Source organism: Podarcis erhardii (assembly GCF_964252035.2).
Source record: "Podarcis erhardii genome assembly, chromosome: 15".
In the NCBI taxonomy this organism is placed as follows: Eukaryota; Metazoa; Chordata; class Lepidosauria; order Squamata; family Lacertidae; genus Podarcis; species Podarcis erhardii.
Genome location: NC_138505.1, coordinates 44,864,035 through 44,924,982, shown reverse-complemented (window position 1 = coordinate 44,924,982; position 60,948 = coordinate 44,864,035). Strand labels below are relative to the sequence as shown.

Genomic DNA, 60,948 nt, shown 5'->3' with positions numbered 1-60,948 from the left:
GATGTGAAGGAAATAAGTAGCTACCCTATCTTTAAAAGACATCTGAAGGCAGCCCTGTTTAGGGAAGTTTTTAACATTTAACGCTGTATTGTTTTTAATACTTGATTGGCAGCCGCCCAGAGTGGCTGGGGAAACTCAGCCAGATGGGCGGAGTATAAATAATAAATTATTATTATTATGATACAAGGTCAGGGTCTCTCTTGGTTTCCTTGATGTCTGGGTGGAAGTCCCCCCCCCCATCCCACCCCTCCTTGTTCAGAGGCGTGTAACATGGAGCAGGGACTTCCGGGTGGCTGCCCCTGTTCTGCATTGTTGGGGGTTGGACTGGGTGACCCCGCAGGTCCCCTCAGACGCTACAGTTCTATGATCCCTGTTCAGATATGGCATGCACCCGCTCATTGCAACAGGCGAGAAGCCACCTGAGAAAGAACTTGCCGTCTTTTCTCATGTATAAGACGAGGTTTTTTACCCCCCAAATCAAGTGTCAAATTGGGGCTCCTCTTCTACAGGGGGAGTGCTGAGGGGGGACGGGCGCTTGATTGTAGCCGCCAGGAAGAGATTCCCAGCTATGATTTCTTTGCTGTGGAAAGGGCTGTTGTCAACTGGCAGACGATAGGTGACTTGGTGGTTGATGCCTGCCTGCAATTGTGCAATTTGATTAATGGCTCCCTCCCCCCCAAAAAAGCTCAACCACTCTGGGCAACCCCTCCCCAAAAAAGCTTAGCAAGTCTTGGCAATCTGCCCCCGTTTTCTAAATTTTGAGTGCCCAGAAATAGGGGGCGTCTTATACATGGGGGCGTGTTATACATGGAAAAACACGGTACCTTTCCCTCTCATCCGCCTCATTTACTCACCTCTCTCTCTCTCTCTCTCTCTTTCTTTCTGAAGAACTCTCTGATGAAAACTTAGAGTACTTGTTGGTGGGTAAGAAAATGCTGGGAGGAAGAACCGTCAGAGAAGCTTTGGAGATGATGGATGAAAAGGAGATTTTGGAGACCATCCTCCAACACCTCCAGCCACCTCCCCAGGTGTGTGTGATGCAGGGTGGATTTGATTGAAATCAAATCGATTTAAAGCATCTTTTTACATTCTTGCTTGTATAATCTTAATATTTACAACCAGATGAAGGTTTCATTTTGGGAATAATAAATTTCCAGAGTAGTTTTTACTACTGATTTGGTTATACTGTTAGGAATGCATAGACACATAATTATGAAATTATTGTGGGGTATAATAAGTTAACTGCATACAGACGCTTCAGGTTACATACGCTTCAGGTTACAGACTCCGCTAACCCAGAAATAGTACCTCGGGTTAAGAACTGCCATCGGCTCAGGGGCGAGAGGGGAAAAGCCGGGTGGATTTCAGAGAGCCCCCAAAGATCGTGGGAAGCAGCACTTCCTCAGCGGAGGAAGGAGAGGAGATGCAGGGGTTGGAGGAGGCAAGGCGGTGCCAGGACACCTTGCCTGAGCAAAGCGGGGAGGAGGGGGGTCCCCCATTACCCAAGCCTTCCTTGCGCAGTAGGTTTCCGCGCAGAGAGGGGAGGCGCAGACTGGGCGCCAAGAAATTACTCTGCTGGGGAAGGTTGAAGGGCCGCCCACTCTCAGATTCTGCCCGTGAATGAGCAAGACATGGAATAGAGGTGCTCTGCATTCTGAAGGTTTTGATCACTAAGAAGAAAGCTGGAAAACCGACTCTTGAGCCATATTTCCTGATTGCTGTCAAGCAACCAACCGGTACCTCTAACAGTGGTGCTTCATGTTAAGAACAGTTTCAGGTTAAGAACGGACCTCCGGAAAGAATTACGTTCTTAACCTGAGCTACCACTGTATATTTGGACAACTTTTCTGCTGTACCTTATTGGAAGAAAAATAACCATTTTCTTAATTAGAATTTAAACAATTTATTTAACTAAAACAATAACATTATAGCATATATATCCATGTTTGTTAACTGATGTGGTTAACTTTTTTTAAAAAAATTCTTAGAATGAATTTTAGCATATATGAAAAACTTAAAATAAATCCTTACTTCCCAGTGAATAGCCGTTGGACTATAATGCAACTTAAAAAGAAAATATATTTTGGAAGATTTTTCCTCCAAAAGCATTTTATTTTAGAAATCCAAATTAATTTTTTAAAAAATGTGATTTAAATCAAAGAAATCCATTTTTAAAAAAGGGGGTCATTGATTTTTAGCCACCCTGGTCTGATGTTGCGCAGCGTGAACCAGGATTCCCCAACCTGGTGCCCTCTAAATGTTCTGGACCATATGCTGCCTGGGGCTGGTGGGAGCATGTAGAAGGGGAACTGCCATGAACTATCACAGGCAAAGGCAAACCCAGCCCTCCAGCTGTTTTGGGACTACAGCTCCCATCATCCCTAGCAAACAGGACCAGCGGGTCAGGGGTGATGGGCATTGGAGTCCCCAAACAGCTGGAGGGCCGTGTTTGCCTCCGCCTGAACTATTGGGAGCCCAGCTTGGAGGAAGGTCCTATTTGCAGATGCAAGAGACGACTTTCTCCTGGTGGGGCTTGAAAAGAGGACCAGGCAAATTTGGGGAAGCAGAGAAGGCGATCAGTGCAGCATCTGTAGACCGGAAGAAGAACCAATCCATGAACTTGATTTGGTGGGATGACTTGGACCCCAGGAAATGTTGCATGTTTTTTTCTTTAACTTTTGCAACTGATCGTTCCCGATATCTTGGAACGTTTGAGAATCCGATATTGTGCAGTAAAAGTTTTTGTGACTGTATTGTGCCTGATATGGCCAATATTTCCTCTTCGCTCTCAAGAGCAGTTAATTTGCCAGGCCTGGGCATTTGGCAGAGCAGGCAAGCAAATACTTTCTGCAACAGAAAATTTAATAAATAATCATACTGGGAGTGGTATTGTCTGTTTGTTATTATGGTATGTATTTTTGAGTTTTTATATTGTAAACCGGCCAGTGATCTTCGGATGAAGGGCAGTACAGAAATTTAATAAATAATAGTAATAGCCACAATGCCTAGATTCTGTTTGTTCATGGCAAGAAACAAAGTGCTTTAAATGAATGGTGTGTCTCCCAGTCCAGAGGATTTATTGAATCTTCTTTGGAGTGTTACTTTAAAAAAGAAGAAGAATTGATTGCAATAGATTTTACTCCAAATGATTTTTGCAAGAAGTCTATTTCTAGGCATGTGGGGTTTTTTTAGAGAAGACAAGTGGCAGATAGATGGCAACTGTTCTCTAGACAAGAAACATGACACTTTTCTTCATTTTATTCCCAGCAGAAGACATCCAAGCCTGGACACAACAAGGTAAGTCCTTGCCGCGAATTCCTCGCGGCACTTTTAGCGGAATGCTCAGAGTCCCAGGTTCTTTAGTGCAGTATTTATTATTGTGAGCTCAATATATATACAAATATCTACAGAAGCAGTTCATCTAATCAGACAGAGTACCTGCACCTTGAGGCAAAAGAAGACTCCACACTCATCTACACCACTCCACCACTATTGGACAGGCTTCCCTTTTAAACCGGTGACAGCCAATCACATTACTGCTGCGTCATTCTGACCCAGCACTTCCACAGAGAGTATTGGATCTGTAGCCTTATTGGAGTTCACTGATTGGGTCTGCGTTGCTCCGGGACAGGAGGAAGGAAGCCAAATGACACCAAGGTTGATTCAAAGAAGAAAGAGTTTATTCTGCTCTCCGGATAGCAGAAGGTACTTGCGTGATCAAGTCCACAGCAAGTCCAAAGGAATTTTAGGTGGTTCACCGGGGAGTCCCCCGGTGTCTTCCGACACCGGTACGTTCTCCTGGTCAGTGTTATCAGCAAGCCAGATGTCTCTCGCACATGGACAGCTTGAGCGCATCCCACGCCTCACTTGCTGTCACCTTATCAGCTACGTAGACTAGCTGGCTGTCGTCCATTCCAAGGATGATCATAGCCAAGGCTTTCTCATCCTTTTCATCCTCCTCAGGGGGCTGCGGTGGATCTTCCACCACTTTCCACAGGCCCTCACGCTTGAGGAAGTGTTGCATGCGGACTGACCAGATGCTGTAGTTCATGGCCGTCAGCTTCTCCAGCAGCACGCCAGCTCTGGACTGCTCCATTGCTGCAGCTCCCCTCCAGCACCCACGGCTAGATAACAGCCACCTGTACTCATGCGCAGCAGAAGTGTGCTGGGCCCATAACCCTGTCACGAATTCCTCGCAGCGCTTTTAGCAGAAAGCTCAGAGTCCTAGGTTCTTTAGTGCAGTATTTATTATTGTGAGCTAAATATATATACAAATATCTACAAAAGCAGTTCATCTAATCAGACAGAGTACCTGCGCCTTGAGGCAAAAGAAGACTCCACACTCATCTACACCACTCCACCACTATTGGACAGGCTTCCCTTTTAAACCGGTGACAGCCAACCACATTACTGTGGAGGGAGGCTGGGGACACCTGTAAGAGGCTGCAGGTGCAGGTATTAGTCCTCTAAAAAAGTGGGAAGAGCCTAGGGTCAGCGTATCTAGGACAAAAGTGTGTCATGAGAATGAAAGATGAGGCTGCTGGGTTAGACCAGCATCCTTATCTCACAGTGGCCAACCAGATGCCCATGGGAAACTGGAAAGCAGAATTCGAACACAGAGCACTCTCCCCTTCCTGTGGTTTCCAGCAACTGGTATTCAGAAGCATTCCTGCCTCCAACAGTGGAGGCAGAGCAATTAGGACATGCTGAACTTGTCAACTTTCAAATTCCCCAAATGAGGAGTACTAAAGAGTTGTAATAGGGACGCGGGTGGTGCTGTGGGTTAAACCACTGTGCCGTTTGGGCTTGCCGATTGGAAGGTCGGCGGTTCGAATCCCTGCGATGGGGTGAGCTCCCGTTGTTCGGCCCACCTAGCAGTTCAAAAGCACATAGTGCAAGTAAATAAAATAATAATAATAATAATAATAATAATAATAATAATAATAATAATAATAATTTATTTATATCCCACCCTCCCCAGCTGAAGCCAGTACTGCTCCGGCTGGAAGGTAAACGGCATTTCCGTGTGCTGCTCTGGTTTCGCCAGAAGCGGCTTAGTCATGCTGGCCACATGACCTGGAAAAACTGTCTGTGGAAGCGGACAAATGCCGGCTGCCTCGGCCTTAAAGCGAGATGAGCTTTAAGCCCAGAGTCGTTTGCGACTGGACTTAATTGTCAGGGGTCCCTTTACCTTTACCTTTAAAGAGTTGTAACGTGACTTGGGAATTCAGAAGATGTGTAAAATTGCATACAAATCATTAAAACAATTGCCTAGTACTTGCAATCTATTATTATTATTTAGTATTACCCGACATTTTCAGACGGTAAAATTGAATTTTTTTGGTTTTCCAAAAGCAGTTGATGTAGCTGGTGGGGTCTCCTCCCTGTGACTCACCCAAACCTTCCCCAACCCTTAGAACGCCCTCTATAGATACTATGGACTCAAGCTGCGGGATTCCAGGAGCGCAGAGACAGTCCACCAGTACCTGCACTTACTCCTGAGGTTGCCTCTCGAAGAGGAAGCAGACAGAGAGGTGAGTGAATGTGTGGGATGTCAGGGGGGAGGAGAGCCAGCGGGACTGGGACTGCGCTCACACGGAGACTGTCCTGGAAGAGCCTCCTCCTTCTGAACCCTCTTGATTCAAGCGCCTCCCCAGGCTGCTCCCCAGTGTCCCACCACCACAATCCAGGGTCCCCCACTCTTACTCATCCAGCCAGTCCCTGACATTACCCCACCAGCCCTCTGTCCTGATTTCCGGATTGGTCTCTGCTCATGACCTTCCTCCCTCCAAAGATTTTGTACCCACCCACTCACCCCCTCAAAGCCTCTTACAGGAGCAACTGCTTTTCAGCATTCAACATATCTGGGCAGATTTGTTTAGTTTTGGGTTAGATCAGAGCAGCCAGCAAGTGGCCCTCAATGCCTTTCTTGGCAGCCCTCAGCAAGCTTGGAGGCACCCCTACACACCTGTAGGCCTTGCACTGCCTTCCCAAAGCTGGGTAAGGAGGTGCTGGGCTTGGGGAAGGAGGCAGGTGTGATCTGTCAGGGTCCTAGGGTCCTCAGTTAGCTCTTTCCCACCTTTGGCAAGAAGGTGGGAAGGCTCTAGGTCCCGCCAGAGCCTCGTGCCTCCTTCCCAAAACCCAGCGCCTCACCTGCCTACCTTTGGGAAGGCAGCATGCGGGCCGGGGCGTGTGTGTCAAATTTTGGCCTTGCTCCCCTCTCCCACACGACAAGTCAGTGTGCGGCCCACAGGTTCTGTGCTGAACTACTCTTGTGGCCCACTTGGTATGAGAAACTGGAGCACCCTGGTTTAGATGGTGCATATTCCTGCTCTGGCGCCTTTGGGTGAGCGGTGGATTACAAATACTTCCAGGGAATAAATGATGCATTTTAATGTAGTTGAGTATTTAATGAAGCCAAGAACTGTATCACAAGATTTGAAAATGTCAGAATGCAAGGCATCCTTGCGTTGCAAGCTGCACGAGTCTGGGAGGTGTGGTCTGGTCAGTTCACATCAGAATCCACAGAAATATCGTTCTTCAAACCACCCCTATTATTATCCGGGATGAAAGGATCTCTTCAAATTGGTTCTCTAAGTGTCTCATTTCTCCATTCTTAAATTTGGTTCCCCACATTTCACAGGAATCTGCTTACAGAATCACATTTATCCTCCATCCCTCATGATCAGCTTAGCTTAATGGTTGCCATCAATTTCATTTTAATTGATTTTATTTAATTTTTATAATGAAATGTTTTTAGAATGTTGTACTATTTAATTGTTGTTAGCCGCCCTGAGCCCAGCTTTGGCTGGGGAGGGCGGGATATAAATAAAATTTATTATTATTATTATCACTAATTGCAATCAAGAAAATGACATGTTTGACGTGCCTCATTCTCCCTAGGGAATTTCTGAGGCTATCGGTGTGGCTTCAAGCACCCATATTTCACAGGTGCTGATGGCAGTGCGGGACTTCGGCCACGCAGCCATTGCAAGGAATACTGAGACATCTGAGGTAAGGGTGTGAAGTGAGGAAGGAGCGTAGCAAGAGTGTAGGTCAGCCATCCCCAGCCTGGTGCCCCTTCCCCATCCGTGTGTTTTGAATTGGAACTCCCATCAGCCCCTGACAGCATGGCCAATGGTTAGACGAAGATCCTGGCGGATTGGATCCTTAGCGGCTCTTTACATCCACACCAAAGCATGTTGGAAAAGAACGAATCCTGCCCCATTTCCAAACATGCTCTTTTTCAAGGGATGGGATCCTTACCATTCCAAAAAGGCAATTGGATCTGCTCTCAGTATGGAAGCCAGACAGCTTCCTCTGTGGGTATGTCTCAGTCATCCTTCTGAAGTGGGCTCCAGCAGTCCTGTCTCTGTGGCTCCAGATCCTAGATCTGATCTGATCCCTTGGCTCAGTCAGTCAGTCAAACAAACAGATTCGTTAGAAACCATTGGTCACCCCCCAAAGTACACTGACCCCTGTTTTTAGGTTGGTTGTCAGATGGTTGGTTGGCATTTCTTCAATAGTGGAAGCTAATGGGGACCCCCAAGGGTCATCTAGTCCAACCCCCTCCAATGCAGGAATCTTAAGCATCCCTGGGAGATGGCCATCCAACCTCCAACGAAGGAGAGTCCACAACCTCCCAAGGGAGAGTGTTCTGCTGTCAGAAAGCTTTGAATGAAGAACCTCTTAGAGTTTGGAAGAGGGGACACCTCTCCAACTGAGGGGAGGGAGCAGAACCCAAGAGAGAAGGCAGGCGGCAGGCTGGGAGAGGCAGAGAGAAAGAGGGGAGAGGTTTCAGCTGCACCCCCTGCCCAATTTGCTCTCGTGCAAGGGTTCTTCTGCCTTACGGGAGTGCCTGCTGGCCCCATTCAACTATGTTCTAGAGTAGACCCACTGAATTTAATGAAGATGACGAGGCCCATTCATTTCGACAGGTCTACTTGAAGCAAAGCATAGTTGAGTGTCGCTCTCTGTGTTCACCTCCATATATTTGTCAATTAAGCGAATTATTACAAAGGCATGTGAGGAGAATCAGAACTTACAGGGTTAAACAGTTCTGTGTGACGTCTCACATTCTGAGGCGTGGTTATGTTCACATACGGGAATCTTTCTTTGTGTGTGAGTTTCCTTTCATTTTTGGCTGAGAGGCGAAAGGATGTCTGCTCTTTCGCCGGGCTGATTTATGATGTTTTTCTACTCATTAAAAGACTGTTGGAGTTTAGCAAGAAGCCTGCATTCAGTCTGATTTATTATCCACACACAAGGCAACAGTTTCTGCCGCTGCAAAACTCTGCTAAGGACTATGCTAAGAGAGCTAAGGGAGCTCAAGTTTTCTATCGGCACAGACGTCCATCGGCGCAGCAGAAGTGTACTGGGCGCCATCTTATCTCACAAGGCATAGTAACTGCGTGCGGATCTAACAGTTCCATAACCTGAGGGGGCCTTGGGGTCATGTGCCCCCGACTCTCCAATTCTCCAACCCAGCTGGAAGGAGATCAGATCCTTTTCCTTCCACTTTCAGTTAACTTCCCTCAAGCTTCCCTCAAGGGAGCAGGAGCCGATGAGTCCAAGGCTCATTCACACAATAATAAACCATAGTTTATCACAGAGGTAACCAAAATGGTGCCCTTCAGATGCTACAGACTGCAACTCCCATCCCTCCTGACCTCTGGCCATGCTGGCTGAGGCTGATGGGAGCTAGAGGCCAACCTATGTTGATGCCCTCTGGTTTATTGTTACATCTGAACGCAGCCCTGAACTCTCTTGTGCTCTGCCATCCAAGAGAAATGAAACCCAGGAGTGTGGTACCTCTGGATTTTTGCTGTGAGTTGGTAAATGACCAAGGAAATTTCCCAACCCTCACTATGGAGAAGATGAGCAGATCCACCTGGTTCATTTTAATTTTTAAAAAGCAGCTCCCATGGAAAAGAGCACCAGTGGTCAGTCTACCCTACACTGTCCTGCACTTTCTCCCTGGTTGACTGACCGAACCCAAAGAGAACACCTTCATGGTTCCTCATCATCCTGGGGGAAAAGTGACCAGTGGGGTGTCACAGGGTTCTGTCCTGGCCCGTTGTTGTTCCACTTTTTTAAAAATAAAAGACTTGGATGAAGGAATTGAGGGGATGCTCATCAAATTTGCAGATGACACCAAACTGGGAAGGGTAGCCAATGCCACAGAAGACAGAATCGGGATTCAAGATAACCTTAACAGATTGGAGAACTGGGCCCAAACTAACAAAATGAAATTCAATAGGGTCAAATGTCAGGCTCTATATTTAGGCAGGAAGAACCCGATGCACATATATAGGGTGGGGGAGCCCTGGCTTGCCAGCAGTTTGAGTTTCCTGGAGGAAAAAAAATACAAAATTTGTAAGTCTGCACAACAAGTTGTTGTTGCTTAGTCGTTTAGTCGTGTCCGACTCTTCGTGACCCCCTGGACCAGAGCACGCCAGGCACTCCTGTCTTCCACTGCCTCCCGCAGCTTGGTCAAACTCATGCTGGTAGCTTCAAGAACGCTGTCCAGCCATCTCGTCCTCTGTTGTCCCCTTCTCCTTGTGCCCTCCACCTTTCGCACAACAACTTACTGACTACTAATATTTTCCCAGCTGCTAAAAGGTCCCAACTAAATGGTGATTTGTCTCCAATTGCACTTAAGGTTCCCAAACTCACTTTCCCCATCCTTTCCCTCCAGAATACTAGCGAGACGAATGCCAGTATCACCGTCATCCTTTGCTGTGGTCAAATGGCATCCGGGGCACGGCAGGATGACCTCCCCCTTTTTATAGACCTCATCACAGAGGAGCTCCTCTTCCAATTCCAGAACAGCAGGAAGGTATGGCTCTGATTATCACACGGACTCCTGTTGTTTGTTCTCTCAGCTATACCATACTTTTCCGTGTATAAGACGAGGGTTTTTATTATTATTATTAAAAAATGATGTTTAAAAATGAGGGTCATCTTATACACAGAGAGTGCATTGGGGGGACGTGGGTTTGGTTGCCGCTGCAAGCCGGAGATAGTCAACAGCTATTGTGTGCGTTATTGGTGGCTGCAGCAAGGGGTGGTGTTGATTGGCTGTCGCTGCGGAAATTGGGAAGGCGATTGGCGGTTTCTGCCGGCGAGGGACAGACAATAGGTGGGTTTTGCGACATGTGTGAGTGGCAGCATAGGTTCAGCGGGTGAGCAATTTTTGGAATCCCCTCCCCCAAATAGCTGAACAACTGTGGGTAATCCTACCCCCGAAAAGCTCAGCAACTCTGGGCAATCCTTCCCCCATTTTCTTAATTTGGAGTCCCCCAAAATAGGGGGTGTCTTATACTCGAAAAAATATGGTATATTCTGCCTTTCTCCTGTCATACGTCTCCAGGAGGTGTGCAACCATTTCCCCCGTGGTCACCATCCAGGCACTGAGCAGACCTCCTGAGCTCCATCAAGGTCCTTGCACCACATGCCTTCAGACTGTGCCCTAGGGCAGGGTTTTTGGCTTCATCCACCGAAGGGTTGTAGACTGGGGTGTATACTGGCTCCACACTTAGGACCAGATGGGGCATTACAGCGGTACCTTGGTTCTCAAACTTAATCCATTCTGAAACCAAAGCGTTCCAAACCAAGGCATGCTTTCCCATAGAAAGTAATGCAAAATGGATTAATCTGTTCCAGACTTTTTTTAAAGAAACCCTAAAACAGCAATTTAACATGAATTTAACTATCTAACAAGACCACTTCTGGGTTAGGGTTAATTTTTGGATTGGTATCTGAAGAAGTGTGCATGCACACGAAAGCTCATACCTAGAACTAACTTAGTTGGTCTTTAAGGTGCTACTGGAAGGAATTTTTTGTTTTTGGATTGGGTTAGTGTTAGGGTAAGGATTAGAATTAGGATTAGGGTCAGTGTGGCTTTATGTTTCCTTGTGATTTTGATTCAAACTCAATTTTATAAAATCCCTTCTCCTTTCAGAATGAGGCTTTGAAGAAGAGCTTTATGAAGGCAGCAACTCTAACAACCAAGGCGCTTGTGCAATCGAATGTGGGATATGTCACCTTCCCCCACAAAGACGAGCTCACCTTCTGCATCACAGTGAGTAAAAAGAAAAAGAAAAAAAGAGGGGGAATCTCCTGGGGTTTCTTTTCAGAGCGTTTTTTCTTAAAAATAGCTGTGTAGGTCTAGCTCTGGGTTGCATGTTCTGATCATCTGGCCCCAAACCATTTCTGGGTGGTCACGTTCTGCTCCAACTCAAGTTTCCAAACCCACTTGAAAGGCAGCCCTACATTGTGGCAACCTCAGTAGGATGTCACCAGTGCCTAAGTAAAAGAGGCTAGGTTCTCCCAGGAGGAGAGGGCTGTCAATGGCTCCCAGCCATGATTGCTATGTTCTACCTCCACAGAGGAAGGAAGCAATGTTTCTGAATATAGTTGCTGGAAGCCACAGGCGGGGAGAGGGCTCTTGGGCTCATGGTCTGCTCCCTGGTTTCTCACAGACGTCTGGTTGGCCACTGTGAGAATGCTGTGAGGATGCTGGACTAGATGGGCCCTTGGCCTGGTCCAGAAGGCTGATCTTATGCTGTTCTTATGCGGTAGAGCTCTGCCCAGGAGAAAAAGGGATCTTATTCCCAGATCCAGGAAGCCCACTCTCCTCCCCTAGGAGGACCCACTTGCCAATTGCAAAGAAGTTGTCAAGTGGGCTGGATAGAGAGCACAACTCAGGGCTTGGTGTGGTGGTGGCAGGGATGGCGCCTCCAGTTCCCTGACATGCTGTGTGCTTCCCCACCACAGGAGGTCATCAAAGAGGAGCCAATGGCATCACTCACCATCTTACAGCCCGCAATGGAAACGATCATTCGCATGACGTAAGTACGGCCAGACACAGTACATATTTCTTCACCAGGTTTATGGACTGCTGGGTGCTGATCCTTTCCTCTCCCCTTCTTTCTCTTTTCAGTGCCTTGAGACCACGCATGGACCCCCTGCTCCGGTCTCAGCTGCTACAAAAAACCACCAGGAAGGTCTTCCAATTGCCATCATTGCAGGTTACGAAGGTCAAAGCCGGGAGCTCCGTGCCGGCAACACAGAGCCAGGTGACTGGACCTTCTGCTTCTGGAGGAAAATGGGGTTGCCAGGTTAAAGGATTTGAGGGCAAAGAGTCTGAGCCGTGTAAGCTGCAAAGAATGCTGCCCGAGACACTTGACCCATCACAATGATGTAACAGCCAGAGACTTGGGGTGTATATTTTTGATTTTAATCCTGTTTCCATATTTATTGCATTTCACCTTTGGCTAGAATGCATCCACGAATGATTCCTGCATGCCTGCATTTTGTGACTCTCATGCCTCCCTCCTACGCTGCATTTATTTTTATTTGTTTGCTTGTTTGTTTATATGCTGCCCATCTGACTGGGTTACTCTAGCCACTCTGGGCGGCTTCCAACAAATTAAAACACAGCCAGACATCAAATATTTAAAACTTCCCTATGCAGGGCTGCCTTCAGATGTCTTCAGATGGAAGTATAATGATGTATCTCTCTGACATCTGATAGGAGGGTGTTCCACGGGGTGGGCCCCACCACCAAGAAGGCCCTCTGCCTTGGAACACCCCAAGGAAGTTGAGCCCAGTGTGGAGTCCTGTATCTTTATATCGCATGACCTGTAACCTTATATACATCAAGAAACGTTTGATGTTTATGACTCTTTGTGTGCCTTGCTTGAACCCCTGCATAAGCTTTGTTACGAATTTGGACTAGAAGGCTCCAGAGCATATGGGATTTCCATGGGGGTCTTCAGCTTCTAACTGCTTTTGCTTCTCTCCTTCCAGGACTGTTATCACGAAACTATCGACATCTGGCTCAACATGCTCACCAGCTTGCTGTCGGAGGCCCCCTCTCTGGAGACGCTGCAGAAGATATTAGTGGTAAGGGAGTCCCCAAGGTGTCAGAGCAGGGGTAGCAGCAGCTCCCATGCCGGAGGACAGACCCTCTTGAAATGATTGCACGGGGGGCATCTGTGGCCAACTCGCTGGTTGTGGGTGCTGATGGTCAAGTGGGCCTCTGTTCTGCTAGCAATGCTTGTGCAAGGCACACAAGATATGTCCTCTGCTGATGGCCTGTGGGGAAGGGCCGTGGCTCGGGGCAGAGCATCTGTCTTGCATGCCCAAGGTCCCCGGTTCAGTCCTCAGCACTCCAGGTGGGGCTGTGAAAAGGCTCTCTGTCTGAAAGGCCAAAGGGCCAACTGCCAGTCCTCATTACCTGTGGATCAATGGCTGGGCTTGGTCTAAGGATGCTTCCTGCATTCCATTGCTATGGCTGTGGTGAGGTGTATGTTGTATTGTTGTAATTATCACACACACAAACACACCAATGACAGATTGCAGGGCAGTTCACAACATAAAAATACAAAATCAGAACAGAAAATGCATGATAAAGCAAAAGCAACCCAAGAGCCAATTAATATCTAATTCTACTAAGCTGCCTCGAGTCCCTGTCTGGGAAAAAGGTGGGCTATTATTATTATTATTAATAATAATAATAAACAAATTGCAGCAAACTTTCTCCTTTACAAAACAACCCCCTTTTGCAATTTGTCCCCTCTATGAAGCTTTGTGAATTTGCAAACCTGGATTAAGGGTTGTCCTTCCATGTGATGACGATGATTTCTCTCCCGCAGCACACAAATGGCTGGATTGACTCCACAAAAATCAGTGAGAGGCAAAGAGCAGTCAAGACCACCAACGTACTCCTGAAATATGTCTCCGAGCATTTGGACTTTGATGTGAGTGACCAAGGCTTAATGCTGCAATTTCAAATCGTATTGCGTTGGAAAGTTCAGGTGTGAACTAGATGAAAGCTGTATGGCATGGCCATTCCAGGGGAAGGTGCCAGCCAGTGCTATTTTTCTAGAAAAAGAGGTGCCAGGACTCACCATGAACTCACCACCCTTGTTCTCTTATAATGGCAATAGTGCCCACCTGAGAGGTGCCAGTGTTAGCTTTTTGCAGTATAGTAGCACTGCAGAGAGCTTGCTGGGGAGACAATGCATAAAAAGGGACTCAAAAATAACTTAAACAAGATTTTAATAACAAAAACAAAAACTCCTTATACACTAAATACACCAACAACAAACCAGACCCAACCACCAACCCATCCCCCAGGGTAATGGGAAAGCTAGGTGCTGCTCCTTATATACTACACCCAAATGCTGACACAGCTTAATCAATACAACTCAGCACCTGCTATGTTTCACAGCTGTAAAGCTGGGTCTCGTTATTTTGCTCTGGCCCCTTAAAGACATACACAACTGAGACCTGGGAGAGGAGACGGTGGAAGAAGATTGGAAGAAATTTAAGATTTACCTACAAAAATATTGTAAATTGTATGAATGTTAAGAAGGATGCTAGAGTATAAACAACTTGGCACCATTGAGTTCAAGGAAGGGAATTATGAAGATAAGATAAATTTAAGAAATGATAAAAATTTTGGAATATGTTGGTTATATCTAAACTTTTTAAGATTCGAATAAAATGATAGTTAAAATTAGAGGTATAACATTGAAAATTAGTTATGAAGACTAAAAACAAGGGGACAAATTTGCTGAATAAAATTATAACTAAGAACGCAGGAGCGGGAGATGTGAGGGAGTCCAAAGCAGTGAAAAGATCTATGTTAAGAGATGTGATATTGTATTGTTTTATTGGAATTGTGATTTACAAAAAATTGTTAATAAAAAATATTTTTTTTTTAAAAAAAGACATACACAACTGGTGGAACAATGATGAACCTTTACATTTAAAGAAACCATTCAACATTTCCCCTGCGGTTCATCATTGTGGAACAAAAACATAAAGCATATTTTGTACATGTCTTTCATGTGTAACCTTTGGAAGTGCTTTAGTAAAAATGTCTGCAATTTGATTGTCACCTGGAACATATTGAAATACAATCATTTCATCAGCAATTAGTTTCTTTACAAACTGTAAACGTAACCTTAAGACTCTAGTGTGCTGCGTATTGGTCTCTGAAAACAGGATAGCGAGTCCACTCTGGGAATCAAGGTAAACTCTTACTAGTAGTGTTACTTTCATCTGTAGGTCTGCAAATACTTGCAGATACCATTCCACATCACAAGTGGCCTGAACGCATGCACATAATTCACTCTCTGTTGTGGAGAGACAAATAATGGTTTGTGTCTGGGACTTCCATTCAAATGGACAACCTTTATAACAAAACACCATACCAGACACACCCCTGCAATTATTTTGTTCCACTGCATGAGATGCATCGCAGAAAATTTCAAAACCTTTGTCAATACATGATGTAAACTGCAACCTATAATGTTTGGTATGTTTAAAGTACATTAAAACTCTCTTAAGAGCAGAGAAACATTGCGTAGTGGGCTTTTCCACAAATTTTGCCAGAAAGTGAAAAGCATAAGTTATATCTGGTCTTGAGATTCTTTGAATGAAATTTAGCTTGCCTATAGCAGAACGATACAAAGTTTTGTTAGGAAATGGCTTATCTTCACCTGTAAAGGTGAAACCACATACCATAGGCGTTTCCTTCCCATTTGCATTTTCTTAAACCCATTTTGAATCAATAAGTCTCATTTCTGGGGTTTGTGGTACAAGAGACCAGGTGTTATGCTCTTTTAAAGAAGCTATCTCAGAGTTGATAGCTTTATACCAATTTACTTGGTGCTTAGGTAAATTCTGAACATCATCGTAGCTTTTTGGCTCAAAAACCGCCTTATTGGCATACACAGTATTTAAAAGTTCATCTGCAAAACGTTGTGGCTTCTGTCTCTTTCTATCTGAACGTCTCAGTCCGGAAGGAGAGTCAGACTCCTCAGACTTAATGGGACTAAGTAAACTACTAGTTTCAGGTTGTAAATCATCATTGTCAGACTGAAGAGGTGCCTGTAGGCTAAGATCACGGTCAGAAAACTCAAGAGAATCTAACCTCCCCTCGGGTGCCTGTGACTTTAAATCATCAAACAAATTATCAGATTCAACAGGCTTTTTGTCTTGTTCCATTAATTCAGAAGCACCATTTCCTGCTGCTGCTGCTGCTGCTGCTTCCTCTTCTTCCTCAGTATCATTTATACCGTTAGTATCTTGGAAAACAGCAACGCCATTCCAATTTACAGTTTGTATCATGCTTCTGGTAATATGAAATTTGCCAGTTGCTGGTATGTAAATTCTGTACGCCCCCTTCTGGTAGCCCATTAATTTTCTCAGAACACTACACTCACCCAATTTCTGCTTAGCGGGATAATGCATAATTACATCTGAATCCCAAATGCGTAGGTATTTCAGATTAGGGCGTTTTTTAAACAGCTTCTCATAGGGGGTGACATCTAAACCAGAATGATAACTGCAATTTCTAACGTAACAAAAGGCATTGAGCGCTTCAGCCCAAAAGACTTTGGGCAGATTAGCATCGTACAGATAAGTTTTAACCCCTGCCTGCAGGTCATGCTGCACAACTTCAACAAGCCCATTTTGCCAGGGACTTCAGGGGCAAGATAACTCGTGAGTAGGCCCCTGTGCCTCAGAAGAAAATTCCCCGCCCCGGTCAGAAAACAGATACTTAATTTGTTTGTTAAAATGCATTTTTTACCCAGTTGCAAAAAGCTCTGTATTTCTCAAATGCTTGGGACTTCTCAGCTATTGCATAAGTCCAACAATATCTACTATACTGGTCTATCAGGGTAAGCCAGTACTTAGAACCTCCTAATGATGGTGGGAGTGGCCCAACTAAATCACAATGTACATGCTCAAATGGCTCAGTTATTTTCCTATCTGAGCACCTACCCTTGCGTGCAACCTTAATCTTATTCTTGCAACAGGATAGACATTGCATAAAGAATTTACATGGTTTTAAGTTTAGGCCATTAACAATATTCTTTGTCTTAATCACATCAGCAAAATTCAGGTGTCCCAGAATTCTGTGTGCTTCATGGACACACCCGGAATGTGGCCTTACACTCCTCAACCCCTGGCTTGACTGTGCTGCTCTGCAATTTATAGGCGATTGGGAGTAGGTGTGAAAATACAGTCTATATAATCAGAGTCCCGGGCATACAATAGACATTTGTTCCCATTGAAAAACTCACACATTGACTTTAAGAAACGCACAGTTATGCCTTGACGAGCAAAACTTCTTACTGACAATAAATTGTCCACTGACGGGCAGTAAATGCAGTTCGCTATCGTAATGTTTAAAGAGTCAAGTTTAATAGTACCCCTGCCAAGCGACTGCAAGACTTGTGAATTGGCTAAATGTACATTACCAATTTCCTCTTCGAAAGAAATAAACAAGCTTCGATTGTTGCAAATGTGCTGAGATGCTCCTGAGTCCACAATAAAAAACTTCCACTTGGCACCTTTAATTCTTTTACGATCTGTAGTCCGAGCATGAAAAGCTCGCGGCTCGTTTCTGTCTTTACGGTACAATGTCGGCTGCTGGGCTGATGACTGTGACTGACGAACAGAAACAGACTTGGGAGTACTTTGCTTTCTTTTGGATCTGCAGTCCTTTGCAAAATGTCCCTGCTTATTGCAGAACCAACAACGCTTTGCAGCTTTAAATGCAGTCGTATCAACACAAGTTTGCATATGGCGTTCCTCATTGTTTCTGGAAATAGGAGTGCTTATGGCACAAGCCTCCCTTCTATCCAACTCGCCCATTAATCGTGCCGTTATTTTTTTTAAATAATTTTTTATTAAGATTTTAAAGGTTACAAAAAAATAAGAAAAAATACAGTCAAAAAAGAAAATAAGAATAAAAAAAATACATATATCAAAATACAGAAAAAAGAAAGATAAAAAACAAAGGTAAAAAGAAAAAAAAGAAAAAAAGCAAATCAAACCTTTAACTCGCTTAGTTGCAATCACTTATTTCCTTGACTTCCTCGTGCCTCCCATTTTTGTATTCTAATTCTGTTAGATATTCTAGCAAATCCTTCCAACCTTGTTTTTATCCTAATAGTTTATCTTAACATACTATACTTCCCCTCTTTATATTTTAATTCATATAAATATTTCAACACATCCTTGATCTTAATTTTATCCTCATATCTTATCTTAATATACTGTAATTTTCCATTCTTTCCTTCACCAAGTTATCATCCACTTTAACTTTGTTTAATCTTATTTCCCATTAAAACTTATATATCTGTACTTATTCTTAAGACATTTCCCCTAAGGTCAAAGAAAAAATTCAATTCCGCGATTTTCCCATCTCTCATTTTAAAAAAAACAAATTTATATTATATATACTTTAGATTCCCAATTTTCTTTCACCAAATCCCCTCCCCGGTTTCAGCCCCTCAATAGTTCCATTAATCTCAGAAAACCATCAGCCTGGAGATCTTAAATCCGAGGCTCTTAAGTCTGTCCCCTCTGCCAGTCTTTTTGATAGTCTTTAATGTTGAAAATCAGATCTTGGGGAAGCCCCAACCCAACAGTCATCATATTACTTCCTGCCAAACTTCCATAGTTAAAAGTAGGGCCTATAAAGTATTCCAAATCTTGTTTCACACTCTTTTCAAATCCAAAGGCCCCCAAAGCTCCAATCTTCCAATCTCCACCTGGCTCGGATTTATATTCCAAAGGTCATTTGATCTCCACATAGGGTGATCTCTCCATCTTTCATCTTCCAGGCCAAACCAGGCTTCCATCTCCAAATATTTACTTCTCCTAGTTGTCATCATGTAGGGCCTCAAGTAGTAATCCACTATTGGCCTCTGTAGGGTTACGGCTCCCCCTTTCCTCACTTTGCTCACAACAAGATTCTCCTTTTCAAATTTTTCAATTTGTTCAGTTGAAAGAGGTTCCTGTGCTTGGTTCTTGTCCACTTCTTTGCCAAAACCTACTTTTGTTTCCAAGATTACCACGTTAGTAGCCATAACATTTATCTGGTCTTGCAGCTTTCCCAAGAGATAAAATGTCCTGTTCAGTTCACACTCGATTTCCTTCCTAACAGCCATACTTAAATAGTCCAAGGTCAAAAACTAGTTTCTCAAGGCTTTTATCTTTAGCTGCATCCTTACGACAATAACCCAAAGCTCCCTCTAGAGGGATTCAAATTCTTTTTCACTCCTTCCAGCACAGACCCAAAGGTCCCATACATTGAATTATAACAGTTCCTTTCTTCCTTTTAAACATAAAGTTGTAACAAAAACAGGCAGTAGAAACAAAGTCCTTCTTTTGTATCCTAACAGCTAACTTGACAGCTGTCAAATCACTGTCAACGGGCTCACACAGACCACTCCCGGGTCTGGGGATGTGGCACTTCAATTTCACGGATTTTAACCTTCTCCTGCAGGTTCCCCTGCTTTCAAAAAAGATATTGATGATAGTTTCAATCAATGGAATTTAGGTCCTTTACACAAAACTCTCCACGACCTTAGTTAACTGGTTCTTTGCTTCAGTTTATTTACAGAAAGGGGAGGCGGACTTCCTGTTTGGACCTTCCCTGATCGGTACCAATTATTATTTTTTTTTTAAAAAAACTTTAAATACTTTAGAATTCCAATTTCCGTTCTACTCACGGGTTGTTGTTTAAAATCCATTTGTCCACAAGAAAAAGTCAGCGCGCTCTGGCAACGGCTACGCGGCTTCACTCCGTAAAAATAGCGGTCGATTCAAAACACCGCGCTGCTCACCCCACGTCACTTCGGAACCCCCGAAAAGGGGTTTCCCTGTGGGTAGGGGAGCGCTCCTGGTGTCAACCAAATCCCACGTTCCCAGGCTTCATCCACCTGGGATTTCTAAAGGGTCTCCGCCTTCGCCGCGGCGGTACGACCCGAATTCCACGGAGCGGGTTCCTCTCAGTCAGAGGAATGCTGCCATTGTCGATGGCGCTAACCCGGAAGTCCGCTAATCATGCCGTTACCCCTTCCACGGTTAATTGTGCTGGTGGAACGGCAGATATCTGGCTAGCTACACCATCAAAGTCCTCATTAAGGGAAGAAAGAATGATAAAAACATACTGAATATAAGGTATCTCCATGTCCCTTCGAATTAATTCGCAGTGTATTGCCTCCAGACGTCTCAAGTGTGCTGCCAAATCACTACCAGGCTGCAACTTGGTCTGGTACAGCTGCTTGAAAAACGTCAATGCAGACACTGACTCTTTTCTAATATGCACTGCTGCAAGACTGTCCCACATTTCTTTGGCAGTTTTCTTATTTCTTATATAGACTACTTGCTGGTCACTGACTGCCAAATTAATTATTGCCCTGGCTTTTGCATCTCCTTTCGACCAAGCATTAGTTACAGGGTCAGGAGGGTCATCAGTTACATAGGTCCATACTTCTCTAGAGGTCAAAAGCGCCTCCACCCGAAAAGACCATAAACTATAGTTCTCATCTGTTAGCTGTGGGAACACCAGAGCCTTCTCAGCTTCTGGAACCCGGTCAACCATTCTGGAACTCTTCCAGACCCACAGAAACTACACTAGCAGGAGAAGGAGTTTTCAAAGCTTTCTCAGAGTCCAAAATAAGGCAGTCATCCACTCAGCAGCTGGGCCCATAACCAAAGATGTTAGCTATTTGCAGTATAGTAGCACTGCAGAGAGCTTGCTGGGGAGACCATGCATTAAAAAAGGACTCAAAAATAACTTAAACAAGGTTTTAATAACAAAAACAAAAACACTAAATACATCAACAACAAACCAGACCCAACCACCAACCAATCCCCCAGGGTAATGGGAGAGCTAGGTGCTGCTCCTTATATACTACACCCAAATGCTGACACAGCCATTCAACATTCAACCATTCAACATTCAACCATTCAACAGCCAGAACTGAGTTCCAGTGAGTTCTGGCTGGGGAAAAAGCCCTGGGGCAAGCCTAGGGTGGGCCACCTAAGCACAGCTCTCTTGCCCTGTGCCCCTCTGCCACCTTTGCCGACTGAGAGCCAGTGTGGTGTAGTGGTTAAGAGTGGTAGTCTCCTAATCTGGGGAACTGGGTTCACGTCTCCGCTCCTCCACATGCAGCTGCTGGGTGACCTTGGGCCAGTCACACTTCTTTGAAGTCTCTCAGCCCCAGTCACCTCACAGAGTGTTTGTTGTGGGGGAGGAAGGGAAAGGAGAATGCTAGCCGCTTTGAGACTCCTTAAAGGGAGAGAAAGGCGGGATATCAAATCCAAACTCTTGGGGACTTTCGGGTTAGCGCCATCGGTAATGGCGGAATCCTTCTGACTAGGAGGATCTGCCTCGAGGAAATCGGGTCTGTACCGCTACGGCGAAGTGGAGACCCTTCAAAAATCACAGGCGGGAGAAGCCTGTGAGCGTGGGATTCGGCGGGCACCTTTTGGGCCCCCCCAATTCGCAGGGAATACCGATTACGGTTCCGGAGCGAAGCAGGGTGAGCGGCACGGTGCTGTGAATCAACTGCTTTTTCCTTGGAGCGAAGCCGCACAGCCGTTACCGGAGAGCGCTGACTTCTTCCTGTGACAATTCGACCTCAAAAGCAACTACCCATGAATAGGAAAAATTGGAAGTATAAAAGGACGAAAAAGACTTAATTTGGCACCGATGCGGGGAGGTTTAAACAGGAAGTCCGCCTTCCGCTTTTGTAAATAGATCAAAGCAAAGAGACTACAAGCTAAAGTTTTGGAAATCCGACTGGAAAGGATTAATTTCCTAACACAAAAAGTATCAACCCCCCCCCTAGGAAGCAGGGGAAGGAGGGGGGAGTTTTGGACTATATATACCTGCAAGAGAGAGGGAAAGAAGTTAAAATCCACCGCTCAAAACTTGGGAACGGGCTGCCAATAGACAAAGACTGTTGTGCTTTGAACTGCGTATTAACTGTGAATAGACGACTTGCTGACAGCTAGCTCAGCAAGAGAGATACATTGTGGTTAGTTGTCCTCTTCTGCTCTTAAAAAGGAGGGAAAGTAACTGGAAAGTAACAAAAAATTGGAAGTGTTTATTTTTTTTATTTGAGTTTAAAAGGTGTCATTTTGGACTATTGCAACTGTTTCCACCTAGAGGAAGTTTCTGAAATCGATACTAGGTGAATTTTCCACTTGCAAAGAGAAACTGTGTAGTGTTATGGCACATGGGAAAGAAAAAGTAGACTCGTCATTCCCAGACAAAACAACAAGGTCTGGGAAGATTTGGCAGTGAAGACCATCAGCCGTTGGTCTCCCTACCCCATCTGCGACTGTACCAACACAATCTAAGCCTAGTGGAATGTCATCAGAAGATGTTTTAGCGATTGCACTGGCCAAGATTAATGAATCTTTGGAGCAACTTAATAAGAGGGTCGAAGAGACAAATAAGACGGTTGAAGAGACAAAGATGACAGTGGACGAGGCAAAAGTGAAGGTAGACGCAGCAACCACTAAAATTGACTTAAATACAGAAAGCTTAAATAGCTTGGGACAAAAGGTGAACACTAATACAGAATCTATTCAGAAATTGTTGCAGGAATCTACTTTGATCCGACAGACTGCAGATGAAGCCAAGGAAAAAGCTGCTGCTGTGGAATTTAAGATAACACAATTGGAAACAGAGAAAGTCCCAGATCTACAGAGGCAAATTGAGGACCATAAATTGACACTTTCTATGATTGAACTTAAGGAAAAACAGACGAATTTAAGGATTAGAGCTGTACCTGAATTAGAGAAGGGCAGTTTGATAGAATTTGCAGAGTTCTGGAAGTTGGATTTGAAACAAGAAGAATTCAAAATCGTGAGGGCCTTCAGACTTGGAAGAGGAGGAAACAAGAATAAAATAAGGGACTGTCTGATTACTCTCCGATCTAAAGAAGAGAGAGATAAAATTTTGGGTCTGCACTTTCAGAATTCTTTGACAATTCTGCAGTCAAGAGTGGAAATCTTTAAAGATATACCGAAACATCTGTAATGGTTATAAGGGGTTACTTGTGCGTAAGTTGCCGTCACTTTTGGCTAGATTGCCTGGCTAACCATGCTTTTGGCTGAAAGCCCTCACTCCGTGGCCGTTCAGTCGCTTGCAGAATCCGTCAGTGGGCGTTTCTTGAACCTCTTCCAGCATAAGAGCTGTTTGACGCCAAGTCTCCGCCTATCTCCCTGCGTGGGACTCTTCTGTGCAAGGAAGGAGTGGGCAGAGGCGTGCCCGTGCTCTCTCCACTGGTCTCAGATGAAGGGTCCCGGAGACCTCTCTCTGAATCCTCCATCTCCCTCCCTTCTCTACTGGTGTTACGTTGAATTCCTTCCCTCCTGCTGGTCCCCTCTCCTGCATCGCTTTGGAGCCCAGCCTCCACCTCACGCTCCAATGTCAGGTCCCTGACAACATCTTTTGGATCCTAGGTCCAACTTTGGAGATTTGGTTGCCCTGTTGAGAAGGAACAAAATCATCTTCAGGTGGGAATTTCCCCAAGGCCTATTCTTTAGCTTTAAAGGAAGAAAGATAAAGATAAGATCAGTGGAGGAAAAAGATAAGTTTTGGGGAAACCATGGAGAAGATCTGCAGAAAGAACTTGGAAAAGAGCCGGGAGTTTTGGACAGAAGTTCACCAAAAAGAGGGAAATCAACACCACTGACAGAAATAGATAAAGTACTAAGTGCTGTTGGAGGAGAAGCAGAGTAACTACATCATGGCACTGCAAGTATTAAGCTGGAATGTGAATGGACTCAACTCCCCGGAAAAAAGGCGAGAGTCTTTCATTTATTAAAAAAAGAACAATTGGATTTGATTTGTCTACAAGAAACACATGTGATAAGGCTACACAGGAAGATATTGAGCAATAAAAGATTGGGACATGAATTTATTTCATCAGACAAAGTTAAGAAAAGAGGAGTAATACTTTATGCAAAATGAAATTGATGAATCAGGAAATAGAATGGAAGATCAAACAGATGAGACCGAAGACATTTGAATCGGCAAATAAATGTGGGAAACTGCTGGCTTGGCAAATGAAAAAAAGACAAAAACTTAATACTATTACTAATTTGGAAGTGGAGGGAAAGAATATACAGAATCCAGTGGAGATCAGGAAGTGCTTTCAGAGGTATTTAAACATCTATATACACAGGAGACTCAGAAAGAAATGGACATTGATCGATTTTTGAAAATAAATGGATTACAAAAAATCTCTCAAGAAAATAAGCTAATGTTGAATTATAAAATAACAGAACAGGAGGTAGAAGGAGCCATTCAGAACATGCAATTGGGCAAATCCCCAGGGCTGGATGGTTTCACTTCAAGATATTATAGATCCTTGAAAGAATGGCTAGTACAGCCTTTAAAGGAAGTTTGCAATGAAATACTGGAAGGGAAAAAGGCACCAGAGTCGTGGAAGGAAGCTTATATTACACTTATACCGAAAACAGAGTCTGAGAAGACACAGCTTAAGAACTACCGCCCCATATCTTTGCTCAATGTGGATTACAAAATTTTTGCTGATATTATGGCTAAAAGACTAAAAAAAGGTACTAGTAGAAGAAATCCATAAAGATCAAGTGGGCTTTCTCCCGGGGAGACACTTGTCTGACAATACGAGGAATATAATTAACATTTTAGAAAAATTACAAGTGAATATTAACACCAAAGCAGTTTTGATATTTGTGGACGCGGAGAAAGCCTTTGACAATATTTCTTGGAGTTTCATGAAGAAAAATTTACAGGGAATGGGGGTAGGTCAAGGTTTTGAAAATGGTATAGGTGCAATCTATTCAGAACAAAAAGCTAAATTAATTGTAAACAATGTAGTCACAGAGGAGTTTAAGATTGAGAAAGGAACACAACAAGGTTGCCCAATCTCTCCATTGCTTTTTATATCGGTCCTGGAGGTTCTGCTTAATATGATTAGAAAGGACCAATTGATTAAAGGTATACAAGTCAGAGCTAAACAGTACAAATTGAAAGCATTTGCTGATGATTTGGTATTGACACTACAGGAGCCAGAATCTAGTACCAAAAGAGTATTGGAATTGATTCAAGAATTTGGTCATGTTAATAATAATAATAATAATAATAATAATAATAATAATAATAATTTATTATTTATACCCCGCCCATCTGGCTGGGCCTCCCCAGCCACTCCGGGCGGCTTCCATAAAAACCAAAAATACAGTAAAATATCACACGTTAAAAACTTCCCTGAACAGGGCTGCCTTAAGATGTCTTCTGAATGTCAGGTAGTTGTTTATCGCTTTGACATCTGCTGGAAGGGCGTTCCACAGGGCGGGGGCCACTACCGAGAAGGCCCTCTGCCTGGTTCCCTGTAGCTTTGCTTCTCGCAATGAGGGAACCGCCAGAAGGCCCTCGGCGCTGGACCTCAGCGTCCGGGCAGAATGATGGGGGTGGAGACGCTCCTTCAGGTATACTGGACCGAGGCCGTTTAGGGCTTTAAAGGTCAGCACCAACACTTTGAATTGTGCTTGGAAACATACTGGGAGCCAATGTAGGTCTTTCAAGACCGGTGTTATATGGTCTCGGCGGCCGCTCCCAGTCACCAGTCTAGCTGCCGCATTCTGGATTAGTTGTAGTTTCCGAGTCACCTTCAAAGGTAGCCCCACGTAGAGTGCATTGCAGTAGTCCAAGCGGGAGATAACCAGAGCATGCACCACTCTGGCGAGGCAGTCCGCAGGCAGATAGGGTCTCAGCCTGCGTACCAGATGGAGCTGGTACACAGCTGCCCTGGACACAGATTTAACCTGTGCCTCCATGGACAGCTGTGAGTCCAAAATGACTCCCAGGCTGCGCACCTGGTCCTTCAGGGGCACAGTTACCCCATTCAGGACCAGGGAATCCTCCACACCTGCCCGTCTCCTGTCCCCCAAAAACAGTACTTCTGTCTTGTCAGGATTCAACCTCAATCTGTTAGCCGCCATCCATCCTCCAACCGCCTCCAGACACTCACACAGGACCTTCACCGCCCTCACTGGTTCTGATTTAAAAGAGAGGTAGAGCTGGGTATCATCCGCATACTGATGAACACCCAGCCCAAACCTCCTGATGATCTCTCCCAGCGGCTGCATGTAAATGTTGAAAAGCATGGGGGAGAGGACAGAACCCTGAGGCACCCCACAAGTGAGAGCCCAGGGGTCTGAACACTCATCCCCCCCCACCACTTTCTGAACACGGCCCAGGAGGAAGGAGCGGAACCACTGTATGACAGTGCCCCCAGCTCCCAGCCCCTCAAGACGGTCCAGAAGGATGTTATGGTCGATGGTATCAAACGCCGCTGAGAGATCCAGCAGAACTAGGAAACAGCTCTCACCTTTGTCCCTAGCCCGCCGGAGATCATCAACCAGTGCGACCAAGGCAGTTTCAGTCCCATGATGAGGCCTGAATCCCGACTGGAAGGGATCCAAATGGTCCGCTTCTTCCAGGCGTGCCTGGAGTTGTTCGGCAACCGCTCGCAGGATTTAAGTTGAATAAGTTGAAAACTAAGGTTTTAGAGAAAAATCTAACAGTGATTGAGAGAGAGAAGTTTCAGAAGGAGACAGGATTAACATTGGTTAAGAAAGTGAAATACTTAGGGGTTAACATGACTGCTAAGAATGTGAATTTATTTAAAGATAATTATGAAAAATGTTGGACGGAAGTGAAAAAGGATCTAGAAATATGGACAAATTTGAAGTTATCATTGCTAGGCTGAATTGCTGCGATAAAAATGAATGTATTGCCAAGGATGGTGTTTTTGTTTCAAACACTGCAAATTTTGGACAAAATGGATTGTTTCAAGAAGTGGCAGAAAGATATCTCTAGATTTGTCTGGCAGGGCAAGAAATTTAAGATACTAACTGATGCTAAAGAAAGAGGTGGTTTTGCCCTGCCAGACCTTAAGCTTTATTATGAATCAGCCGCATTTTGTTGGCTGAGAGAATGGCTGCTTCTTGAAAACATAGACATTTTGGACCTAGAAGGTTTTAATAATGTATTTGGGTGGCATGCATATCTGTGGTATGACAAGGTCAAAGCACATAAAGCGTTTAAAAACCATATTGTCAGGAAAGCACTGTTTAATGTCTGGATAAGATATAAGGATTTGCTTGAAAACAAAACTCCAAGGTGGTTGTCACCAATGGAAGCAAAGGCTCAGAAAAAGCTCAATATGGAGGCCAATTGGCCGAAATATTGGGAAATTTTGGAACAAGAAGGGGACAGATTAAAACTGCAGAGTTTTGAAAAACTAAAAAACAAAGTACGAGACTGGCTTCATTATTACCAAATAATGGAGGCTTACAATTTGGATAAGAAAATTGGCTTTCTGGTGGAAAAATCAAAATTGGAAACAGAACTGTTAGATCCTAAAACTAAGAATTTGTCAAGAATGTATAACTTGCTGTTGAAATGGAATACTCAGGATGAAATGAAATCTGCTATGATTAAATGGGCACAAGATGTTGGACATAACATTATGATGGCTGCCTGGGAACAGTTATGGACCACAGGCATGAAATTCACGGCATGTAATGCCCTAAGAGAAAACATAATGAAAATGATTTACAGGTGGTACATGACACCAGTCAAGCTTGCAAAAATTTATCATTTGCCCGATAATAAATGTTGGAAATGTAAAGAGACTGAGGGTACATTTTTTCACCTTTGGTGGACATGCCCAAGGATTAAGACTTTCTGGGAGATGATCTATAATGAAATGAAAAGGTATTTAAGTATACCTTTCAGAAGAAACCAGAGGCCTTTCTCCTGGGCATGGTTGGCCAATTGGTGTCAAAGAAGGATAGAACTTTCTTTATGTATGCCACAACAGCAGCAAGAATACTCATTGCAAAATATTGGAAGACACAAGGTCTACCCACCTGGGAAGAATGGCAGATGAAGGTGATGGACTATATGGAACTGGCAGAAATGACTGGCAGAATCCGAGACCAAGGAGAAGAGTTGGTGGAAGAAGATTGGAAGAAATTTAAAGTTTATCTACAGAAACATTGTAAAATTAAGGAATGTTAGAAGGATGTTGGAATGAAGTTATGTGGTTTTAGCAGAAATGATATAAAGGTCTAAGTAAAAATGGATTGTTAATTGGTGAAAGAAGAGAATGTAAAATTATAGTATGTTAAGATAAATTATTAGGATAAAAACGAAGATGGAAAGGATTTGCTGAAATATCTAATTGAACTAGAATACAAAAAAGGGAGGTGTGAGGAAGTCAAGGAAATAAGTAAAGGAAAGAAAGTTATTGTCAGAGCTGCCCGAGGTCCCAGCTCACAAAGGACCAACGCCAGTTCGTTGTTATATACAAAAGTCTTTATTGAAGTTCAGTTTCGATTTCAAAGCCGCGGCGCGTAGCTCTACGTCTCAAACTCTAGACCGCTGAAGCTCCGTCTGAATCTCCTTCCCCCCGACACCAGTTTAAGACTCTAGCCTTGCTCCACCTCTTCCTTTGCTCTTTTCTCCTCTGGGCCCGCCTGTCCGCTGGGGTCTCGCCCTTTCTAGACTCTTCTGACGCTGAGTCCCCTGAGTCTTCCCCCTCCCTCCGGCGAGCTTTAGGACCTGGTTCCCAATCCGGGTTTCCTGCTGTTCCGCGCGCCTGTACATTCGCACTTGGCGCGCGCGCCCAGCCGGCAACCTTCCTCCTGACCGTTACACTGCTCCTGTCACTGCTTCCCCCTTCGGAGAGGCTAGCTGGACCTGACTTCCCCTCCGTTCCCTCACTCTGCGATAGAGGCGTGGCCAGCCCTGATTCATCTTCTCTCCCTGCTGGAGGAGAAGCTGGCCCTGATACATGGGACTCTTTCCCCAAACCACGCTCTGGTGGAGGAGCTGGTCCTGATCTCCCGCTGCTGCTTTGGGAGTCCCCGCTGGCCCCTTGCTTCTGGTGTGTCCCCCCTGGGACCCCCCTTGCACTGGCCATCGGCGCCCCCCTCTGGGAATCTTCTGATTCGCTGGAGAAGCTCATGGAATCTCTCGGGCCACTTTCATACTCCCCTACGCTGCCCTCAGATTCCTCCCCTTCGCTCTCCATTTCCTCTCTCCCCTGTGCCTCTGCTCCTGAGCCCCTGACAGTTATTGTGGTAGTGTAATGGTTAGGAGAAAGGTCACTGGGTTGGCGCGAGAAGCAAGTTCAAATGTACAGGAGCGCGGGACAGCAGAGAGTGAGGATTGGGAACCGGGTCCTAAAGCACGCCGGAGGCAGGGGGAGGAGCTAAGCGACTCAGCGTCGGAAGAGTCCAGAAAGGGCAATGCCCCAGCGGGCAGGAGGACCCAGAGGAGAAGAGTGCAGCGCAGGAGGTGGAGCAGTGCTAGGATCTTAAACTGGTGTGGAAGGGGCGGAGACTCAGACGGGACTTCGCCGATCTAGAGTCTAGACGTAGGGCTGCACGCCCTGGCTTTGAAATGGAAATTAAACTTCAATAAAGACTTTTGTACATAACATCAGCCTGGCGTTGGTCCTCTGTGAGCTGGGACCTAGAGGCAGCTCTGACAGTTATGTAAAGGTTTGATTTGTTTTTTTTAATTGTCTGTTTTGTTTTTGTTTTTTTATTAAATTGATATTTGTTTATCTTTTTTTTCTAACCTTTAAAATCTTAATAAAAATCCATTAAAAAATAAATAAATCAAATCCAAACTCTTCTTCTTCTTCTTCTGAAAGCATGCCAGACGGTTTTCTCTTGCTGGGCTCTGTGGGACAAGGGCTGACTGTGCATCTCTCTCTCTCCACTTCTTAGGTATCCCAGGATTTCCCCCTTCTTGGACAGCTGGTGGCGCTCTTGTCCCTTCACCTCGCAGACAACGTGAAGGAGATTGGCCTGCAGTCAGCAGAGGCCTTGTACCATCTCCATTACATCATGATAGCCAAAATGGGTGAGGGGGATGCTGGGAAATGGCTGGTTTCTTGTAAGCCGCAGGGTGGGAGATCTGTAGCCCTCCAGAGGCTGCTCCAACTCCCATCATCCCTGAGTGTTGCCCATGCTGGCTGCTGCTGGGGTTGATCAGGGAGTTCAGGAGGGCCAGAATTGTGCTAGCACTGGCCTAACGCCAACACCCCGTTGGCCAGAGATGAGAGGGCAGTCTTGGGGGAGGAATTCACTGCTGATGTTCATCAGAAAAGCCTTCTGGACCTGACCAGTGGCCCAGCCCAGTCCAGCATCCTGTTCCCACAGGGGTTGATCAGATGCTTGTGGGAAGCCAGCAAGCAGAATTCAAGCTCTTTCTACTCCTGTACTTTGCTGCCTCTGACCATGGAGGCAGAGCATAGCCATCCTGGCTAATAGCCATGGGTAGCCTTCTCTTCCATGAATTTGCCTCATCTTCTTTGAAAGCCATCTTGGTCCGTGGCCATCAGTGCCTCCTGTGGCAGGGAGTTCCAGAGTTTAGCTGTGCATTGCAAGAAGAAGGACCATCCTGAAACTTCAGTTTCATTGGAGGTCCAGTTGTTCTCATGTTATGAGGGCAAGAGAGAAAGCTTTCTCTCTCCACTTTCTCCAAGCCATACATTGTGTCTCCTCTTCCTCGCCGTTTTTCTAAACGGAACCGCCCCCCAAATGCTGCAACCAGCATTTGCTCCACAAGCACCCCAGTCCTTTTGGTTGCCCCCTTCTGAACCTTTTTTCCAATTCCGAATTATAATTTTTGAGGTGAAACCAATAATTGTTTTTGTTGGTCCCAGCGGGAAAACTGGAGGTTTTGAGCAGGGAGCACTAATGCTGGGTTCTTTTGCATGCATATTCCAAAACCCGACCCTGCTTAGGTAAGGAACTGGAGAAGAGGAGGAATAAAAATAAGAAAGGCAACATGGTCAGATGGGTCCGAGAAGACTTCTTCATCCCTGGGCCCTCTCTCTTCCACTACAACATCGCAAAAGTGGCCAAGGTAGGGGTGGCCTTTTGTACTCTTTATTGCTAAGACCGCAGCCACTCCCAGTTAGCAAAGATTTGCTCACTCGGGCCAACGGGGCCCTGCCCCACCAACTTCAGCCTGCCCTCAGGCAGCCCACGCCTTCTAGGGATGAGGGAGAGATTCAGAGCAGTTCACACTGGAAGCCAAAGCTATCAGATCAAGGCTTTCAGAAACAACAGGAGAACTGAAACACAACCCGCCTTTGAAATTCACATGTCCTTGAATTTCGCAATGCCAAACAGTGTGTAAAAAAATCCATGCGTGAGCTATTAGTGTAAATAACATTCAGAAATGCATTGTATTAGAATAAATTGCTCAAAGACAAGTGCCCGGTAGCCTAAACTGCATGCAGAATTCTACTTATTGAAATTCTACCAGGTGCTGGGAGACCTAGGGTTCAGATCCCCACTCACGAGTCAGTCACAGTCTCTCAGTCTAACCTACCTCATGAGACTAAAACGGGGAGGAGAGAGAACCATGCATTGCCACCTTGGGCTCCTCAGGGCGGAAAAAGAATAGGAAAAGTTGACTCATTCGATGCATCTTTCACAAGGCACTGCCAAGCCAATGGACTATGCCAACCTTGTGGTGGGTGTTTTTGTTGTATATTAAGAACAAAACACACAGCCGGCAGGTTCCCACCCAGTCTGTTAGGCATTGGTTATATAACGGATAGACACTATTATTCACCCTCTCTGTTCCTGGAGGGATTTTTTTTTTAAATTTTCTAGTCTGATTTTAGATTGAACCTCTTCATGTTCCAATGTCATAACCAATTTAAGATGTGGATCGAAAATAGCAAGGCGTCACCTGACTTTTAGTTTGGTTTGTTGTAAAATCTTTCAGCTACTTAAATAAACACATAAATAGAATCACCAAATTGTAGAGTTGGAAGGGACGTGGGGGTCACTTAGTTCAACCCTCTCAAGGCAGAGTGGAGATGTCTTTCACTTGGTTTGTGAAGGCACCCTTGGACTACTGAAACGTGGTCAGAGTGTGGAGCAGAAGAAAACTCCCTCTTCTTTCTTCTTTGTGCCAGGCTTTTGGGGAGCACCTCACGCCCAGCCAGATCAACGAAGTCGTGTTGAAGGCGATTGACAACCTGACAGTGGAAGACAGAGCCGTCTCTCAGGCTGCAGGAAAGCTCCTGAGGTCCTTCCTTGAGGAATGCGGCATGGAAATGGAGGACGTAAGGCTCAAAACGGAGGCAGGGGGAGCAGGTTTCCTCTAAATCAAACATTCTCTTCGGACTTAGAATTAGCTTGTTTCTGGGAAGTAAGAAGGCATTGTGTGGGAAGTAAGAAGAGCCAGTGTGGTGTAGTGGTTAAGAGTGGTAGACTCGTAATCTGGGGAACCGGGTTCGCGTCTCCGCTCCTCCACATGCAGCTGCTGGGTGACCTTGGGCCAGTTACACTTCTTTGAAGTCTCTCAGCCCCACTCACCTCGCAGAGTGTTTGTTGTGGGGGAGTTACAGATAGGTAGCCGTGTTGGTCTGCCATAGTCAAAACAAAAAATTCCTTCCAGTAGCACCTTAAAGACCAACTAAGTTAGTTCTAGGTATGAGCTTTTGTGTGCATGCACACTTCTTCAAATACACTGAAACAGAAGTCACCAGACCCTTTTATATAGTGAGAAGGTGGGGATGGGTATTACTCAGAAGGGTGGTGGGAATGGGTGATTGGCAGATAGCTGTGATGAGCCTGTTGACGACTCTTAACGACTGCAATAGGTCTTACAGGAAAAAGCAAGGGGTGAGAAGGTGAAAAGTGGCTTTGTCATGTATAATGAGATAAGAATCCAATGTCTTTGTTCAGACCAGGTCTCTCCATGGTTTTAAGTTTGGTAATAAGTTGCAATTCAGCAGCTTCTCTTTCCAGTCTCTTTCCTGCTTTTTCCTGTAAGACCTATTGCAGTCGTTAAGAGTCGTCAACAAGAAGAGAACCCAAAATGAAAAAAAGGATAAAATCTTGGAAAAAATAAAGGAAGGAGAGAAGAAGCTGAGAGCAAAACCAAAATCACAGGAGATCCTGAAAGAGATAAAGTTATATCAAGTACAATATATGAAATTGATGAACCAGGAAATAGAATGGAAGATTACAAAATTTTTGCAGATATTTTGGCTAAAAGATTAAAAAGGGTGTTAGTAGAAGAAATTCATAAAGACCAAGCGGGCTTTCTCCCGGGCAGACATTTGTCTGATAATACGAGGAATATAATTTATATTCTAGAAAAATTACAAGTGAATATCAATACTAAGGCAGTTTTGATTTTTGTGGATGCAGAGAAGGCCTTTGACAACATTTCTTGGAGTTTTATGAAGAAGAATCTACAGGGGATGGGGGTAGGTCAAGGTTTTGAAAATGGTATAGGTGCAATTTATTCAGAACAAAAGGCAAAATTAATTGTGAACAATGCAGTGACAGAAGAGTTTAAGATTGAGAAAGGAACACGACAAGGTTGCCCAATCTCTCCATTGCTTTTTATATCGGTCCTGGAGGTTTTGTTAAATATGATCAGAAAGGACCAATTGGTTAAAGGCATACAAGTGGGTGCTAAACAGTACAAACTGAAAGCATTTGCTGACGATTTAGTATTGACTTTGCAGGAGCCAGAATCTAGTACCAAAAGGGTACTGGAATTGATTCAAAACAAAGATCACCACAGCCAACCACAAACAAACAACCACACCCTAGGCCAACCCCAACCTCTCTCACCACCAAAGGAACACAAGTGAACGGCAGAGAACCGGCACGAGTAACGCTGACACCAAACCCTACATACATTAAGCAAAATAGAAACAGGTTCACCACACTTTCTCATCCTGGTCTTCTTTTATCTTCTTCCAGCTGCCTATGGTTGTGAAGGAGATTTACAACCGTCTCCACCAGATCCCCGACACCCGCACTAAGGAAGTGACACTTTCGGCTCTTGTCAGCCTAGCCACCAAGCGCATGCAGCCGGTCGTAGACAGCCTGTTGGACTGTTCGATGGAGTGTGATGAGTAAGTTTTTGTGATGTGAAAATGGGGAGGGGTAGATTTAAGGGGTTTCTTAATTTATATTTATTTATATTGAATTTCGTACTTGCAAAAAATTGTGCTCCGAGTTGTGGTTTCTTTCTTTGCTAATGTATGTGCAATATAAAGAAAATATCAAAGGCCTGACTTTTTTTAAGAAAAGGAAAAGGGAAAAATTCTGTTTTGAAAAATTGCAGAAGTGCCACGGTGATCTGGAAGGCCTTGGTCGCTGATCAGTATTCCAGCGTCAAGCTGCTGAGACCTCTCCTGAAAAGGCTGCAGGATGAAGACCCCAAAGCGGAAGTCACTTCCAGGCGACGCAGCACTTCTCAAATGCCAATGGCGGTACGAAACCACTCAGTTTCTCTCTCCTGGATTGTTTTGAATGGGAGCTGGATGGGGCTGGGGGCTTCTTGCTGGGAGGGGGGTGCATCTTAATAAGTGGTCCATCCTGTGAGCACCTGCTTTGTATGCAGAAGGGCCCCAGCATCTCCATGTCGGGGAGTTCCTTGCCTGAAACCCTGGACAGCCACTGCTAGTCAGTGTAGACAACACTGAGGGAAATGGACCGGGGCTCTGAGTCGCGTCTGAGTCTGAGATCTTGATCTGACGATGACCTCTGCTGAATGCCGTTCTCCTGTCCTTGTCCCTCCAGGCTACCAACGCTCTGTGTCATATCCTGTCGTTCCCTGAGGCTGCAGGTATCCTGAAGAGCATGTTCCACCACCTGCTGTTTGCACTTAGCACTCAGATCTGTTTTGTCCATGAGGCGAGAAGAAGAGGTTCGAGGGCGGCAAGTCTAATCCCGGAGCCCTCTTCGCATCTCGATCCACTGATGTAAGGGACCTGCTAATGCATTTGGGGGGGCCCTCCCTTCTCTCTCTGACCCATAGTGGTGATGGCTCAGCTCTCCCCCAAGAGATAGGCTTCATTTGGACATGGAGGTTCTGCTTAGGTTAGATAGCTAGGAGACCCAGGCTTCCCCAACCCCTGTGCTCTTCAGTCACTTTGGACCACAACTCCCACCAGCCCCAGCCAGCACAACGGGGCTGAAGATGGGAGTTATTGTAGCCCAAAACATCTGAAGGACACTAGGATGGGAGAGGATGTTGGAGACTCTCCCGCACGATGGGCTGATTTGGGTGTGGTGGGACTCACGTGTCATGAAACCTTAAGTCTCCATCACAGCCGAAAGGTTGCCGCTTGTGCTGGAAACATGGGGGAGGCTGCAGGGGGTGATGGTTGGGGTTGGACTGCAAGATGTCAAGGACCTAAAACTCCCCAGATGAACCTACCCAGACCTTGCGCTCATCATCGGAAGCCCCTCTTCACATGCCTCCTCCACACAAGAAGGGGCCTTTTCTGTGGTGGCTCCCCATTAGTGGGTTGCTCTCCCCAGGGAGGCTTGCCTGGTGCCTTTAGATGCCAGGCAAAAATGGTCCTCTTCAATCAGGCCATTGGCTGATTAACCTCCTATGCCCTTTCAACTGTGTTTGTTAGAGGGAGAGGAGTTATTGGTTTGCTTTGGTTCTTGTTTTTATTCTGTATTTTGTGCTTTTTAACTTGCATTTTTATGTTGTGAACTGCCCGGAGATCTACGGGTGAAGGGCAGTATACAAATTTTTAAAATATAATATTCTTAATTCCTTCACTTGACTCAGGACCGCTGTGCAGGCCCTGAAACAACTGATTGGGCGTGTTGAATACCTTGACGATTTTGAGGTTTTGGGGTTGCAAAGCTGCTGGGATATGCTGTCAAGTCCAGAAAGCTTTTTCAAAGGCATTCGTCTTCTGGCAAGGTAAGAAGGTGAAAAGGACTGGCAGGTGAGGCATGAAGAGCAAGGCCTGCTTTCTGGGGAAATGGGGATAAACTTCTTATTTATTTCAGAAAATGTACCATATTGTTCACTCTATAAGACACACTTTCCCCCTCCTAAAAAGTAAGGGGAAATGTGTGTGCATCTTAGGGAGCGAATGCAGGCGGGAGGCTCTGCTCAGCGTTCAAGTAACCTGGTGGTGGTGGTTGTTGTGCAGGAACGCTGGGTGGTTCTTCCTGCCAGCTTCAGACTTGTGAATACTTTGTCTCTTACTCTTATGTTTCAGGACTTTGTTCACCTCCTCAACAGAACAGTATAATAGGATTGCCCGATTGGCACGGAAATATATGTGCTGTCCGAACAACAAGAAGAAAGCCATTGGCATGGCGTTTTACTTGGAGGTAGGAACTGGAAACAGGGAATGCCTGTTCTAATGTTTCTAATGGTTTCTTTATTCCTCACAATTTAACTGTCAAATGTTCTTTAGTATTTACACATTTTTTATTTAATTGTACAACTTCAACTGCATTCACTGCTATCATGTCTAATATATATGGACAGTGTTTTTTTGATAGAAGATGAATGTATACATAATAAAAGATGCACTTACAGTGGCTTTGCTCCAACTTAGGGGATGTCCGACTCTGATACAGACACTTCCATGACCTAGCGCGCAAGTTACTGCAGGCAGCAATCATACAGGTATTCCGTTAATGGATGAGCAAGTCTTCACCTTTGGAAGGCTAAGATTTTTCTTAAAATTACATTTTTATATGTACTATTGGAAACACCTTAAAGCTGGTATAAGTTCATATGTATTTATTTTTGCCTGCTTTAAAGATTGATTTTTGTATGTCTGCTGGTTTATTATATATCTTTTTTTCTCTTTGTTCCGCTATGTATCGGGGTGGGGAGACATAACAACAACAACAACAACAACAACAACAACAACAACAATAATTCTTTGCTCGTCCAAATAAGCTTTTTTCATATATTTATTGAGGCCACTAAGTCTTTGAACTGAAGAGATTTCTCCAGTTTCAAGCGTCATCTCATGCTCTTTATGAGCCAAGTCCAAACCCTCCTGCAGTTCAGACCCAGCTTAGGATGTGTTTGGTTCAGCATGATTCCAACCAGCTCATACTCTTTCCTTCCCTTTCCAACCAAAATGTACCTGACTGTGAGAGCAGAGGTGAGTTAGATTGGGAGGGCCATGCCCAGCCCTAGAGGTTGGAAGGCGGGGTCCAGGCCCACCAGAAACCAGCAGAGAACTCCATAGTTCCAAATGGAAGCACCAGCCTAGCTTCTGCTGCAGCCACGTTGGGATGAGAAGGGGCAGGAGGGGTCATGCGTGGTGGGTGCTTCTTGCTGGAGACCATTGATTTGAAGTGAGCTGCTTTGGGGGCCAACCTGAATCAATCCCAAAATAACCCGTTCAAGAGGTGCTTTTTAGAAACTGAGCTCACACTAAAACTGTAAAACCATGAAAATATATGCTTATGAAATACATGATATTTGTTGTCTGATAAGGGGGGGGGGGCAGCAGCTCTATACCTTCCATGGGTCACAACAAGCCTGGGGGTCAAAACAAAGCACCACCATCTCAGGTGAATATCAGGATTGAGTCCATTGCTCAACTTTATCTGGTGTCACTTAGGCTCTGCCAGTGAGACCACTTGTGCTGCTGCTGCTGCCGCTGCCCTGTCTGGCTGTCAAAGCCTCAACGACCTGCGCTGCTGCTGCAGCACATTCTGACGGGCAAAGCCTCGATGACCTGCGCTGCTGCCGCTGCCCTGTCTGGCTGTCAAAGCCTCGACGACCTGCGCTGCTGCCTCTTCCTTTTCTGGCTGTCAAAGCCTCGAAGATCTGAGCTGCTGCCGCAGCCCCTTCTGGCTGTCAAAGCCTCGAAAATCTGCGCTGCTGCCTCTGCCTCTTCTGGCTGTCAAAGCCTCGACGACCTGCACTGCTGCCTCTTCCATTTCTGGCTGTCAAAGACTCGACGACCTGCGCAATAGCCGCTGCCCCTTCTGGCTGTCAAAGCCTCAACGATCTGCGCTGCTGCCTCTTCCTTTTCTGGCTGTCAAAGCCCCGATGACCTGTGCTGCTGCCGCTGCCCCTTCTGGCTGTCAAAGCCTCGACGATCTGCGCTGCTGCTGCAGCACATTCTGACGGTCAAAGCCTTGACGACCTGTGCTGCTGCCGCTGCGCCTTCTGGCTGTCAAAGCCTCAACAATCTGCGCTGCTGCCTCTGCCTCATCTGGCTGTCAAAGCCTTGACAACCTGCGCTGCTGACGCTTCTGGCTGTAAAAGCCTCGACGACCTGCTGCCGCTGCCCCTGCTAGCTGTCAAAGCCTCGACGATTGGTGCTGCTGCCTCTGCCTCTTCTGGCTGTCAAAGCCTCGACAACCTGCACTGCTGCCTCCGCCTCTTCTGGCTGTCAAAGCCTTGACGACCTGCGCTGCTGACACTGATGCTTCTGGCTGTCAAAGCCTCGACGACCTGCGCTGGTGCCGCTGCCCCTTCTGGCTGTTAAAGCCTCGACGACCTGTGCTGCTGCCTCTGCCTCTTCTGGCTGTCAAAGCCTTGATGACCTGCACTGCTGCCTCTGCCTCTTCTGGGTGTCAAAGCCTCGACAACCTGCACTGCTGCCTCCGCTTCTTCTGGCTGTCAAAGCCTTGACGACCTGCGCTGCTGACACTGATGCTTCTGGCTGTCAAGGCCTCGACGACCTGCGCTGGTGCCGCTGCCCCTTCTGGCTGTTAAAGCCTCGACGACCTGTGCTGCTGCCTCTGCCTCTCCTGGCTGTCAACGCCTTGACGACCTGTGTTGCTGCCGCTGCCCCTTCTGGCTGTCAATGCCTCAACGATCTACGCTGCTGCCTCTGCCTCTTCTGGCTGTCAAAGCCTCGATGACCTGCACTGCTGCCTCCGCCTCCTCTGGCTGTCAAAGCCTTGACAACCTGCGCTGCTGACGCTTCTGGCTGTCAAAGCCTCAACGATCTGCGCTGCTGCCTCTGCCTCTTCTGGCTGTCAAAGCCTCGACAATCTGTGCTGCTGCCTCTGCCTCTTCTGGCTGTCAAAGCCTGGACGACCTGCACTGCTGCCTCTTCCTTTTCTGGCTGTCAAAGCCTCGACGACCTGCGCTGCTGCCTCTTCCTTTTCTTGTTGTCAAAGCCTCGAAGACCTCGGCTGCTGCCGCAGCCCCTTCTGGCTGCCAAAACCTCAACGATCTGCGCTGCTGCCACAGCCCCTTCTGGCTGTCAAAGCCTCAACGATATGCGCTGCTGCCTCTGCCTCTTCTGGCTGTCAAAGCCTCGACGACCTGTGCTGCTGCCTCTTCCTTTTCTGGCTGTCAAAGTCTCGACAACCTGCTCTGCTGCCGCTGCCCCTTCTGGCTGTCAATGCCTCAACGATATGCGCTGCTGCCTCTGCCTCTTCTGGCTGTCAAAGTCTCGATGAGCTGAACTGCTGCCTCCGCGTCTTCTGGCTGTCAAAGACTCGACAACCTGCGCTGCTGCTGCTGCCCATTCTGGCTGTCAAAGCCTCAGCGACCTGCGCTGCTGCCTCCGCCTATTCTGGCTGTCAAAGCCTCGACGACCTGCACTGCTGCCGCAGCCCCTTCTTGTTGTCAAAGCCTCGACAACCTGTGCTGCCGCCTCTGCCCCTTCTGGCTGTCAAAGCCTCGACAACCTGTGCTGCTGCCTCGGCTTCTTCTGGAAGTCAGAGATTCGATGACCTTTGCTGCTGCCGCTGCCCCGTCTGGCTGTCAAAGCCTCAACGACCTGCTCTGCTGCCGCTGCCCCTTCTGGCTGTCAAAGACTCGACGACCTGTGCTGCTGCCTCTGTCGCTTCTGGCTGTCAAAGCCTCAACGATCATCGCTGCTGCCTCTGCCTCTTCTGGCTGTCAAAGCCTCGACGACCTGCACTGCTGCCTATTCCTTTTCTGGCTGTCAAAGCATCAACGATCTGCGCTGCTGCCACAGACCCTCCTGGCTGTCAAAGCCTCAAGGTCCTGCACTGCTGCCTCTTCTTTTTCTGGCTGACAAAGCCTCGATGACCTGCGCTGCTAACGCTTCTGGCTGTCAAATCCTCGACGACCTGCTGCCGCTGCCCCTTCTGGCTGTCAAAGCCTCGACGATCTGCGCTGCTACCTCTGCTGCTTCTGGCTGTCAAAGCCTCGACGATCTGCGCTGCTGCCTCTGCCTCTTCTGGCTGTCAAAGCCTCAAGGTCCTGCACTGCTGCCTCTTCTTTTTCTGGCTGTCAAAGCCTCAATGACCTGCGCTGCTGCCTCTTCCTTTTCTTGTTGTCAAAGCCTCAAGGTCCTGCGCTGCTGCTGCAGCCGCTTCTGGCTGTCAAAGCCTCAACGATCTGCGCTGCTGCCACAGCCTCTTCTGGCTGTCAAAGCCTCAACGATATGCGCTGCTGTCTGCCTCTTCTGGCTGTCAAAGCCTCGACGACCTGCACTGCTGCCTCCGCCTCCTCTGGCTGTCAAAGCCTTGACAACCTGCGCTGCTGACGCTTCTGGCTGTCAAAGCCTCAACGATCTGCGCTGCTGCCTCTGCCTCTTCTGGCTGTCAAAGCCTCGACAATCTGTGCTGCTGCCTCTGCCTCTTCTGGCTGTCAAAGCCTGGACGACCTGCACTGCTGCCTCTTCCTTTTCTGGCTGTCAAAGCCTCGACGACCTGCGCTGCTGCCTCTTCCTTTTCTTGTTGTCAAAGCCTCGAAGACCTCGGCTGCTGCCGCAGCCCCTTCTGGCTGCCAAAGCCTCAACGATCTGCGCTGCTGCCACAGCCCCTTCTGGCTGTCAAAGCCTCAACGATATGCGCTGCTGCCTCTGCCTCTTCTGGCTGTCAAAGCCTCGACGACCTGTGCTGCTGCCTCTTCCTTTTCTGGCTGTCAAAGTCTCGACAACCTGCTCTGCTGCCGCTGCCCCTTCTGGCTGTCAATGCCTCAACGATATGCGCTGCTGCCTCTGCCTCTTCTGGCTGTCAAAGTCTCGATGAGCTGAACTGCTGCCTCCGCGTCTTCTGGCTGTCAAAGACTCGACAACCTGCGCTGCTGCTGCTGCCCATTCTGGCTGTCAAAGCCTCAGCGACCTGCGCTGCTGCCTCCGCCTATTCTGGCTGTCAAAGCCTCGACGACCTGCACTGCTGCCGCAGCCCCTTCTTGTTGTCAAAGCCTCGACAACCTGTGCTGCCGCCTCTGCCCCTTCTGGCTGTCAAAGCCTCGACAACCTGTGCTGCTGCCTCGGCTTCTTCTGGAAGTCAGAGATTCGATGACCTTTGCTGCTGCCGCTGCCCCGTCTGGCTGTCAAAGCCTCAACGACCTGCTCTGCTGCCGCTGCCCCTTCTGGCTGTCAAAGACTCGACGACCTGTGCTGCTGCCTCTGTCGCTTCTGGCTGTCAAAGCCTCAACGATCATCGCTGCTGCCTCTGCCTCTTCTGGCTGTCAAAGCCTCGACGACCTGCACTGCTGCCTATTCCTTTTCTGGCTGTCAAAGCATCAACGATCTGCGCTGCTGCCACAGACCCTCCTGGCTGTCAAAGCCTCAAGGTCCTGCACTGCTGCCTCTTCTTTTTCTGGCTGACAAAGCCTCGATGACCTGCGCTGCTAACGCTTCTGGCTGTCAAATCCTCGACGACCTGCTGCCGCTGCCCCTTCTGGCTGTCAAAGCCTCGACGATCTGCGCTGCTACCTCTGCTGCTTCTGGCTGTCAAAGCCTCGACGATCTGCGCTGCTGCCTCTGCCTCTTCTGGCTGTCAAAGCCTCAAGGTCCTGCACTGCTGCCTCTTCTTTTTCTGGCTGTCAAAGCCTCAATGACCTGCGCTGCTGCCTCTTCCTTTTCTTGTTGTCAAAGCCTCAAGGTCCTGCGCTGCTGCTGCAGCCGCTTCTGGCTGTCAAAGCCTCAACGATCTGCGCTGCTGCCACAGCCTCTTCTGGCTGTCAAAGCCTCAACGATATGCGCTGCTGTCTGCCTCTTCTGGCTGTCAAAGCCTCGACGACCTGCACTGCTGCCGCAGCCCCTTCTGGATGTCAAAGCCTCGACAACCTGTGCTGCCGCCTCTGCCCCTTCTGGCTGTCAAAGCCTCGACAACCTGTGCTGCTGCCTCTGGTTCTTCTGGAAGTCAGAGACTCGATGACCTTTGCTGCTGCCGCTGCCCCGTCTGGCTGTCAAAGCCTCAACGACCTGCTCTTCTGCCACAGCCCCTTCTGGCTGTCAAAGCCTCGATGACCTGCACTGCTGCCTCCGCCTCTTCTGGCTGTCGAAGCCTTGACAACCTGCGCTGCTGACGCTTCTGGCTGTCAAAGCCTTGACGACCTGCTGCTGCTGCCCTTTCTGGCTGTCAACGCCTCATCGATCTGCGCTGCTACCTCTGCCACTTCTGGCTGTCAAAGCCTCGACGACCTGCGCTGCTGCCTCTTCCTTTTCTTGTTGTCAAAGCCTCGATGACCTGCGCTGCTACCGCAGCCCCTTCTGGCTGTCAAAGCCTCAACGATCTGCACTGCTGCCACAGCCTCTTCTGGCTGTCAAAGCCTCAACGTTATGCGCTGCTGTCTCTGCCTCTTCTGGTTGTCAAAGCCTTGATGTCCCGTGCTGCTGCCGCTGCCCCTTCTGGCTTTCAAAGCCTCAACGATCTGCGCTACTGCCGCTGCCCCTTCTGGCTGTCAAAGCCTCAACTTCCTGCGCTGCTGCCACTGCCCCTTCTGCCTGTCAAAGCCTCGACGATCTGCACTGCTGCCTCTGCCTCTTCTAGCTGTCAAAGCCTCGACAACCTGTGCTGCTGCCTCTTCCTTTTCTGGCTGTCATGGCCTTGATGACCTGCGCTGCTGCTTCTTCCTTTTCTTGTTGTCAAAGCCTCGATGACCTGCGCTGCTAACGCAGCCCCTTCTGGCTGTCAAAGCCTCAACGATCTGCACTGCTGCCACAGCCTCTTCTGGCTGTCAAAGCCTCAACGTTATGCGCTGCTGTCTCTGCCTCTTCTGGCTGTCAAAGCCTTGACGTCCCGTGCTGCTGCCGCTGCCCCTTCTGGCTTTCAAAGCCTCAACGATCTGCGCTACTGCCGCTGCCCCTTCTGGCTGTCAAAGCCTCAACTTCCTGCGCTGCTGCCACTGCCCCTTCTGCCTGTCAAAGCCTCGACGATCTGCACTGCTGCCTCTGCCTCTTCTGGCTGTCAAGCCTCGACGATATGCGCTGCTGCCTCTGCCTCTTCTGGCTGTCAAAGCCTCGATGTCCTGCGTTTCTTCCGCTGCCCCTTCTGGCTGTTAAAGCCTCAACGATATGCGCTGCTGCCGCTGCCTCTTCTGGCTGTCAAATCCTTAATGAACTGTGCTGCTGCCTATGCCTCTTCTGGCTGTTAAAGCCTCGACGACCTGTGCTGCTGAGTCTGCCTCTTCTGGCTGTCAAAGCCTCGATGACCTGCACTGCTGCCTCTGCCTCTTCTGGGTGTCAAAGCCTCGACAACCTGCACTGCTGCCTCCGCCTCTTCTGGCTTTCAAAGCCTTGACGACCTGCGCTGCTGACACTGATGCTTCTGGCTGTCAAGGCCTCGACGACCAGCGCTGGTGCCACTGCCCCTTCTGGCTGTTAAAGCCTCGACGACCTGTTCTGCTGCTTCTGACTCTCCTGGCTGTCAACGCCTTGACGACCTGTGCTGCTGCCGCTGCCCCTTCTGGCTGTCAATGCCTCAACGATCTACGCTGCTGCCTCTGCCTCTTCTGGCTGTCAAAGCCTCGATGACCTGCACTGCTGCCTCCGCCTCCTCTGGCTGTCAAAGCCTTGACAACCTGCGCTGCTGACGCTTCTGGCTGTCAAAGCCTCAACGATCTGCGCTGCTGCCTCTGCCGCTTCTGGCTGTCAAAGGCTCGACGATCTGCGCTGCTGCCTCTGCCTCTTCTGGCTGTCAAAGCCTCGACAATCTGTGCTGCTGCGTCTGCCTCTTCTGGCTGTCAAAGCCTGGACGACCTGCACTGCTGCCTCTTCCTTTTCTGGCTGTCAAAGCCTCGACGACCTGCGCTGCTGCCTCTTCCTTTTCTTCTTGTCAAAGCCTCGAAGACCTGCGCTGCTGCCGCAGCCCCTTCTGGCTGTCAAAGCCTCAACGATCTGCGCTGCTCCAAAGCCTCTTCTGGCTGTCAAAGCCTCAACGATATGCGCTGCTGCCTCGGCCTCTTCCGGCTGTCAAAGCCTCGACGAACTGTGCTGCTGCCTCTTCCTTTTCTGGCTGTCAAAGTCTCGACAACCTGCTCTGCTGCTGCTGCCCATTCTGGCTGTCAAAGCCTCAACGATATGCGCTGCTGCCGCTGCCCCTTCTGGCTGTCAAAGTCTCAACAATCAGCGCTGCTGCCTCTGCCTCTTCTGGCTGTCAAAGTCTCGATGAGCTGAACTGCTGCCTCCGCCTCTTCTGGCTGTCAAAGACTCGACAACCTGCTCTGCTGCCTCCGCCTCTTCTGGCTGTCAAAGCCTTGACGACCTGCGCTGCTGACACTGATGCTTCTGGCTGTCAAGGCCTCGACGACCTGCGCTACTGCCGCTGCCCCTTCTGGCTGTCAAAGACTCGACGACCTGTGCATCTGCCTCTGTCGCTTCTGGCTGTCAAAGCCTCAACGATCATCGCTGCTGTATCTGCCTCTTCTGGCTGTCAAAGTCTCGATGAGCTGAACTGCTGCCTCCGCCTCTTCTGGCTGTCAAAGACTCGACAACCTGCGCTGCTGCTGCTGCCCATTCTGGCTTTCAAAGCCTCAGCGACCTGCACTTCTGCCTCTGCCTCTTCTGGCTGTCGAAGCCTTGACAACCTGCGCTGCTAACGCTTCTGGCTGTCAAAGCCTCGACGACCTGCTACCTCTGCTGCTTCTGGCTGTCAAAGCCTCGACGATCTGCGCTGCTACCTCTGCTGCTTCTGGCTGTCAAAGCCTCGACGATCTGCGCTGCTGCCTCTGCCTCTTCTGGCTGTCAAAGCCTAGACAATCTGTGCTGCTGCCTCTTCTTTTTCTGGCTGTCAAAGCCTCGATGACCTGCGCTGCTGCCTCTTCCTTTTCTTGTTGTCAAAGCCTCAATGACCTGCGCTGCTGCCGCAGCCGCTTCTGGCTGTCAAAGCCTCAACGATCTGCGCTGCTGCCACAGCCTCTTCTGGCTGTCAAAGCCTCAACGATATGCGCTGCTGTCTGCCTCTTCTGGCTGTCAAAGCCTCGACGACCTGCACTGCTGCCGCAGCCCCTTCTGGCTGTCAAAGCCTCGACAACCTGTGCTGCCGCCTCTGCCCCTTCTGGCTGTCAAAGCCTCGACAACCTGTGCTGCTGCCTCTGGTTCTTCTGGAAGTCAGAGACTCGATGACCTTTGCTGCTGCCGCTGCCCCGTCTGGCTGTCAAAGCCTCAACGACCTGCTCTTCTGCCACAGCCCCTTCTGGCTGTCAAAGCCTCGATGACCTGCACTGCTGCCTCCGCCTCTTCTGGCTGTCGAAGCCTTGACAACCTGCGCTGCTAACGCTTCTGGCTGTCAAAGCCTCGACGACCTGCTGCCTCTGCTGCTTCTGGCTGTCAAAGCCTCGACGATCTGCGCTGCTACCTCTGCTGCTTCTGGCTGTCAAAGCCTCGACGATCTGCGCTGCTGCCTCTGCCTCTTCTGGCTGTCAAAGCCTAGACAATCTGTGCTGCTGCCTCTTCTTTTTCTGGCTGTCAAAGCCTCGATGACCTGCGCTGCTGCCTCTTCCTTTTCTTGTTGTCAAAGCCTCAATGACCTGCGCTGCTGCCGCAGCCGCTTCTGGCTGTCAAAGCCTCAACGATCTGCGCTGCTGCCACAGCCTCTTCTGGCTGTCAAAGCCTCAACGATATGCGCTGCTGTCTGCCTCTTCTGGCTGTCAAAGCCTCGACGACCTGCACTGCTGCCGCAGCCCCTTCTGGCTGTCAAAGCCTCGACAACCTGTGCTGCCGCCTCTGCCCCTTCTGGCTGTCAAAGCCTCGACAACCTGTGCTGCTGCCTCTGGTTCTTCTGGAAGTCAGAGACTCGATGACCTTTGCTGCTGCCGCTGCCCCGTCTGGCTGTCAAAGCCTCAACGATCTGCGCTGCTGCCACAGCCTCTTCTGGCTGTCAAAGCCTCAACGATATGCGCTGCTGTCTGCCTCTTCTGGCTGTCAAAGCCTCGACGATCTTCGCTGCCGCTGCTGCCCCTTCTGGCTGTCAAGCCTCGACGATATGCGCTGCTGCCTCTTCCTCTTCTGGCTGTCAAAGCCTTAATGAACTGTGCTGCTGCCTTTGCCTTTTCTGGCTGTCAAAGGGTTGACGACCTGCGCTGCCGCCGCTGCCCCTTCTGGCTGTCAAAGCCTCGACGGCCTGCACTGCTGCCGCTGCCTCTTCTGGCTGTCAAAGCCTTAATGAACTGTGCTGCTGCCTATGCCTCTTCTGGCTGTCAAAGGGTCGACAACCTGCGCTGCTGCCGCTGCCCCTTCTGGCTGTCAAAGCCTCGACGGCCTGCACTGCTGCCGCTGCCCCTTCTGGCTGTCAAAGCCTCGAAGTCCTGCGCTGCCGCCGCAGCCCCTTCTGACTGGGAATCTGGAGACCCATTAAAAATCACAGGCGGGTGAAGCCTGTGAACATGGGATTCGGCGGGCACCCTTTGCACCTCCCCTACCCGCGGGGAAACCCGGTTTCAGGTATCCGGAGCGACGTGGGGTGAGCGGCACGGTGCTTAGATTTGACTGCTTCTTCCACGGAGCGAAGCCGCTATGCTGTTGCCGGAGAGCGCTGACTTTTTTCTTGTGGACAATTTGACTTTAAAGCAACTACCCATGAGTAGAGCTGAAGCAGGAGAATTGAATTTTTAAACGTCTAATTTGGTATCGAAACGGGGAGGTTCAACACAGGAAGTCCGCCTTCCCCTTTTGTAACTAGACTGAAGCAACGAGGCTGCAAGCTGAAGTCTTTGAAAGCCTATTGTAAAGGACTAAATTTCCATTGGTAAAAAACATTAAACCCCCCTTGGAGGCCGGAGAAGGGGGGAGGGAGTTTTGGACGGAGCATGTCTGCAGGAGAGAGCGAAGAGAGTTAAAATACCACTGCTCCGACCCTGGAAACGGGCTGGTAGCAGGACTGACGTTCATTGACAGTGATTAGAATGTTCATTGACAGCTAGCTAAATAAGAGAAATACATTGTTTCCACTGTCTCTGTCTGCTCTTAAAAAGGAGTAAAAGTAACTGAAAATTGAAACTAACTTCATTGTTTGAACTGTGTTTAAAAGGGGACATTACGGATTAATATAAATAGAAACTGTTTCCCCCTAGAGGAAGCTTTTGAAACTGTTACAAGTGCTGGGCTGGGGAAATTTCCAGCTGCAAGATAAAAAACTGTGTGACTCTGGGACTGACCTTGAATCTTTTAAGTGTTATGGCAAATGGAAAGGAAAAAACAGACCAGTCAATTCCTGAAAAAACATTAAGGTCTGGGAAGACTTTGCAGCAACCCAGGAGAGCCTCAACATCAGCCCCCCTGCCTCTTCAGCTGCTGTACCAGCATACTCAAAATCAAGAGGAATGTCAACAGAAGAGGCCTTAGCGGTTGCATTAAGCAAGATAAATGATTCATTGTAACAGCTTAACAAGAAAGTGGATGTGGCAACCACTAAAATTGATTTAGTATAAATAATCTGGGTCAAAAGGTGAATACCAGTACAGAAACCATTCAGAAATTGATACAGGAATCTACTTTGATACAGCAGACTGCGGAGGAAGCCAGGGAAAAAGCTGTTGCTGTGGAATGTAAAGTAACACAACTGGAGAGAGAGAGAGTCCCAGCCCTACAGAGGCAACTTGATGACCATAAGTTGAAGCTTGCTATGATTGAACTTAAAGAAAAACAGACAAATCTGAGGATCAGAGCTTTACCTGAATTGGAGAAGGAAAGTTTGATCAGAGCTTTACCTGAATTGGAGAAGGAAAGTTTGATAGACTTTCTCACGCAGGAATTTGCCAACTTTTGGGACTTGGACTTGGGCCGAGAAGAGTTTAGAATTGTGAAGGCCTTCAGACTTGGAAGAGGAGGGAAAAAAGAGAAGAATAGAATAAGAGATTGCTTGATTACCCTCCAAATCAAAGAAGAGAGAGACAGAATATTGGGTTGGCACTACCAGAAGAACTTAGAAGTACAACAGTCAAGAGTGGAAATTTTTTAAGACATCCCGAAATATCTCTTGGATCTTAGGCCTAACTACAGAGACTTGGTTGCCCTGCTGAGAAGGAATAAAATCATCTTTAGGTGGGAGTTTCCACAAGGTCTATCTTTCAGTTTCAAAGGAAGGAAAATAAAAATAAGATCAGTAGAAGATAAAGTAAAGTTTTGTATAAATACGAAGAAGATCTGCAGAAGGAACTTGGAAAAGGGCCACGAGCATCGGATAGAAGATCACCAGATAGAGGACTAGAGCAAAGAGCATCGGATCACCAAATAGAGGAATATTGGATATATCAGCATTACCCTTTGGATTGGATCCCCCAGTGAACGTGTCACCAACACCACCAACAGAAGAGCAAGCATTGGGCGCAGTTGGAGGAATATCAGTGTAATTACATCATGGCGTTGCAAGTTTTGAGCTGGAATGTAAATGGACTGAACTCCCCAGAAAAAAGGCGGAGAGTCTCATTTATTGAAAAAAGAACAATTGGACTTGAACTGTTTACAAGAAACACATGTGATAAGGCTACACAGGAAGATATTGAGTAATAAAAGATTGGGCCATGAATTTATCTCATCAGATAAAGTTTAAAAAAGAGGAGTGGTCCTTTATGCAAAGGAGAGCCTATCACCGAAATTTATATTCAAAGATGACCAAGGAAGATTTGTTGCAATTGAAATTCAATCACAAGGAGAGCAGTTCTTGATAGTAGGCATCTATGCACCAAATGAAGGAAAATCGGAGTTCTTTAAGAAGTTACATGAGACTCTGATGGATTATATGGACTATAATATGATTTTGATGGGAGATATGAATGGAGTGGTGTCTACAAATATGGACAAGGCACAGAGACAGGTAGTCACTAAAGATGGTAGACTACCAAAAACCTTTTTTGACATGACTGAAAATATGGACTTAGTTGACATTTGGAGAATGAAGAGTCCTCGGGGAAGAGAGGGAACTTTCTTCTCTGAGGCTAAAATGACATGGACAAGAATTGACCAAATTTGGATAACTAGAGGACTGGTTCCGAAGACTAGCAAAGTGGAGATTTGCCCCAAAACTTGTTCTGACCATAATGCTGTGAAGATGGAAATTAAATTGACGCCAATTGGTTCCTTTAGATGGAGGATGAACGATACATTGTTCAGGAATGAAGAAGTGACCAAGAAGGCCCAAAAAAGTCTGAGAGACTATTTTGAGATAAATATGACTACTACAGTGGAAAAAAAGAATAATTTGGGACGCAAGTAAAGCGGTTATGAGAGGATTTTTAATACAACAGAATGCAGTTAAGAAGAGAACTCAAAATGAAAAAAAGGATAAAATCCTGGAGAAAATAAAGGAAGGAGAGAAGAAACTGAGAGCAAAACCAAAGTCACAGGAGATCCTGAAAGAGATAAAGTTATACCAAGTACAATATACGAAGCTGATGAATCAGGAAATAGAATGGAAGATTAAACAGATGAGGCAAAAGACATTTGAATCGGCAAATAAGTGTGGAAAATTGTTGGCCTGGCAAATGAAAAAAAGACAAAAACTTAATACTATTACTAATTTGGAAGTGGAAGGAAAGAATATACAGAACCCAGTGGAGATTAGGAAGTGTTTTCAGAGGTATTTTAAACAACTTTATACACAGGAGAAGCAGAAAGAAATGGATATTGATCGATTTTTGAAAATAAATGGACTACATAAAATCTCTCAGGAAAGCCAGCTAATGTTGAATTACAAAATAACAGATCAGGAAGTGGAAGGGGCCATCCAGAACATGCAATTAGGTAAATCTCCAGGACTGGATGGTTTGACTTCAAGATATTACAGACCTTTGAAAGAATGGTTAATACAACCATTGAAGGAAGTCTGTAATGAAATATTGGAGGGGAAAAGGGCACCAGAGTCGTGGAAGGAAGCTTATATTACACTTATACCGAAAACAGAGACTGAAAAGACACAGCTTAAGAATTACCGCCCCATATTGCTGCTTAATGTGGATTACAATTTTTTTGCAGATATTTTGGCTAAAAGATTAAAAAAGGTGTTCTCCCGGGCAGACATTTGTCTGATAATACGAGGAATATAATTAATATTCTAGAAAAATTACAAGTGAATATCGATACTAAGGCAGTTTTGATTTTTGTAGATGCAGAGAAGGCCTTTGACAACATTTATTGTTTTATGAAGAAGAATCAACAGGGGATGGGGGTAGGTCAAGGTTTTGAAAATGGTATAGGTGCAATTTATTCAGAACAAAAGGCAAAATTAATTGTGAACAATGTAGTGACAGAAGAGTTTAGGATTGAGAAAGGGACACGACAAGGCTGCCCAATTTCTCCATTGCTCTTTATATCGGTCCTTGAGGTTTTGGTAAATATGATTAGAAAGGACCAAGAGGTTAAAGGTATACAACTGGGATCTAAACAGTACTAAACAGTACAAACTGAAAGCATTTGCTGATGATTTAGTATTGACTTTACAGGAGCCAGAATCTAGTACTAAAAGAGTACTGGAACTGATTCAAGAATTCAGACAGGTAGCAGGTTTTAAGTTGAACAAGATGAAAACTAAGGTTTTAGAGAAAAACTTAACTGTGAATGAGAGAGAGAAGTTTCAGGAGGAGACAGGACTAACATTGGTTAAGAAAGTGAAATATTTAGGGGTTAACATGACTGCTAAGAATGTGAACTTATTTAAGGATAATTATGAAAAATGTTGGATTGAAGTGAAAAGGGACTTAGAAATATGGTCAAATTTGAAGTTATCATTGTTAGGCCGAATTGCTGTGATAAAAATGAATGTATTGCCAAGTTGTTTTTGTTTCAAACATTGCAAATTCTGGACAAGATGGATTGTTTCAAGAAGTGGCAGAAAGATATTTCTAGATTTGTCTGGCAGGGCAAGAAGCCTAGAATAAAATTTAAGATATTAACTGATGCTAAAGAAAGAGGTGGATTTGCCCTGCCAGACCTTAAACTTTACTATGAATCAGCTGCTTTTTGCTGGCTGAGAGAATGGCTGCTTCTTGAAAACACTGACATGCTGGATCTAGAAGGTTTCAATAATGCATTTGGTTGGCATGCATATTTGTGGTATGATAAGGTAAAAGCACATAAAGCGTTTAAAAACCATATTGTTAGAAAAGCACTGTTCAATGATTGGATAAGATATAAGGATTTGTTAGAAAAGAAAACCCCAAGATGGTTGTCACCAATAGAAGCGAAGGCACAGAAAAAACTCAATATGGAGGACAAATGGCCGAAATATTGGGAAATTTTGGAACAAGATGGTGACAGAATAAAATTGCAGAGCTTTGAAAAATTGAAAAATAAAGTGCGAGATTGGCTCCATTATTACCAAATAATGGAGGCATAAAATTTGGACAAAAAAGTTGGCTTCCAGGTGGAAAAATCAAAATTGGAAACAGAATTATTAGATCCAAAAACTAAGCATTTGTCAAGAATGTATAACTTGTTGCTGAAATGGAACACTCAGGATGAAACGGTGAAATCTGCTATGATTAAATGGGCAAAAGATGTTGGACATAACATAATGATGGCTGACTGGGAACAGTTATGGACCACAGGTATGAAATTTACGACATGTAATGCCCTAAGAGAGAATTTAATGAAAATGATTTACAGGTGGTACATGACACCAGTCAAGCTTACAAAAAATTATCATTTACCCGACGATAAATGTTGGAAATGTAATGAGACTGATGGTACATTCTTTCACCTTTGGTGGACATGCCCAAGGATTAAGACATTCTGGGTAATGATTTATAATGAAATGAAAAAGGTATTCAAATATACCTTCCTGAAGAAACCAGAGGCCTTTCTCCTGGGCATGGTTGGCCAATTGGTGCCAAAGAAGGATAGAACATTTTTAATGTATGCAACAACAGCAGCAAGAATACTCATCGCAAAGTATTGGAAGACACAAGATTTACCCACCCGGGAAGAATGGCAGATGAAGTTGATGGACTACATGGAATTGGTGGAAATGACTGGCAGAATCCGAGACCAGGGAGAAGAGTCGGTGGAAGAAGACTGGAAAAAGTTTAAAGACTATTTACAGAAATCCTGTAAAATTAATGAATGTTAGGAAAATGTTGGAATGAAGTTATATGGCTTTAGTAGAAATGTTATAAGGAACTAAGTACAAATAGATTATTAGTGTATTAAAGGGAAAAATAAGGTTAGAATATGTTAAGATAATTACAGGACAGAAAACAGAGGAAGATGGAAAGGAATTGCTGAAACAATTAACAGAAGTGGAATACAAAAAGGGAGGTGCGAGGAGGTCGCGGAAATAAGTGAATGAAAGATAAGATACTGAATTTGTTTGATGTGTTTTAAATTGTGTTTGTTTGTTTTTTAGTTTAGTGTGTTACTGTTATGTAGTGTTTTTGTATTGTATTGTATTTTTTTTTTATTGTATTGTATTGTTTTTTTATTTGTAGTGTTTAAATTGTTGGAAAAGTAATAAATATTATTTATTTTTTTAAAAAAAGAAAAAAAACACTGACGTGTTGGATCTAGAAGGTTTCAATAATGTTTTTGGTTGGCATGCATATTTGTGGTATGATAAGGTAAAAGCACACAAAGCTTTTAAAAATCATATTGTTAGAAAAGCATTGTTTGATGTTTAGATAAGATATAAGGATTTGTTAGAAAAGAAAACCCCAAGATGGTTGTCACCAATGGAAGCGAAGGCACAGAAAAAAACTCAATATGGAGGACAAATGGCCGAAATATTGGGAAATTTTGGAACAAGATGGAGACAGAATAAAATTGCAGAGTTTTGAAAAATTGAAAAATAAAGTGCGAGATTGGCTCCATTATTATCAAATCATAGAGGCATACAATTTGGACAAAAAAGTTGGCTTCCAGGTGGAAAAATCAAAATTGGAAACAGAATTGTTAGACTCAAAAATCAAGAATTTGTCAAGAATGTATAACTTGCTGTTGAAATGGAACACTCAGGATGAAATGGTGAAATCTGATATCATTAAATGGGCACAAGATGTTGGACACAACATAATGATGGCTGACTGGGAACAATTATGGACCACAGGCATGAAATTCACGGCATGTAATGCCCTAAGAGAAAACTTAATGAAAATGATTTACAGGTGGTACATGACACCAGTCAAGCTTACAAAAAATTATCATTTACCCGACGATAAATGTTGGAAATGTAATGAGACTGATGGTACATTCTTTCACCTTTGGTGGACATGCCCAAGGATTAAGACATTCTGGGTAATGATTTATAATGAAATGAAAAAGGTATTCAAATATACCTTCCTGAAGAAACCAGAGGCCTTTCTCCTGGGCATGGTCGGCCAATAGGTGCCAAAGAAGGATAGAACATTTTTAATGTATGCAACAACAGCAGCAAGAATACACATCGCAAAGTATTGGAAGACACAAGATTTACCCACCCGGGAAAAATGGCAGATGAAGTTGATGGACCACATGGAACGGGCGGAAATGACTGGCAGAATCCGAGACCAGGGAGAAGAGTTGGTGGAAGAAGACTGGAAAAGGTTTAAAGATTATTTACGGAAATATTGTGAAATTAATGAATGTTAGAAAAATGTTGGAATGAAGTTATATGGCTTTAGTAGAAATGTTATAAGGAATTAAGTATAAACGGATTAATAGAGTATTAAAGGAAAAAATAAGGTTAGAATGTGTTAAGATAATTATAGGATAGAAAACAGAGGAAGATGGAAAGGAATTGCTGAAACAATTAATAGAAGTGGAATACAAAAAGGGAGGTGTGAGGAGGTCGCGGAAATAAGTGAATGAAAGATAAGATACTGAAATTATTTGATGTGTTTTAAACTGTTTTTGTTTTGTTTTGTTAGTTTAATGTGTTAGTGTTATGTAGTGTTTTTGTATTGTATTGTATTGTTTTTCTGTTTTGTAGTGTTTAAATTGTTGGAAAAGTAATAAATATTATATTTTTAAAAAATGAAGAAAGTAGGAAAAACCACTGGGGCGGTAAGATACAATCTAAATCAAATCCCTTATGAATACACAGTGGAAGTGAGGAACAGGTTTAAGGATTTAGATTTGCTGGACAGAGTGCCTGAAGAACTATAGATGGAGGCTCGCAACATTATACAGGAGGCAGCAACGAAAAACATCCCAATGAAAAGGAAATGCAAGAAAGCAAAGTGGCTGTCCAACAAGGCCTTACAAATAGTGGGGGAGAGAAGGCAAGCAAAATGTGAGGGAGATAGTGAAAGATACAGGAAATTGAATGCAGATTTCCAAAAAATCGCAAAGAGAGACAAAAAGGCCTTCTTAAATGAGCAATGCAAAGAAATAGAGGAAAACAACAGAATGGGAAGAACCAGAGATTTGTTCAAGAAAACTGGAGATATGAAAGTAACATTTCGTCCAAAGATTACCATAATAAAGGACAAAAGTGGTAAGGATGCTAGCAAGGTTATGCTTAAAATTCTACAAGGAAGACTCCCAGAAGTGCAGGCTGGATTTAGAAGAGGTAGAGGAACCAAAGACCCAGTTTCAAACATGCGCTGGATTATGAAGAAAGCTAGAGAGTTCCAGAAAGACATCTACTTCTGCTTCATTGACTATGCAAAAGCCTTTGACTGTGTTGACCACAGCAAACTATGGCAAGTTCTTAAAGAAATGGGAGTGCCTGATCACCTCATCTATCTCCTGAGAAATCTCAATTGGTTCAAAATTGGGAAAGGAGTACGACAAGGCTGTATATTGTCTCCCTGCTTATTTAACTTATATGCAGAATTCATCATGTGAAAGGCTGGGCTGGATGAATACCTAGCCGGAATTAAGATTGCCGGAAGAAATATCAACAACCTCAGATATGCAGATGAAACAACACTGATGGCAGAAAGTGTGCAGGAATTAAAGAACCTTTTAATGAGGGTGAAAGAGGAGAGCGCAAAATATGGTCTGAAGCTCAACATCAAAAAAACGAAGATCATGGCCACTGGGCCCATCACCTCCTGGCAAATAGAAGGGGAAGAAATGGAGGCAGTGAGAGATTTTACTTTCTTGGGCTCCATGGTGACAGCAGCCATGAAATTAAAAGCTGGAGAAAGCTGGGGAAAGATGGAGGATGCAAGGAGAAGGGGACAACAGGACGAGATGGTGGGACAGTGTTCTTGAAGCTATGATCATGCGGGAGGCAGTGGAAGACAGGAGGGCCTGGCGTGCTCTGCTCCATAGGGTCACGATGAGTAGGACATGACTAAATGACTAAACAACAAAAATCCATTAGTCTTCAAAGCAGGGGTTGCGAATCTTTGGCTTGTGAGCCAAATTTCAGCCAGCACAGGTCTCAATTTGACATGTAAGGCTCTTTTTTCCAAACCACAAACCTGTCCTATAATATGCGACATCAGGTGTGCGGCAAAGGCAGCAGCACAGGTTGTCGAGTCTTTGACAGCCAGAAGAGGCAGAGGCAGCAGCACAGGTTGTTGAGGCCTTGATAGCCAGAAGGGGCAGTCGCAGCAGCACATGTCGTTGAGGCTTTGACAGCCAGTAGGGCAGTCGAAGCAGCACAGCTCGTTGAGGCTTTGACAGCCAGAAGGGTCAGAGGCAGCAGCGCAGGTAGTCAAGACTTTGACAGCCAGAAGAGGAAGAGGCAGCAGCGCAGGTCATTGAGGCTTTGACACCCAGAAGAAGCAGAGGCAGCTGCGCAGGTTGTCGAGGCTTTCACAGCCAGCAGACGCAGAGGCAGCAGCACAGGTCGTCGAGGCTTTGACAGCCAGAAGTGGCAGTTGCAGCAGCGCAGCTTGTCAAGTCTTTGACAAGCAGAAGAGGCAGAGGCAGCAGCAGAGGTCGTCGAGGCTTTGACAGCCAGAAGTGGCAGAGGCAGCAGCGCACGTTGTCGAAACTTTGACAGCCAGAAGTGGCAGTCGCAGCAGCACAGGTTGTCGAGGCTTTGACAAGCAGAAGAGGCAGAGGCAGCAGCACAGGTTGTCGACTTTTTGCCAGCCAGAAGAGGCAGAGGAAGCACCACAGGCCATCAAGGCTTTGACAGCCAGAAGACGCAGACGCAGCAGCACAGGTCATCGAGGCTTTGACAGTCAGAAGGGGCTGCGGCAGCAGCACAGGTCATGCAAGCTTTTAAAGCCAGAAGAAGTAGAGGCAGCAGCACAGGTTGTCGAGTCTTTGACAGTCAGAAGAGGCATAGCAGCAGCACAGGTCGTTGAGTCTTTGACAGCCAGAAGGGGCTGTGGCAGAGGCAGCAGCACAGGTCGTCGAGGGATTGACAGCCAGAAGGGGCGGTCGCAGCAGTGCAGGTTGTCGAGTCTTTGACAGCCAGAAGTGGCAGAGGCAGCAGCACAGGTCGTCGAGGCTTTGACAGCCAGAAGGGGCAGTCGCAGGAGCGCAGGTTGTCGAGTCTTCGACAGCCAGAAGAGGCAGCGGCAGCAGCTCAGGTCTTGGAGCCTTTGACAGTCAGAAGTGGCTGCGGCAGCAGCACAGGTCATCGAGGCTTTGACAGCCAGAAGGGGCTGTGGCAGCAGCGCACGTACTCGTGGCTTTGAAAGCCAGAAGAGGCAGAGGCAGCAGTGCAGGTCGTTGAGGCTTTGACAGCCAGAAGAGGCAGCGGCAGCAGCACAGGTCGTTGAGGCTTTGACAGCCAGTAGAGGCAGAGGCAGCAGCACAGGTTGTCGAGTCTTTGACAGCCAGAAGAGGCAGAGGCAGCAGCACAGGTTATCGAGGCTTTGACACCCAAAAGAAGCAGAGGCAGCTGCGCAGGTCGTCGAGGCTTTGACAGCCAGAAGAGGCAAGAGGCAGCAGCACTGGTCGTCGAGGCTTTGACAGCCAGAAGTAGCAGTCGCAGCAGCGCAGTTTGTCGAGTCTTTGACAAGCAGAAGAGGCAGAGGCAGCAGAACAGGTCGTCGAGGCTTTGACAGCCAGAAGAAGCAGAGGCAGCAGCACAGGTTGTCGAGTTTTTGACAGCCAGAAGAGACAGAGGCAGCAGCGCAGGCCATCGAGGCTTTGACAGCCAGAAGAGGCAGAGGCAGCAGCGCAGGTCATCGATGCTTTGACAGCCAGAAGGGGCTGCGGCAGCAGCGCAGGTCATCGAGGCTTTGACAGCCAGATTGGGCTGCAGGAACAGCACAGGTCATGCAGGCTTTTAAAGCCAGAAGAAGCAGAGAAACAGGTTGTCGAGTCTTTGACAGCCAGAAGAGGCAGAGGCAGCAGTACAGGTTGTTGAGGCTTTGATAGCCAGACGGGGCAGTCGCAGCCGCACATGTCGTTGAGGCTTTGATAGCCAGAAGGGCAGTCGCAGCAGCACAGCTCGTTGAGGCTTTGACAGCCAGAAGGGGCAGAGGCAGCAGCGCAGGTTGTCGAGTCTTTGACAGCCAGAAGAGGAAGAGGCAGCAGCGCAGGTCATCGAGGCTTTGACACCGAGAAGAAGCAGAGGCAGCTGCGCAGGTCGTCGAGGCTTTCACAGCCAGCAGACGCAGAGGCAGCAGCACAGGTCGTCGAGGCTTTGACAGCCAGAAGTGGTAGTCGCAGCAGCGCAGCTTGTCAAGTCTTTGACAAGCAGAAGAGGCAGAGGCAGCAGCACATGTCGTCGAGGCTATGACAGCCAGAAGAAGCAGAGGCAGCAGCACAGGTTGTCGAGTCTTTGACAGCTAGAAGTGGCAGAGGCAGCAGCGCACGTTGTCGAAACTTTGACAGCCAGAAGTGGCAGTCGCAGCAGCGCAGGTCGTCGAGGATTTGACAGCCAAAAGTGGCAGTCGCAGCAGTGCAGGTTGTCGAGCCTTTGACAAGCAGAAGAGGCAGAGGCAGCAGCACAGGTTGTCCACTTTTTGCCAGCCAGAAGAGACAGAGGAAGCACCACAGGCCATCAAGGCTTTGACAGCCAGAAGAGGCAGAGGCAGCAGCGCAGGTCATCGAGGCTTTGACAGTCAGAAGGGGCTGCGGCAGCAGCACAGGTCATGCAAGCTTTTAAAGCCAGAAGAAGTAGAGGCAGCAGCACAGGTTGTCGAGTCTTTGACAGCCAGAAGAGGCTGTGGCAGAGGCAGCATCACAGGTCGTCGAGGGCTTGACAGCCAGAAGGGGTGGTCGCAGCAGTGCAGGTTGTCGAGACTTTGACAGCCAGAAGTGGCAGAGGCAGCAGCACAGGTCGTCGAGGCTTTGATAGCCAGACGGGGCAGTCGCAGCAGCACATGTCGTGAGTCTTTGACAGCCAGAAGGGGCAGTCGCAGCTGCGCAGGGCTTCGAGGCTTTGACAGCCAGAAGGGGCAGAGGCAGCAGCGCAGGTTGTCGAGTCTTTGACAGCCAGAAGAGGAAGAGGCAGCAGCGCAGGTCATAAAGGCTTTGACAGCCAGAAGAGGCATAGGCAGCAGCGCAGGTCATCGCGGCTTTGACACCCAGAAGAAGCAGAGACAGCTGCGCAGGTCGTCGAGGCTTTCACAGGCAGCAGACGCAGAGGCAGCAGCACAGGTGGTCGAGGCTTTGACAGCCAGAAGTAGCAGTCGCAGCAGCGCAGTTTGTCGAGTCTTTGACAAGCAGAAGAGGCAGAGGCAGCAGAACAGGTCATCGAGGCTTTGACAGCCAGAAGTAGCAGTCGCAGCAGCGCAGTTTGTCGAGTCTTTGACAAGCAGAAGAGGCAGAGGCAGCAGAACAGGTCGTCGAGGCTTTGACAGCCAGAAGAAGCAGAGGCAGCAGCACAGGTTGTCGAGTTTTTGACAGCCAGAAGAGACAGAGGCAGCAGCGCAGGTCATCGATGCTTTGACAGCCAGAAAGGGCTGCGGCAGCAGCGCAGGTCATCGAGGCTTTGACAGCCAGATTGGGCTGCAGGAACAGCACAGGTCATGCAGGCTTTTAAAGCCAGAAGAAGCAGAGAAACAGGTTGTCGAGTCTTTGACAGCCAGAAGAGGCAGAGGCAGCAGCACAGGTTGTTGAGGCTTTGATAGCCAGACGGGGCAGTCGCAGCAGCACATGTCGTTGAGGCTTTGATAGCCAGAAGGGCAGTCGCAGCAGCACAGCTCGTTGAGGCTTTGACAGCCAGAAGGGGCAGAGGCAGCAGCGCAGGTTGTCGAGTCTTTGACAGCCAGAAGAGGAAGAGGCAGCAGCGCAGGTCATCGAGGCTTTGACACCCAGAAGAAGCAGAGGCAGCTGCGCAGGTTGTCGAGGCTTTCACAGCCAGCAGACGCAGAGGCAGCAGCACAGGTCGTCGAGGCTTGGACAGCCAGAAGTGGTAGTCGCAGCAGCACAGCTTGTCAAGTCTTTGACAAGCAGAAGAGGCAGAGGCAGCAGCGCATGTCGTCGAGGCTATGACAGCCAGAAGAAGCAGAGGCAGCAGCACAGGTTGTCGAGTCTTTGACAGCTAGAAGTGGCAGAGGCAGCAGCGCAGGTTGTCGAAACTTTGACAGCCAGAAGTGGCAGTCGCAGCAGCGCAGGTCGTCGAGGATTTGACAGCCAAAAGTGGCAGTCGCAGCAGTGCAGGTTGTCGAGCCTTTGACAAGCAGAAGAGGCAGAGGCAGCAGCACAGGTTGTCCACTTTTTGCCAGCCAGAAGAGACAGAGGAAGCACCACAGGCCATCAAGGCTTTGACAGCCAGAAGAGGCAGAGGCAGCAGCGCAGGTCATCGAGGCTTTGACAGTCAGAAGGGGCTGCGGCAGCAGCACAGGCCATGCAAGCTTTTAAAGCCAGAAGAAGTAGAGGCAGCAGCACAGGTTGTCGAGTCTTTGACAGCCAGAAGAGGCTGTGGCAGAGGCAGCATCACAGGTCGTCGAGGGCTTGACAGCCAGAAGGGGTGGTCGCAGCAGTGCAGGTTGTCGAGTCTTTGACAGCCAGAAGTGGCAGAGGCAGCAGCACAGGTCGTCGAGGCTTTGATAGCCAGACGGGGCAGTCGCAGCAGCACATGTCGTGAGTCTTTGACAGCCAGAAGGGGCAGTCGCAGCTGCGCAGGGCTTTGAGGCTTTGACAGCCAGAAGGGGCAGAGGCAGCAGCGCAGGTTGTCGAGTCTTTGACAGCCAGAAGAGGAAGAGGCAGCAGCGCAGGTCATAAAGGCTTTGACAGCCAGAAGAGGCAGAGGCAGCAGCGCAGGTCATCGCGGCTTTGACACCCAGAAGAAGCAGAGACAGCTGCGCAGGTCGTCGAGGCTTTCACAGCCAGCAGACGCAGAGGCAGCAGCACAGGTGGTCGAGGCTTTGACAGCCAGAAGTAGCAGTCGCAGCAGCGCAGTTTGTCGAGTCTTTGACAAGCAGAAGAGGCAGAGGCAGCAGAACAGGTCATCGAGGCTTTGACAGCCAGAAGTAGCAGTCGCAGCAGCGCAGTTTGTCGAGTCTTTGACAAGCAGAAGAGGCAGAGGCAGCAGAACAGGTCGTCGAGGCTTTGACAGCCAGAAGAAGCAGAGGCAGCAGCACAGGTTGTCGAGTTTTTGACAGCCAGAAGAGACAGAGGCAGCAGCGCAGGTCATCGATGCTTTGACAGCCAGAAGGGGCTGCGGCAGCAGCGCAGGTCATCGAGGCTTTGACAGCCAAATTGGGCTGCAGGAACAGCACAGGTCATGCAGGCTTTTAAAGCCAGAAGAAGCAGAGAAACAGGTTGTCGAGTCTTTGACAGCCAGAAGAGGCAGAGGCAGCAGCACAGGTTGTTGAGGCTTTGATAGCCAGACGGGGCAGTCGCAGCAGCACATGTCGTTGAGGCTTTGATAGCCAGAAGGGCAGTCGCAGCAGCACAGCTCGTTGAGGCTTTGACAGCCAGAAGGGGCAGAGGCAGCAGCGCAGGTTGTCGAGTCTTTGACAGCCAGAAGAGGAAGAGGCAGCAGCGCAGGTCATCGAGGCTTTGACACCCAGAAGAAGCAGAGGCAGCTGCGCAGGTTGTCGAGGCTTTCACAGCCAGCAGACGCAGAGGCAGCAGCACAGGTCGTCGAGGCTTGGACAGCCAGAAGTGGTAGTCGCAGCAGCGCAGCTTGTCAAGTCTTTGACAAGCAGAAGAGGCAGAGGCAGCAGCGCATGTCGTCGAGGCTATGACAGCCAGAAGAAGCAGAGGCAGCAGCACAGGTTGTCGAGTCTTTGACAGCTAGAAGTGGCAGAGGCAGCAGCGCACGTTGTCGAAACTTTGACAGCCAGAAGTGGCAGTCGCAGCAGCGCAGGTCGTCGAGGATTTGACAGCCAAAAGTGGC

At 47.1% G+C, this 60,948-nt stretch overlaps 2 protein-coding genes across 2 annotated transcripts; both read left to right on the top strand.

Annotated features, from left to right (window-relative positions):
- Positions 1–959: 959 nt before the first annotated feature.
- LOC309329779 (uncharacterized protein) lies at positions 960–30,601 on the top strand (the record flags this gene model as incomplete). The annotated part of the gene is made up of 8 exons (XM_081840790.1): positions 960–1,028; positions 3,271–3,297; positions 9,698–9,838; positions 10,964–11,083; positions 12,814–12,909; positions 13,662–13,766; positions 29,626–29,761; positions 30,567–30,601. The coding sequence occupies exons 1-8, from the start codon at positions 969–971 to the stop codon at positions 30,599–30,601; spliced, it is 720 nt and encodes a 239-aa protein (XP_081696916.1). The 5' UTR covers positions 960–968.
- On the top strand, positions 29,798–34,196 carry LOC309330625 (maestro heat-like repeat-containing protein family member 7). The gene is made up of 3 exons (XM_081842333.1): positions 29,798–30,769; positions 31,836–31,985; positions 33,643–34,196. Exons 1-3 carry the CDS (start codon positions 30,692–30,694, stop codon positions 33,799–33,801), a joined length of 387 nt encoding a protein of 128 aa, XP_081698459.1. The 5' UTR covers positions 29,798–30,691; the 3' UTR covers positions 33,802–34,196.
- The last annotated feature ends 26,752 nt before the right edge of the window (positions 34,197–60,948 follow it).

Bases quoted from the DNA above. Each gene is read 5' to 3' on its own strand.
- LOC309330625 (XM_081842333.1), top strand. From the start codon at position 30,692: ATGGTCAGATGGGTCCGAGAAGACTTCTTCATCCCTGGGCCCTCTCTC. The intron at 30,770-31,835 runs GTAGGGGTGGCC...TCTTTGTGCCAG, and splicing joins ACATCGCAAAAGTGGCCAAG to GCTTTTGGGGAGCACCTCAC. The intron at 31,986-33,642 runs GTAAGGCTCAAA...ATCTTCTTCCAG, and splicing joins GCGGCATGGAAATGGAGGAC to CTGCCTATGGTTGTGAAGGA.